Consider the following 72,089-nt stretch of genomic DNA (forward strand, 5'->3'; position numbering starts at 1 on the left):
AAGGTCATAGTATAGTAAGGCGTTTTTTTCGGCCAAAAAAAGTCAAAATTTTTTTGGACCTCAAAATGTCATAAAAAACGTCATAGTATAGTAAGGCGTCAATATCGGCCAAAAAAAGTCAAAATTTTTTTGGACCTCAAAATGTCATAAAAAACGTCATAGTATAGCAAGGCGTTTCTTCCGGCCAAAAAAAGTCAAAATTTTTTTGGACCTCAAAATGTCATAAAAAACGTCATAGTATAACAAGGCCTTTTTTTCGGACAAAAAAAGTCAAAATTTTTTTGGACCTCAAAATGTCATAAAAAACGTCATAGTATATCAAGGCGTTTTTTTCGGACAAAAAAAGTCAAAATTTTTTTGGACCTCAAAATGTCATAAAAAACGTCATAGTATAGTAAGGACTTTTTTTCGAGAAAAAAGTCAAAATTTTTTGGGACCTCAAAATGTCATAAAAAACGTCATAGTATAGTAAGGTGTCAAAATCGGCCAAAAAAAGTCAAAATTTTTTTGGACCTCAAAATGTCATAAAAAACGTCATAGTATAGTAAGGCGTCAAAATCGGCCAAAAAAAGTCAAAATTTTTTTGGACCTCAAAATGTCAGAAAAAACGTCATAGTATAGTAAGGCGTCAAAATCGGCCAAAAAAAGTCAAAATTTTTTTGGACCTCAAAATGTCAGAAAAAACGTCATAGTATAGTAAGGCGTCAAAATCGGCCAAAAAAAGTCAAAATTTTTTTGGACCTCAAAATGTCAGAAAAAACGTCATAGTATAGTAAGGCGTCAAAATCGGCCAAAAAAAGTCAACATTTTTTTGGACCTCAAAATGTCAGAAAAAACGTCATAGTATAGTAAGGCGTCAAAATCGGCCAAAAAAAGTCAAAATTTTTTTGGACCTCAAAATGTCTGAAAAAACGTCATAGTATAGTAAGGCGTCAAAATCGGCCAAAAAAAGTCAACATTTTTTTGGACCTCAAAATGTCATAAAAAAGGTCATAGTATAGTAAGGCGTTTTTTTCGGCCAAAAAAAGTCAAAATTTTTTTGGACCTCAAAATGTCTGAAAAAACGTCATAGTATAGTAAGGCGTCAAAATCGGCCAAAAAAAGTCAAAATTTTTTTGGACCTCAAAATGTCATAAAAAACGTCATAGTATAGTAAGGCATCAAAATCGGCCAAAAAAAGTCAAAATTTTTTTGGACCTCAATATGTCATAAAAAACGTCATAGTATAGTAAGGCGTCAAAATCGGCCAAAAAAAGGAATATTTTTGTATGACCTCAAAATGTCATAAAAAACATCATAGTATAGTAAGGCGTCAAAATCGGCCAAAAAAAGTCAAAATTTTTTTGGACCTCAAAATGTCAGAAAAAACGTCATAGTATAGTAAGGCGTCAAAATCGGCCAAAAAAAGTCAAAAATTATTTGGACCTCAAAATGTCATAAAAAAACGTCATAGTATAGTAAGGCGTTTTTTTCGGCCAAAAAAAGTCAAAATTTTTTTGGACCTCAAAATGTCATAAAAAACGTCATAGTATATTAAGGCGTCAAAATCGGCCAAAAAAAGTCAAAATTTTTTTGGACCTCAAAATGTCATAATAGAATAGAATAGAATAGAAATACTTTATTCATCCCAAGCTGGGAAATTTCGCTATCACAGCAGCAATACACAGGCACTCAGCCTCCAAACATAAACCTCTAATGGTAAAAATAAACAGTATAGACATTATTTACAGAAATAGGAATTTAAAATAAGAGTACAAAAGGAAGCGTGCCATTTAAATAGAAATATAAAATCTAAGTACAAAAACAAAATGTGCAGTTGAAGCTGAACCTTGTGTCAGATCTGTCATATACAGCAGTGTTATCTGTGACACAGTGATGAGGTGTTAAACAGTCTTACGGCATGAGGCAGGAAAGATTTCCTTTAACGGTCCTTTTGACAACGAAGCTGTCTGAGCCTTTTGGAAAAGGCGCTCCGTTGTCTGTCCAGTACAGGGTGGAGAGGGTGATCAGGGTTATCCATGATAGATAACAGTTTGTTCAGTGTCCTCCTCTCCACCACTGCTTCAAAAGTCTCCTGTCTGCAGCCAATGACAGAGCCAGCCTTCCTGATCAGTTTGTTCAATCTGTTGGCGTCACTGGCTGCAATGCTGCCCCCCCAGCAGACCACAGAGGAGAATAGAGTGCTGGCTACCACAGACTGGTAAAAGATCTCCAGCATCTTACTGCACACATTGAAGGACCTCAGCTTCCTCAGGAAGTAGAGTCTGCTGCAGGCCTTCTTGTACACAGCTGTGCTGTTGGTCTTCCAGCTCAGTCTGTTGTCGATGGTCACTCCCAGGTACTTGTACTCCTCAACCACCTCCACATCCTTACCCAGGATGCAAAGGGGCTGTGAGGCTGTCCCCTTCCTCCTGAAGTCACTCACCAACTCTCTGGTCTTGTCCACATTAAGGAGCAGGTGATTTCCTCCAGCCCACTCCACAAATCTGTCCACCAGCCCCCTGTACTCCTCCTCCCGTCCCCCGCTTATACACCCCACAACTGCAGAGTCATCAGAAAATTTCTGTAAGTGACATGACTCTGAGTTGTACTGAAAGTCAGAGGTGTATAAGGTGAACAGGAATGGAGAAAGCACAGTGCCCTGTGGGGCTCCTACACCACTCATCACCACATCAGACAGGACACTACCCAGCCGGACGAACTGTGGCCTGTCTGTCAGGTAATCAGTGATCCAGGAGACAGTGGACCCACCAGCACCCATCAGCCGCAGCTTATCACCCAGTAATGGAGGCTGGATGGTGTTGAAGGCACTGGAGAAATCAAAGAATGTGATTCTCACCATGCCTCCACCACCATCCAGGTGTGAGTGAGTGAGCTGCAGCAGATAGATGACGGCATCATCCACCCCCAGACATGGCTGGTAGGCAAACTGCAGAGGGTCCAGAGAAGACCTCACCTGCGGCCTCAGGTGAGCCAACACCAACCTCTCCAGCACCTTCATCACATGGGATGTGAGGGCAACTGGACGGTAATCACTGAGGCCAGATGGAGATGACTTCTTGGGTACAGGAACCAGGCAGGATGTCTTCCAGAGAAGCGGTACCCTCTCCAGTCTGAGGCTCAGGTTGAAGAGATGCTGGAGAACAGCAGACAGCTGGCTGGCACAGGTCCTAAGAGTCCTGGGGCTGATGCCATCAGGGCCTGCAGCCTTGTGTTGTTTGAGCTTCTCCAGCTCTCTCCTCACCTGGCAGGTCGTCACAGTCAGACAAAGGGGGAGGGGGGAGGGGAAGTCATAGTATAGTAAGGCGTCATAGTATAGTAAGGCGTCATAGTATAGTAAGGCGTCAAAATCGGCCCTACAAAAGTCAAAATTTTTTTGGACCTCAAAATGTCATAAAAAACGTCATAGTATAGTAAGGCGTCAAAATCGGCCAAAAAAAGTCATATTTTTGTACGACCTCAAAATGTCATAAAAAACGTCATACTATAGTAAGGCGTCAAAATCGGCCAAAAAAAGTCATATTTTGTACGACCTCAAAATGTCATAAAAAACGTCTTAGTATAGTAAGGTGTTTTTTTCGGCCAAAAAAAGTCAAAATTTTTTTGGACCTCAAAATGTCATAAAAAACGTCATAGTATAGTAAGGCGTCAAAGTCGGCCAAAAAAAGTCAAAATTTTTTTGGACCTCAAAATGTCATAAAAAACGTCATAGTATATTAAGGCGTCAAAATCGGCCAAAAAAAGTCAAAATTTTTTTGGACCTCAAAATGTCATAAAAAACGTCATAGTATAGTAAGGCGTCAAAGTCGGCCAAAAAAAGTCAAAATTTTTTTGGACCTCAAAATGTCATAAAAAACGTCATAGTATATTAAGGCGTCAAAATCGGCTAAAAAAAGTCAAAATGTTTTTGGACCTCAAAATGTCATAAAAAACGTCATAGTATAGTAAGGCGTCAAAATCGGCCAAAAAAAGTCAAATTTTTTTAAGATTAAGTTTGTGGAGAAACACCTGCTAATACTTCTATTTATTGTGTTTTGGCCAAGGGTCAACTTCATGGTGCTGCCCCGCACACACCTTGTAATTTTGATGAAAGCTTTTGATAACTTTTACTCATCAATGTCTTCTGAACCATGACAAAACATTTTAAATTTATCAGATTATGTCCTTTCCTCTCTCCTGTTCTTCTCCCCAGAGAAGCACAGCAGTATACAGCAACAGAAAAGACATGGGCTCTTCCCAGCAGGGGGCGCTATGAGTGTATCATCAAATGAGCATATAAATCAGTTGAGAGTTTGAAGGTCATACTGACTGTAAAGTTTGTTCAACATTGGATGATGTATGTGGGAGATACAGGTACAAATACATCCATTTCCTGTGTGTTGGCGAAGGGTCAATTTTGTGGCAGTGCCACGGCCACACTGTGGCCACACTAACTTTGATGAAAGCTTTTGATAACTTTTACTCATCAATGTCTTCTGAACCATGAGACAACATTTCAGATTATGTCCCTAAGAGGACTTCATTAAAATACAATGTGTGGAATGTGGAAAATCGGGCTAAAAATAATGCATACAGCCAGTAGGTGGTGCTATGACTCATATTATCATATAGATCATCATATTAGCATATCAATCTGTTCAGAATCACATGGTCATCATGCCTGATTTTTTTCATCCACACTGGATGAAGTATGTCGGAGATACAGCCACAATTATATCCATTTCCTCTGTGTAGGCGAAGGGTCAAGTGGCGGCGCCACGGGTAGACCGTGTAACCCACACCTTTTGATAACTTTTTGTCCCTAATGCCTTCTGAGCAATCTGACCAAAATTCAGCGCAATTGGACAATTCCCCTAGGAGGAGTTTGTCAAAGTACGGCGAGTGCGAAACACCAAATGGCACAGTTTTTCCAAAATGGCCGACTTCCTGTACATCGTAGAATTTTCCTCCAAGAGACTTTTGTTCTCGTCTCAATGTGATGCATTTGTGTACCGATTTTCAAGTCCGTAGGTGTTATTTGGAATATTTTTACAATTCCCTTAGGAGTTAGTCAAAGTACGGCGAGTGAGAAACGCAAAATTGCGCAGTTTTTCCAAAATGGCCGACTTCCTGTACATCGTGGAATTTTGCTCCAAGAGGCTTTTTGTCTTGTCTAGATGTGATGCATATGTGTACTGATTTTCAAGTCTGTAGGTCTTACGGTGAATATTTTCACACTCTAGGGGGTGCTGCAGAGCCGTTTGGCCATGCCCGGTCGGACAGACAGTCTCAAACAAGAATTTTTCGTCGGGGGATAATTTTGGGCAAAGTTTGGCGAGTTTTTGAGCACGTTCCAGGGGTCAAATTAGCCGACAAAGTGGCGGGAGAAAAATAAAAGAGGAAAATAATAATAATAATAATAATAATAATAATAATAATAATAATAATAATAATAATACCTTCAGTGGCTCTCACACGCTTTTCGTGCTCGGGCTCTAAATATGAAGAGTCATTTCATACAAAGGCTCTGGCCCAGGGGAATGACCTGACTAGGCCTTTGGGCATCTGCCTGATGGTCCACGTGAGATGTACTTGAAAGTTCTGGAAAAACTCAGCTCATAAGTGAACCTTGAGTTAAAGCTATTTTGGACACATTTTAAACTGAAATCTATAAACCAGTCAGAATTATTGTGAGAATATCATAATTTTAGATAAAAAATACGGAGTGGACCTTTAACTTTGACGGAGCACTTTTGACCCTTAGCGGTTGCCGTAGTACGAGCTAGTGTCATGGCGATCGTCATCTGACTCCAAACTTTGACGTGACAAACTTTATGAACGGATATGTCTTTCACGTTCCTGACAGCCGGTTATAGGGTGCTCCATTGTTTAGTTTTTAAACCCGTGTCGGACACCATATGAGAAGACCTTAGAACAACGATCTTCAAGATGTAAATGTCCATGCTGCTAAGTTAACTTTGACCGGTGCGAAGATGCATCGCTGATAGCTAACCGTAGCTAAGATAGCCACTCAGCGAAGTTAGCTGAACTTGTTGATTTCAAATGTCATACCGGGTAGCAAAGCGACTTTAACTCATCAAAGTGCCTGTTACTGGCTTTGGACAGTTGGTCTTTCATATCAAAATGGTTCGTTTCCTACGCTACTGTATCAGCCACTGCCTTCATGCAGCGATGACCCGGTTGGAGGAGGTCAATGGAGAGGTGAGCATGTGGTCGTCGGTCCGGTGGCTGGGCTACCTGTCCGGTCTCAACCTGCTGGTCGCCCTGTGCCTTGGGCTCTATGTGAGGTGGGAGAGGACCGCCGAGTCCACTCTTCTTGTCATTTTTGTGTTGGCTCTGTTTGTTCTGGGGATAGCAAGTATACTGTACTACTACTTCAACATGGAGAGGGTCAGCCTCAGTCTCCTCCACCTGTGGTTCGGCTTTCTGCTGGGTCTGCTCTGCCTCCTCAACAGTCCCGTCCTGGAGGGCGACGTGAAGGAGCAGGCGGCCAACTACATGCTGCTGGCCAGTGTGGCCCTGAGGACGCTGTGGGCGCTGCTGGAGAGACTGCTGGGGTGTGCCAGGTACCGTCCTGCCTTCCTCACCTCGGCAGAACGGTTGGAGCTGGCGGGTTTCGCCATCGCTAGCACTGCGCTGCTGCTCCAGAAGTCCCTGAGCGTGATGGTGCTGGTGGTGGCGCTGGCCACGGTCATGGTAGCCCTCCGGATGAAAGCGGTCCTGGCTCTTCCTAACTTAGTCTGCTTCGCCGTCATCACCGCGGTGCTCTTCTTCAGGTCTCTGAACATCGCCACCAACCCCTTCGCCCTCGCCTGCTTCTTCAGCCAGCTCATCTGCGACCCTCTGCTGGATGTCTACTTCAGTGGTCTCTCTGTGACCGAGCGCTGGCAGCCTTTCCTGGTGTGGAGGGGCCTGTGGCGCCGGCTGTCCCTCCTGCCTCTGCTGGTGGTGGAAGTGACCTTCATCATCCTGGCCTTTAGGAAGCTAGCAGACCTGGACCAGTGGTACCTGCTGATTCCAGGCTTTGTGGTGTGTGTGCTCTTCTGGTCCATCTGCCACTTGGTGTTTGTCATTACTGTGTGGGGCTTTCACACCAAGCTCAGTGATTGCCAGAGGCTCTGCTTGTCCCAGGGGTCAGGTATCAGCGGACTGGACAAGGTGATGGCCTCAAAGGGCATGAGACACTTCTGCCTCATCTCTGAACGCCTGGTGCTCTTCACGCTGGTGACAACTGTTGCTGTTGCAGCTCTTTGTTGGCAGGTATGGGCACCTAGACAACATATGAATTTTGCAAGGACACATCACATATGAATAGCTTGATATTACACAGTTTTATGATGGCAGCAAAAAGAGAAAACATGCTGCCTATAGGGAAATACTACAAGCACCAAAATAGCATATGCACAAGTGTACAACAAAATTTATGAGAGGCCCAGACTAATGGGACAGTGTGAGAAAGTGCCTTACATTTACATTTCACCTTATTAGAATGTGACATACACTGCTTTAGGGTTAGTTTTTTTTTTTTTTTTACATTATAGTTTAAACTGTCAGTTATTTTTAAATGAACTGTTTAGTCTATAGAATGTGGAAAATGTTGAAAATCAGACAAAAGCAGGAAATCATCAATTCCTCACCAGCATTTAATCAAGAATTTATATAGTAAGAACTCACATTTTAGAAGCATACTCTAATTTTAATCTAAACTTGAGAATTGTGCTAATTTGCCACATTGTGTATTGATGTTACATATATTTGTTGTATATAATCTTTCACATAAGTTTTCTTCTCGTTAATTCAAGTCTAAACCAGTGTTTCACTGACTCTTAAATGTGCTCCGCAGTCCTCCAGCAGCATCTTTGTGAGCATGGTTCTGCTCGTCCTGCCTCTGGAGTCTCTGTTCCATGGCCTTTTTCATGAGCTTGGGAACAGCCTGGGAGGAACCTGCGTGGGCTATGCAGTGGTGATCCCCACCAACTACTGCAGGTAGTGTGTGATACAATAATTACCAGCCATATTTAGTTAGACTGTGTGGTCCATCCAGGTAGATGTGATGGCAGTTGAAACAGCTAAATGTCATCTTCTCCAGCTTAAAATCTGTATTTTTTGTGTTATGTGTTGTTGTTCCTGATATTTTTGTGCATCTTACCACATAACAATAAGACGTAGCTGGACTGTTTTATTTCCTGTACAAAATTTAAAAATGCCCATAAAAGATCTTTACTAAAATATTTATTATATAAAGAGTTGTGAGTCAAAGCCAGGTGAATTGCACTGAACTACTGATCATCTGAAAAGACACGATTCATTCACTTTAAGTCCTTAAATTTATTTGTGTTTGTACTGTAGCCCTGACGGTCAGCCCACGCTGCTGCCTCCAGGCCAGGTGCAGGAGCTCAACAAACGCTCTACAGGCATGTTGAACAATGTGCAGCGTTTCTTCGCCCACCACCTGATTGAGACTTTCGGCTGTGACTATTCCACCAGCGGGGTGACTCTAGAGGCTCTGCAGGCCAAGATCAAATCCTTCTTGGAGCTGCGCACGGCAGACGGGCCACGCCATGACACCTACGTGATCTTCTACAGCGGTCACACCCACAGAACTGGAGAGTGGGCGCTGGCAGGTGAGAGGAGTTTCAATTTTGTGTTAGTAACAGATTTTTATGCTAAAAAAACAAGTTAGGGGTGCACACTTAAATGTTTTGTAATTGTGGTCATAAGATTGTGTGCAACAACTAGCTGAGCTTTATCTGGTACTTGAGATAAGACACTTAGAGAGTTTCTACATGGCCACCCTGCAAATTTAATGTAACTGCATTTTCTGATAGGGCTTTAGTGTTGCAAATGTATTACTGAGTTTAAAGATGTTTGAAATGGCATTTAGACCAGACCAGACTAGACACTGAAACTACCCAAAGTCTAATGATGTTTTAGGTGAGATTAGCAGCCACAGTAGTCAGAAGGAACTAACCTTTGTACTGTATTTAATGGTAGGAGAGAGTCTGGGATACATTATTTCCTTTAAATAGCACATTAATATACAAAAAACAATTTCTGCTGATATTTTCAGAGCTTAAAAGCCCTAAATGAGTAAGTTGAAAACAGAAATTTGTCTTTTACTGTTCAATACATCTGCGTTCAAAGAGGAACAATTTTTTATACGGGAAGTGGAAAACAGAGATTTCCTAATGTCTGCCGTTTAAAACTAGGCCACTGAAACAGTCGAACAGGGAGTATTTACAATCTTAAAGCACAAGAACAGTACAATTTATTGTACCAGATATAGCTAAAAGCTAATTTTCATCAGTTGTCCCTGTGCAGAAGTAGTTTATTCTACTCATGTACTGTTTATCAGTGTGATCTGTAAAGTGCTGGTCTCTGTGTTCATCATCAGGAGGAGACACTCTTCGCCTGGATCACATCTTGGAATGGTGGAGGGAGAAGAACAGCAGCTTCTGTTCGCGCCTCATTCTGGTGCTCGACTGCGACAACTCGTTGCCGTGGGTGAAGGAGATCAGGAAGGTGGAGGGTCTGTACGTCGCTGTGCAGGGAGCGACGCTGGCCAGAGTGACAGACGTCGAGCTGCAGGACCCACCGCAGCTCGGAGACTTTACCTCTGAGTGGGTGGAGTATAACTGCAACCCAAACAGCAGCATCCAGTGGTCGGAGAGGGGCAGGGCAGTTTCTGCCACCTACGGCATCTCCAAACACTGGAGCGACTACAAGCTTCATCTGCCAACAGGAAATGATGTCACCAACCACTGGAGCATGTACTTTCCCCGGATGACCTACCCGGTGGTCCAGTTGGCACTGTGGTGCGGCAGCCTGAACCTGCTGTGGATCTGCAGCGTCTGCCTGCGATGTCTCAAAAGAGTCAAACTCAACTGGTTTCCACCAGCGATACTGGACACTGGCCAGGGCTTCAAACTGGTCAGATCTTAGAAACATCAACATGAACATATCTGTTATTTGTAGAAAATATTTTACACACATTTTCTAAAAGTAATGTAAAATAGGCAGCTACTGGATTGTTAACTCATCGCTAACCAGCATCCTTTCTAGTTACTGCAAAACTAATCACTTAGTTACTGATTGGTGGATTTGAAAAGTTTCTCTTTTTAGTACCAGTTTTTATACTCTTTTCAAATTGTTTTATTAATGTGTGTTAGCCTTGACTTAGAGATCTTAACATCCCTGTGAAACATGCGTTAATTTGTGGGATGCGAGCACATTTACAATACTTTGCACATTTTTGCATTGTATTTACTACATTCGCATGGTGCCTTGTACTATAAAATCACCAAAGATCATCAAGCTCACTAGGTGGACCTTTTAAACCCCAATCCAGAGAGGATGTGGTACATTTTTGGAGGAAGATCTCAGGCATAAATTATATTCTTAGCGCACAGATATATATGTTTGGGCTTTTTTTTTTTTTTATAGAAAAGATTCCTCTTATTTTCCTTTGTACTTCACTATGCATTTTACACTCTGAGCTTTGAGTATATCCTATGCACTGCTTTGTGTCTCTTGCAAGCAACATTGTCTTAATGATTTTGGAGGTTATTTTTAAATCCAATCCAGCTGCTGCAGGGAGTCCAGAAAGAGTTTAACTGTACTGATGAATGAAGAACAAGCAGAGATGTATGAATATTTATCTCACAATACACCTCAGAAGTTAAATGTGTCACACATTGAGATCTGTTTTCTTCCTGGGGTTTATTGTAGTTTACTGGGCTGTGCAAGATTGTTCTGATCAGTTTTGTGTGTATGCAAAAAAAAAAGCAGTTCCAGCTAACGCAATTTGGCTGTAAGAAATTCTGTTGAACAATGAATGGAACTATGCAATAAAAGGCAAGTGGGACTTCACTCTACGTATTCATTTTATAGGTTTCTAATACTCCTCATTAGAGGAGTATTACACAGCTTCAAATATCTACTCCTAACAAATATCTAAATCCTAAAACATTCTTGAAAGTTTCCTGGAAAGAGTGATGTAATTTGATATTAATTATAGGGAAAACAGAGAGAATGTTTTGAGACTGTTAATTTAGTAAGTCATGCTGATCTTAAAAACAGTTGTTGATTACCAGAAGGATTTCCTTGAAAGATAGGGTTATGGGGTCCTTTTAAAGCCAAGTAAATATTTTTTCTTCAGTCCTTTATTATTAGAAATTTTAATCAATTCATATATACTGAATTGTGTGTTTGTCTGTAGACTAATTTTACGCCCCACTAAGTGGCAAATTAAATAATTACAGGAAACTATGATGAATTTAGAGACCTGGCAGTTATCAACTTGAGAACAGAACAAAGCATTTTATAATGTCTCTCCTTCACCCGTACACCGCTAAAAGCAAGCTACTCACTGGGAGAAGAGTGGGGCTTAGTGTCTTGGTTAAGGCCGATAACACACAGACAAGTAGAGCCAGGGATTGAAACACCAGTCCGACATTCAAAGGGTAACCTGCTCCACCACCTGGACCATTAGTCATCCCCTGAGGAGGAAGGTAGTTGGGGAAAACATGAGGAAACTGTTTTACGACTGCAAAAAAAAGCAGTTCCAGCTAATGCAATTTGGCCAAAACAAAACTTCATTAGCAACTTTTCTATGGTTGTTACTGTTGATACAGTGTGTGCTAAGTAAAAAGGGATGAATAACCTGCTACTCACCTTTGCCTGGAGAGGAAGGTTCTGTGTTTCAGGACAGTTTCATCTGCTTGCTGTACCTGTCCAACCTGCACGGTGAGAGAAAACATACACAAACCACATCATCCTGCACGACAACAGCCACTAATTTCTATTAGTGGAAAAGCTGCAAACAATTATGGATTACACTGGAGTATCATACAGTACACACAACATCATAGCACTATCACATAAAAGTTGAAATGTTGTTTAAAAGTTCCTTCAGAATTTAAATGTACACTTACCTCTTTGCAAGGGGATTTGTTGAAAATGAAGCAGAGACTGCTCAGTTCAGGTTTTCATTTGATTTTATTGAAAACATTATAAAATTCTGTGGTGCAGCAGCATATTCAGTTTTACGATCTTTAACATGTTCACATTTACACAAACCAAGTTGAAAATGGCTTTTACAGCAAGTTGCCAATGATCATTGTCGAGGAGACAAGAACATCTACCACCCCCGTGTGGCTGCAAGTGAAACTACACCCAATCTTCAAACACATATAAGTTTTTTTTTTTTTTGTTTTTTTTTGTTTGGTTTTTTTTTGGGCCAATTCCCATTTCGTTCACCAGCTCATTTATGAGTTCAGTCTCTGAATTCACCATTTTGTAATTCCAGAGCTAATGTGCAAATTCATGACTTGGGTTGGTTATAAGTATACAGTGATTTCAAATGAAAGCACTTCAAACAATCCAAGGCATGAACACAGGTACACAGTGACTCCCCAGCCCACGTCTAAAACGCTTTCACTTAAGAAAGGAAGAAAAAAAGCTAACTTTCTGAACTTCTAACAAGTTCTCAAGCGACTGAATCAGCACAGCACAGGATAAGTACAAAGTTTGACATATCAGCTAAAGGTTTTTAAGGGGTTTAAATTTGCCCAGCAATCTCTGTATTCAAAAAAGAGGGAGGAATATGCAAACAGCCTGGATGAGCATGAAAATGAGCTTTGCATAAATGACAAACTAAAGAACTGTAGTGTTTGCGGCAAAATAAACTGATAAATGATGACCAGGCCCTCTTCTTTGAACAGCAGATTCTGCTGGATTACATTCACAAGAAAATAACTGTAGTATCTTTGAACACCAGCCTAGTTTACAACAAGAAAGTTTGGAGCTAGATTCACGGATGTCTCCTACGTTGTCATCAGCTATGTAGTATGCAGACACTGGGACACAATGAGTAACACACAGAAGTTTACAACTGATTCTCTAATAGCCACAAGACCTGAAGAAGACAAAGACCAAAGCTTTTTTCTGGAAACAGTGTGAATATCCAGCAAGGGCATTATTTTCAGTTTGTCCAGCCCCCCCCCCCCCCCCCCAATGTAAAGCTTTTTTTTGTATCACTATGGAATTTTTGGATAATTTATCTAAGACTGCAACTAACAACAACTTTAATTATTGATTAACCTGCAGGTTATTTTCTTGACTAATACATTTGTCTGTAAAATGTCAGAAAATAGTGAAAAATGGTTATTAGAAGATTAACAATTTAGAATTTGTTATCTTCGTGTTTCTTGTTTTGTCTGACCAGTGGCCGAAACCTAAAGGTATTCAGTTCACTATCACATAAGACAGAAGCAGCTACCAGAGAATGTTGGGCGTATCTGATTGAAAAACTACTTCAACAATTATTTTCAAAACGACTGCTGATTAATTTTCTGTTGATCAACAAATTGATTAATCAGCTAAAGGTTAAAGTTCATCTACATTTAATAACTTTGAAACTGACAAGTAAATCAAAAGCAACTAAGACGATTTCACATCAGAAACACCCAGTGTTACAGAAATGAGAGCTGGGGGTCTTCAATTGTTGACATACCTTCATTGTTCAGGTAAATTTGGTTTCAACAGTCTGACCTCCGGGTGTCTATTTATGTTTGTAACATAAAAACCGTACGCTGACGTGACTGACCCCAGTGGCTTTGAAACTCTGCTTTAGTTGAAACTAAAAGGAATCTAAATGAGGTTTAACAGCGGTTTGAGTGGCTTAAGTGGGTTTGGGTGGCATTTATGGCTTTAGCAAGAATGAGATCTAAGCTTTGGCTGATTGCATGTGCAATATGACAACCCCCCCACCGAGCTGGAAAGGTTTGTTCTCTTCCCAAACCTCAACATAAATGTACAGTCCTTTCTCCCTCTCAAAATAAGGTTGGTTCTCATTTTGTTTCAGCTAATTGAGGCACAGCAGAAGATGAAATTTTAATAAAATTCAAGAGTTAACTGAGAAACATTTGGCATAAAAATAATCATTTATTAAATTTGCATTCTGATGTGACTGAATGAGCCAACAGCTGAGCCAAGCCTTAATTACAGTCCTGTGACAGTGGAGAAACACCCAGATCTCTGCCATTCATTACTGAGCTGTATGTGAGCCAACGTGTCTCTATCAGAGGGAAACTGAGTGCAGCTTTCTGTTAGTGTGATTGTCGTGGATCTGTTCATTAGAGTGCTGCAGATTTCTCATTTCACAAAAAAAGAACTTGAGTACAATCTAGTGTTCATAATTAATTTTCCCTAAAGAAATAACAACAGTGATAACAAAGCAACTACAAAAAAAAAAAACACCCAAACTATATCATTTATCATGTATAGTATCAGCAGTTAAATACCAAGAATATGGTCCATCTTGATTTTTTTTTTCTTTTTTACAAACTCGTTCTTTTCAAGAACAAAGCCTGAGAAGAGAAAACGGCTTTGGCCGGTTTTCCTCTCCTCTCTGTGACTAATGGAGGATCTTCAGCAGTTACAAGGACCTCCAGACTCAGTGCTGCCAGGAATCAGAAACCTGAACTGTAAAAGAAAAGCTGATACTGTCTCCAAGAAGTAAACGATGCATAAAACAAAACCTGGGACCAAACCTAAGAAAAGAGCACTACTAACTGTGAAAAATGCATGGGAATCAACAGACCAAAAAAAGTGTAATTTTAACTGAACGTAACAGAAATGTGTCATTAGTAACCATGCTTAATTTTAACCGCCGCTTGCCAATATTGTCGCCAAACTCCCGTTGATACTGAAGACTGCATAGCAGTGGACAATGAACGGAATCCACATCAGTCATTACATCTAGAGAAACTGCTCCAGATAGTCCAATAGTAGATAGTCTCCTTTTTCTCATCTGCACTTATGCAACTGAACCAAGCATATTTACAGTGGCAGACATGTTCCTGACTTTCCTCTCCTCTTTTCTAAGTGCAGCTGAGAAAATGGAAACTGCCATCAGTTAATGGTCAAGAGTCTCATCTACTTCCATGTTCACCTATATCCCTCCTTCCACTACTCTGCCTGTCTTGGATTCTGCTTTTTTTCCCCTCATCACCCACATGTATAAATAACACAAACGCGCATCTTGTCATGTGTATAATTCCCCAAATGTTCCTAAAAAATAGAATGAGGTAAATCCCTGTAGTATGACAATAACTAAACAATGCACCAAATGAAAATTGCCCCTTCCACCCCTCGCCTCTGTTGAATGAGTACTTGGTTCATGTAGGCACAAAATCAGTCTACACATCACATACGTGTCCATCTGCTTGTCTCTATATGTGTCTTTGTGTGACGATTCTCCTTCATTCTTTTCATTATATTCCCATCAAACCTTGTCCTTTCCCCTTCAGCAGCTGCTGACCGACTGGCTCCGACCCACGATCCCCCCCTCAGGACTTCCTCTGCCGCACTGTCTCTGAGCTGCCGTTCAGCTTGCTTCGCCCAGAAGGGGTGGCTGTGCTGCCGTTTCCCAGAGGGCGGTCCCGGTCAGCAGGGACTTCCTGTTTGCGTCGACGGGTCTCTTTGTAGCGGAGTGTGATGTCACTGCAAGAGGATAGAAGCAAAAATAGACATGCTATTAACAGAAAATCAGCCACAGGAACACTTCTTCCCAGCTAGTTTCTGTTCCTTATAGAGATCTTTCTGAAAAGTTAAAGCATGTTTCAAAGATTTCGCTGTCCATTTCTACACTGAACAGCTGTCTTATTGTCTTATTATTACACTGGACGATATTTTTAGAAATACAACAACGGTTATTTTGTTAGTAAGAAACATCTCCCATGAGCGGTAGATAAAGATTTGCTGTAGAAGCCTAAAAATAATCATATGTTTGTCCTTTTTAAAGTAATCTTCGCTATCTAGAAAAGATGGAAACTCATTTATCTTACAAAATATACAGAACCCCCTTCATACCATATTTTTGGTTTTTCGGAAGACATAAAAAGGAATGCTCCAAATTCCAAATTGAGAAAACCAGTTGAGTTACAGAAGTTATTGTACTTTGGAAAGGGGGCGCTGGACTTTGGCTCAGACTCTATATAATTCACCAAACTCAGTTAAATGCAAAGTGTCTGGCACTCTCCCATGCAGTGATGGAGATGTTAATTTATCACAATTAACTTTAACAAATTTCTTTCACGAGAAATTGTTGATTTACTTAAATGCATATCACTCTACCCAATACATTTGGTCACAGAATACGTATCATATCCTGTTTTGCCATTTATGTGCCCAAGATCAAAAAGAAGGGGAAAAGGGCCGTGTCTATGACACTGAGAGAAAGTTGCATCCCAAGCATGCTTCATGTTGGAGCACCAAAACTTAAAAGCAGTCTTAGTCAGCTTCTTATAATGAGCAATCGGCTCCTCCTAAGTTGGAAACGATTTGGTTATTTCACTTGAGAGATTTCCATTTTTCTTTTTCTCTGTGCTCTTCTCAGTGGTTTGAAGTAGGTGGAAGAAGGTTGGAAGAAGGTGATATCATAAACCAGCTGGGTTTTAGCAACATCTGAATCAGCAGCTGGTGACAGCTGGTGGGTTGTTTAGTCCCTGTCAATCAAATCTGAATAAATACCACACAGTCCTGATGAAGAAGATTGGCTGAGTTCGAGTGTTCAACTCTTAATAAAGATGTTTTTTTTTTTAACCTTTAGAGTTGCTTATTTAGTGAAGATATAATTTAAAAGAGTCAAGTTTTCAGAGGCTTTAAGTGAAACACCACCTTAATACTCACCTTAGTCTGCTTCTAAAGTGGTGTACGAAACAAAGGAGAGGGATATAACATGACCGAACTTGTCCTACTGGGTCAAACAGTATTTGAAGACAAGCCCATTTCTACATATTTCATTCTCCGTGGAGTTGCAGATAAGTTGGGTACTCCATGGATGAACAAACTGGATTGGGGTGACTGACGGTTTATTAGTTTAGTTTATTATTTACCCCATTTACCCCTACCCAGTGACCCACCCCCCAATTTCTTACCGGATGAAAAACCGCCATAAAGTCCAGGTAAAGATGAGGAGGATTCCTAGTAACCAGCACTGCATAATGAAGAAGGGGATGGGCAGCATGATGGTGTTGGGGTCATACTTGACCACTATGAGGAACTCGGTCACTGTGATCGCTGCCACCAGCCACGCCTGCTGACCAAGCTTCTTGTGGAACTTCCTGAGGGGAAAATTGCACAAGGTGTTGTTATGGGTAGTATTATAACCGGGAAGATGTTTTTACTGTTTATGGGTAAGCTTATGATGTGGGCAATACCAAAATACAAATTAAATTGTAGTAGGATTCAAGGTCAGTGTGACGCATTCAGCTGCATAAATCTTTCTACACATTTCGACAAAATAAACTAGCACGCTGTAAGCCTCCTGAAAGCAACAGCATGGTAATACTCATCAATTAAGACAAAGTTGCTGGGAACCAACACGTAACAGAGAGCTAACTGGTCTATTTATACACCTGTTTCCCTCCATTGCCAACTGGAACCCAGTCATTATGCTACAGTAAGTTTCACTGAACTGTTTTGGTTGGATTCTGTTACTAGTAACACCATCGATGGATAGTGTGTGACGATGGAAAACCTTCCTCAAAGATGACCTTAAGATGACCAACATCCTTTAGCCTGTCCCTCTCTACTGCAAAAAAAAGTCCTGCCAATTGTTAAAGCCAATGCCATAATGTTTGCATATTTGCCAGACAAGCAGAAATGCTTGCTTTCCGTAAGCGGATGTGATAAGAAGCTTTCCCTATCAGTCAGGTAAATACACTCACTCCTTAAGCTGATCTGAGGGTTTGCCAGCAACAACCTCACATGAATCGAATACTAGTTTTTTTCCTCTTAACACTGAACAGGAAATATGAGTTTTAATGACCTACAGTGACCACCGCTGATCCCATGCAGTAACTATCAGAGAAAACATTCCTTCACAGTTTGGCTTTATGAGAATTATCAGTGCTGTTAGAACAACAACACACAGCTACCACTATAACAGGTGCATTTACTCCCTCCCTTTCCCTGTGGTGTTGCTTATCGTCTCTTTTTCTGCTTGAAAATGTAGCAAAGCCACCATCTAATCTGACAGAGGAGTCAGCAGCAAACACTTTAGTCAAACCTGGTTCATATTAGAGTAACATTACAGTTAAATGGTGCATTATGAAAAGTGAAAGCCAGCAAGTTCTTTACACAATACTGGGAATACATCTGTTATGAATCACTGTCCCAGATACTGTGTGCCTAATGCTAAGGGTTATTCACTGTACTTGCACATGAGATCAGCCAATATGTCTAACCAAGCACTGCAGTTAACTTCCTGCTGCTGCTACTTACGGGTCATCCATGAAGTCGTAGATCTCTCTCATGGCTACACCTCCCACGTTGACAAAAAAGACCAGACGGAGCAGCACCAGGTAGTGTTCAGGAGGCATCCACAAAACAAACTTCAGGTAGAAGGTGTTCAGCTCTGCCAGGAGGAACTGGGGAGGAAAAAGACAAAACAACACACACCTCAATTTTGGAGCAATGAAATCACAACTGAATCGAATGCAAGAGAAGATGTCACCTTTTACACCCTGCACCAAATACTTCATCATATTTACATTTGCAGGTGGTGGCTCATTATGTATTGATTTAAGTGTAAAAAAAAAATATGTCAATAAACTAGGAAAACAACTATAACTGAAAATAAAAGTCCATGGTTTGATTATTCTTCCGAACAGTGGTTGATGATTTACTCAATAAAATGTTAGAAAAAAAAAATTAAGAATCCATCCTGCTGAACTGCTTCGAGAAAAATCTGAATAAGCCTTAAAATCTTATTATATAACCAAAATCAAAAATGCAATCTTATTACATTAAGAAATACAGAGCGGAAAAAAAACACATCTTGATTGTCAAAGAGGAATTTCCTGCCAATCAGCTTACTGCTTGAGAGCTATACTTAAGACTTAGTGACATTAACTAATCTGGAAAAAAATTATGGCAGAAAATCTGAATTTAAAAGAAAAGGGAAAGGCATGGGAGACAGGAATGGCGTGGCGGCAATCTTTTCTCTTTCTCTCTCAGTGTGTATGCTGGGTTGTGGCTCATGGCAGAAAACATTTAGGTAAACATTTGGGTTCGGAAGGATAAGCAATGCTAACTCACTCTCGATAACATGGAGTATGTTAAGGATATGTATGATGCGGACACATGTTTCGGGCACATTTTCCATGTTTTTCATTCAGTAGTATTGTAATCTCATTATGGAGAGCCCCAAAGCCCCCCTTTTAATGTTTAGAAAATGCAGGATATTTCTTACCGTAAAGATTATGCCTAACACAGCAAGCCAGCGACGAAGGTTTGAAGCAGGCTTCCACTCAAACTTCACCCAACTGTACGGTGTAAACTGGAATGCTATACGCTTTATCTTCCCCCTGGGAGGCACACAGCAGAGATAAAGTTAGAAATGATCGTACACAGCAGTGCTGATACTTCTGTAATCAAAGGGGCAACACCGGCCCACTCATTAAAGTTATTTCAAAGGTCAAAGAAGAAGTTCTGTCAAAAACTAGACAATATGTTTAAATGTGAACGTTCTACTTTATATCTGCCACACAACAGAGACTGTAATTAAAGAAATATATTTTAAAAACTGCATCATTTGTTTAAATCATGTGGTTTCAGTTCCATTAGAGTTCTGAAACCAAATCCAGGTTAAGAAAGGCTGTTGTTCTCATTGTTTAGTGCAGTGTGTGTAGCTGCAGTCGTACTTGTATGTAGGAATGTTCCACAGGCCCTGCCACTGGTAAGGCTTCATTGACAACCAGGCCAGGGTCTTCATACCACAGTAGATCCCCAGACCGTTACACACCAAGACATCCATGATCCACTAGAGAGAACAGGTAACAATGTCATCAAAGGGTGAAAACGAGCATAGTAATGCTCCTACACAACCATGATCCACCTACACAAGTCTGCTAGATCAGACCTTTTCTTAGGACTGTGTGGGAGGAAACAGATTGAGCTCAATTTAAATCTCCCGGACTCTCCTGCTACACACACACACACACACACACACACACACACGTACACACACACACACACTTTATCATTCCTTTAAGACCATGGAGTTTGGTGATCTGCATCCCCCACAAAGTGGTTTGTCAGATAGAATGATGTCATTGTGCACCACAACCTTTTATTCTGAGAACTGTTCCTCTATTCCAAATAGTATAATAGTATATATAGTAGATATTTACATTCTACATGTAGACTATAAACTTGTATTGTAATCCATATTTACTGCACACAAGTAGTTGTTTGTGAAACAACCAAAGTAAATGGCCTTACTTCCTACTGACACAGTCTACTTGATATGTTTTTAGTCAACAGTTTATCCTTATAATACCCCAACTTTTTTTCTGTTTACACTCTATTTTGCTGCCTTCTTGCAGTTTTCATTTGGTTTCCACTACTATTATTTGCCTTGCTTAGACTGCAGAGTTTCCCACGAGTATAAGGCTCGTACCATACAAACAAATGAGAATCTAATTGCTATCATAAATCTCAATATCAATAATGAAGCAGCTTTAATACTGCACCAGCAGGCATCAGGTACAAGGATATTAAAAAAAAATCACAATGCTTCCTCAGCTCTTAAAGTAGGACACTGCTACACACCCTCTCCTCATGAAAAAAAAACTCTAGCTAGCTGTGTGTGAACAGTACGTGCACAACAGTTAGCTTACTTGTACAAAATCTGTTACTCACTGAAAACTCAACCTATTTTCACCTCACCCCAGTCCTCAGATGTCTGCAACTGGTCAACAATATCATATAACCACATTTCTTTGTCTGTTTGCTTCTGAAAATATATTACATTTTGTCTAAGTCTGTTCGATCCATGTCTGTTCCCACTGTGGTTCACATGAATCTCCACCTAAGACCAGTCTGAGAACATGCCAAACTGGATTTAATTAGGAGTATGCTGCCAGCATTAAGTCTGCAGCAACCACTGTTAGGGCTTGAAGAGCTGGTGTCTTGATGCCATGCACAATCTGCTGCCTCTAATATGTCAGTGTCAGACTAGATTTACATCTACTGACTTTCTGTTTTTACACATCATTATCTCTGTATTAGATTTGTCTTGAGGAAACACGTTGATCTTACTGTCCCACTGCAAACCACTCCAACATAAAAAAAAAAACTCTGGCATAATAACCAAAATAGTGTGAAAGTGTATAGCACATTAGCGTGTAAGTAAAGGAGAAGGGCAGTAAAATATGCACATACGTGGTCCCACCAGCATTCGGAGAAGTTAGGTAACTGGTGCTCCAGGCTGTATTCCAGGAACTCAAACATGACACTGATTATCATACACATCCACCAATCCCGGATCATCAGAGTCTAAGGAAGGAAACAGAGCAAAAGAGGAGTGTGAGTAGGAGGAGGAGAATGGCGTGGAGTGGGAGGAGGTCAGGAAGAGAGAGAGAAACTTAATTTCGTACACTGCTGAAAATGTAACAGAGCACAATGGTGCTTTCGATGTGTTTCACACAACTGCAGACTGAAGACCCAGATTGTCAGTCTATTACAGAAAAGACTGAGTTTTAAATTTTACATTCCTCTCAGCCACTCATTATCAGATTGTGAGTTAAATTTGAGATACTTTCAATATTAAGTCTGATACTTCATTTGTAAATAAATTATAGGTTTTATCCCCGTATTATAATAACATGAGTAGGCACTTAATGATTTAGGTACTTTGAGATAATACTACTAATACCACTACTTTCAGATTTAAGAAAATCTCTTCCTCCTAACACATTAAACGTGTGTTATCTGTCATCATCATCAGAAATTGCTGTCATTCTCAGCACGTCAACAGGACTTCATCATGTTTACGTCACCTGTTGTGTTCAGTTCAGCCGTGTTCAGTGTGTTAGGCAGCCTACTCCGTACTTGCCTTGATATACCATCCTAGGAAGTGAGCTGGAACAAAGCCATCCATCTTGTCCTGCAGAAACAAACCAGCCTGTTGATTTAACATTTTCTCATCGTAAAAAAAAATATATTGTTACGCTTCTATTCATCATGGCAAATTCAGTACTATCACAGTGTAATGTAGCTCTTTTTCACACCTGTTGCATCATCAAGCTAAACTTTAGCTTTGAAAAGGTTAAACTCCATGTCACTCTGTCAGCTGCTGAATGTCATGACATTACAATAAGTAACAAATTATAATGGAAACATTTTGCCAAAGCTTTTCTATAGATTGGCTGTAATTTAGTGGCGGCTGTGGTGGTTTGACCCACTCAGAGGCTGAAATCAGGCCAACAGTAAACATGGGGCCCAGTCATGGGGGCGGGCAGACAGTCTCCCGCCCCCATGACTGGGGGCTGGTTTTAACTGATGGGCTATAATCTGCATCAAACACAAACCTCTGGAGCAAGTCAACACAGAGACACACTAACTGTGTTTGTCTGTGTGTATGCATGAGAATGAAAGAAAAGAAAGCAAAGGAGAAATAGACAGGGAAGGAAAACTGAGGGAGAGTAAGTGTGTGAATGGATGAGTGAAGGAAACAGAAAGAGGGGAAGAGAGGATTCTCTCGATTTCACTGTAGTGCAGAGGGATGTGTACAGACTGGTTTAGGCTGCCACCCTATTTGAGATCTGGGTCATTTCCTTTTTAGCTATTACTGGACCCAACGCATACCACAATATAAACAGTAGGACCAGGTCAGAAATGTCCTTTCTTGGAAGGCGGCCTCTTACCAGGCAGTTTTCAACAAAATATTACAATACCCCGAGTATGAGTGGTACTGCTAAATATGTTTCAAACAGAAATATGTAGCTGTTGCCACTCTAAGACTTCAAAACCTACAGAACTGAAAGAAAGATTAAAAAATAAGATACAAAAAACTGAATCAGATCAAAAGTCTCACCCAGATGTTGTGGAAGGGGTCAGTGGTGTTGCCTGGGTCATAGATGAGGCAGTTTCCTCCATAGTCTCGCTCTGGGAGGGGTACCCCCAATTTGGGGTCAATGTACTTCATGAACTGTCGTCCATCATGCACCGTCTGGATAACAGGGTTAACAGGAGCAGTATAGAAACTGTCAGCACTTATAAAAAGTAGCTTCATGTAGACATAGAGGCATACTGAAATGTTTTCAAATAAAAACATGCATGCTGCAGTTAATCATACTGTCAAAGTTCAAAACAACTCAGCTCCAGAAATCGTAATGTCTAGTAAGGATTTACGAAAAAAAAGGCAAAAAAAAAAAAGCAAATAGCAGCACTACAAAGAAAACTACAAAAAAAAATCAGTTTAAAACAAAACAAATATAATTTTCCTTGCATAAGTCAAAAAGGCTTACGTATTTAAACTTTTTTAACTGTGTCCTAGCCTGATGAGATTTAGTTTGCCAGCTGCAAAGTGTTGCTACTTTACAGGGGTCTGGCTCAGTGACAGACATTTTAATTAAACCTAGAGAGAGAAAAGAAGCTTCCAGGGTTCAAGAGCAGATCACATCAGAAAAAGCACCAGTGATTGGAGCGGAACTCTCAACAAAATCCTATATTTTGGCCAGTGTTTGGGCATGGTTTTAAGATGCCTTTACGGACTGCAGCACATGGTTTTTCAGAATGCAACTGCATTGCTTTGGCTCCTGGACACCAAACAATCCAAGTTTAATCCAAACGTCAGTGTGAATTTTCAGAAAACTGCAGACTTTGGTGCCTTGCTCTGAGAGCAGAGACAATGTCGCCAAAATGACAAAGTAAAACACTTGATAAAAGACATGCACACTCTGTAAATGACATCATTTCAGTGTGCATGTAATTGCTATATGACTTTTCCTGAGGCAAAGTATGTGCATACTTTGATGTATTCATGTCCCTCTGAATGTTTAAAATTGGAGTGTTTCCGCTGCTCAAGACAACAACACCATCACTGCACCCACCTGGAATAGGATGAAGATGAGGAAGAGCTCATAGACGACAGTGACACAAAGCCAGAACCGCCAGTAAGCTACGGAAAGAGAGAGTAAAAATTGTATAATACACATCAGTTGTGTCACTTCCAAAAATAAAAAATAAAAACATGTTGATTTACATCTGGGAATTAATATGATTTCAGTTATAGTTTCTCTGTAGTTTAAAGGGGACAGAATAAAAAATCATGTACGTGTTGTACAGTCCAAAATCCTGCCAAAGCATTTTAATTTTGCAGAAAGTAAGATACAATTATTTAAATCCATTAGTTCGGCATATATAAATTATAGTGTGTTTTGATTGTTATTGTGATTTCATATTCATAAGCTTGGTTTGCTGTGCCACTCCCAGCTGGTGATCCAGAGGGAGTTGCAGGTAGTAAATCTGAAAGTCCCTGCTGGTCTTTTCCCAGGATACAAACGTCTGTGGAGTTTCAACTTAACTGGAACGACGTGCACAACAACTGAACCTAATTTGCTGGATCAACAGGTCAGGGCATATGACGCAGTAAAACATAAAAACAAATCCCCCTTGTCTGTTAATCCACAAAAGGCTGGGCCAAGAAGGCACAAGTAATGCAACAACAGTGGCCCAAATTCTTGCCCAGCCACTTTACGCCTCAAACAACAGACAATGTTCAGTTTGTCTCCATCTGTCCTCTACACCCTGTTACCTTCCTTCCTTCCTTATTTTCCCTTTGGAGTTAGTTGTGCTTGTGTGAGAGACGAGATATGAACAACCTGGTTACAACCTTGGTAGCAAGCTACTTTTAAATAGAAGCATCCTATTATTGTGTGTGGCAGCTTTTACATAGTGTCATGGTTCCCTGGACACTACAGTCTTTATTTCTGCTATAAGCCAGCAAATACTTAAAGAAACCGAAGATGTTCATCTAGAGTGGACGCTCCGGGTGTCTATCTTGTTCTCGAACTGTTCTGAGATGACCTAACCCCTGCCAGGAAAAGACTTCACCTGCTTTCAACAGAATCCTTCATTAACTCAGACGTCTCCTTTACTTTGTCAATTACATTTATCTAGCCGTAGTGAGTATTGATTCCCAGCAATCACAGGATCTAAATATCATATTAGAAGCAAACATGAGATACTCAAATGTAGCTATTGATCAAAGTAGTGCTAACTGCTCTCAGGTTCTATTACCCACCTACATAAAAAGGCAAAGGAGAAACAATCAATGAGTAATTGAAAAGCCAGACTCAGAACCTGGGCTTTTACTGATACTAGCATGCTATCTGAACAGCGTAAAGATCCTGCCAATAATTGTGATGACAGGTGGATTTTCAGTATCTCAGTTTGTAAACAAGTGCTATTTAATGATTAAGAGGCTGTTCATAGATGCATTTCAACCTCCTCACTTATCTGTAAAGTACACACACGGCAAACAAATGTCACTTTGACAGGTTTTGGATGTGAGTCAGTGTGTGAAACAGCCTGAATGACTCAAATCTCAAAATTCTTAACATGAAATTTAACCTGCATTGGCATACTCTGAAATTTTCTTTAATTTTTGTACAGCATTTTATCCTTTATTAGACAGCTGATAGTATACAGACAGACTGAATGCAAGGTAAGAGACAGAGGAGTATGAAATGCAACGAGGGTCTCCAGATATGTGTGTGGAGAAAATTTACTATTCAGCTCCTGTACTATCCCCCAACTCTGTACCTTTAAAAGACTAAGAAGAGAAAGTCTGTTTACTGGGATTCATGGCACTGGGACAATGAAAAATTCTAAGGAAAGTCAGGTTTAGAAAACCTTGGTTTATTTATGAAATAAATGTACACATCTTACCTGGATGCGGTCTGGTGAATGGTCCATCTTTGGCTTGTGTCACTCCAAAACAGAGGAACACCAGGATGCTGGCTACAATGCCCCTAAAGGAGCACAATTAGAAACACAGAAAAGTGTAACTCAGGTTAATGCTAAACTATATATATATATATATATATATATGAGGAAGGGGAAAGTAATGGGGTATCATTTGATATAACATGATTCTAGAGGCCTGTCTTATAGCTGGCCATGTCCATTTAGTCCTTTATTACAATGCCTTCTGTGTTTACTAAGACATGAGACTAATCTTAACCTGTTGCCATGAGCTTGTGTTGCCGTTAACTGCTTATGTGTTGAGATCTGAAAACCAGGGAACCAGCTAAGGATGCTGTTCTGAACTCATAAATGAAGAGGGGAAGCTTAGACACCGGACACAGAATGAGATTACAGCTTGTGTTTGCCAAGTGTGGGAGCATGAGTGCTTGTGACTGATGTGAATGTTGTGAATGATTGATTGTGCAAGCGTGTGTGGGTAGAAAGCAGGCGTATGTGATTCAGAGAGTACAACTATGTGTCAAAGTGAGTTTACGTGTGGGTGAACTGGTGAGACTGAGCAATTAGTACAGTTTTCCAAAATGAGTGTGAGAGGATGAATGTACCCAGCAGTGTGTGAATGAGTATGTCAGAGAGATTCGGACTGTGTGTGTTTGAGCGTATGCCGCTGCCAGGAAGGAGCTCCAGGGTCTTTATCCCAACGAGCCGTACTGTGCTGACTGCAGCAAATCCTGTTAAGAGCAATCCCACAATCCTTCACAAATACAGCCTACAATCACTCAGTCTCTGTCACAAACACAGACATCATTTAAGCAGCATGCGTGTGCTTGAACTGTTCTAATTTAACTCCCACACATGCAGCCCCATTGTTTAAAAGCAAATGAAACTTAAGATATGAAAGCAGCTCATTATCATAACGCTTACATTAGGGAACTTTTTTTCCACACCCTTAGTTCACATGATCCATTAAACTAAGGTGGCCTTTGCCTGTATCAAGTACGCCTCAAAACACTCATCTCAGCCAGGCCATTCGTTGATATAACAGAAAGCAGTGCACCAATTCACCTGTTGATCTCACACTCCATGTTACTCTCACTCATGAGCAAGACCCCAAGATACTAAAACTTCTTCACTTAAGGCAGCAACTCCCTCTAAAGAGGGGAACTGGGGGAACTTCTCATCTGAAAACAGAGGCCTAGAGTAATTAGAGTTCTGATTTGGTGTACAATAACACACACAGTTGAGTCTTAATCCAATCATACACCACCTCAGGAGTTAGAGAACAGAGAAAACCAAAGAGTTCACCATCCAATTTGATAAAACTCTGCTCTGCAGAATTAGAAGAAACACCGATCAAGCCAAATGGCAGCCACTGCACAAACCGCAAGAAGCCAAAAGGTTTGTCAGCCCACTTTTAATCTAATCAAATGGTGATCAAACGGTATTCATGCTTTTCGTCTTCACGGTCATCAGAGTTTTATTTTTCTGTGAAAAGCTACACCTAACTACACCTACACGTGGCCTTGAAAGAGGGCCAGCTGGACTCAAGGTGAACTCTACTGAATATGCAAGTGATTCAATTTGGAACGATGAATTCTGCACCTCACCCATGTTGCTGTGGCTTTGCTGTTGGTTTCATGCCACACTGTGTTCGGTATGATTAAAACTGCTGTGCTTATTGGCCGGTTTTGTTATGTGACCCATTCACAGGACTTGGAATGACAATGTGACATGACCCACAAAAGATCGACAAACAAACACACTTTCCCAGAATTTTACACACAAAGGGGCAAACAGTCTATAGTGAGCTGCTGCTCCTCTTGTTATAAGGGACACAAATCAACATCTGAACCTGATTTGAGTCGACACTCAAAAGTTAAAAACAGAATAAACCTTGAAATTACCAGAGAAGCTGATTACTAATAACCTCATTCTAAACTGCTGCAAAAATTATTATATCAAATATCAGTTCAAAGAAAAGGCCCCAGTGGAATAAGTGGATTTTTTTAGGCTGCCTGCTGGGTCCTTAAGGGAGACAGAGGAAGTGACGAGCATAGCCTGCTGACCTTTTAGTGTTGTAGGCCGTGTCCTGGGGTGTCTCTTCCAACAGCGTGACGTAGACCAGAGCACAGGTCAGAATGAACAGCACTGTCACAGTATGGGCTCGCCTGGAGAGAGAGAAAAGGAGGGGAGGGACAGAGAGAGGGACATTAACGCCAAAAAAAAGTGGAAAATTCATTAAAAGTCACTGGAAGAAAGAAAAAAAACCTGTGATGCTATCTGACGTCACCATGGGAGAATGTTCAGCAATATTAATGCAGTGTAATTTGAGCTGAGAACATACTGGTGATTACTACACAAAGTGTTTTAACAAAGCTTTTAGACATCCTGTGCTTGTGATGTTGGTCCTAGGCTCATATCTCCCATATCACCGTATAGCAGGGAACAAACCTTGGCCTTTGTCATACGATAGTTGCACACTATAGTGGTTCAGATATAAATCCAAGCTATCGGTGGGGTTTATCTCAACTGTGGGGGCAAAGTTTTTTTCTACCTACTTGCTGATAATGTATGAGAACATACAATATGTTATGGATAGCCCCAGGAATTCTCAATGAAAAAGGAAGCAAAGGAATAAGCATTTGAATGGTGGGAGCACTGTGCAAAAGCCAGTGCAAGTTTTAAGGCTATATTTCAGATCCTTAGATTTATCAGACAGACCCTGGAATCAGCCAGTAAATGTGTATTATTTGGGATATACAAAAGAAATCAGCAGAACTGGAGTCAGGGCAGATCTAGTCACTGTTAAACTTTTGACCTATTGCAGATCCTTTATTTGTTCAGGGTACGCCAGCTGTTAAAATTGCCCCATTGAGCACACTAAAAACACTGACCGATACCAAACAGCATTGTGAGCAAGTGAACCGTGAAGTAAATAAACAGCAGCCAGCAGTGACAATTTGCCCAATAATAGGTCAATGTGCAGCGATGAGTGATGTGAACAGTGCCGTTTCAGGTGAAGAAAATTATAAAAAGCAGTTTCACCTGCAATTTATACACATAACAGCTTTTGAACTGTTGCTGAACTTTTGTTTTGTTCAACTACACAAACCTCGTCACACACCAAACCAGAAACAAGGTTACCAAGTTTCCGCAGCCGATTAAGCACTGATATTCGATAAGGCGATCAGCCAATTCTCGATTCTTTTAACGCATAACATATACAAACATTTTAGATAAGCATTCTTTAAATGTGATTATTTAAAGAATTGTGACAAATCCATGTCGTGCTGGACATTTTAAAATAAAGTTGCTTTCAGACAAACTGTGCAATGCTTACACAGTTTCTAAATGACCTTAAACATATCTTTCTGTCCTGCAGTTTCTTCTCACATTATCAGGGAAGCTGATATCTTGGTCAGACTCTAGTTAAGACTCACACAGTTTCTCACGTATATATATTTATATAGAGCTAAAAAGAATATGAACATTGGACTTAGATTCGACAGATGGCTGGAAACCTGGCAAAATTTGGAGGCATTTGTTTGCTCTAGCAAGTAAGCCTTAACAACTTCCCGACCCAGTGATATGTGTGGCTGAGTATCTGTTAGCTTGCTGTGATGCAGTTTTGGTCCCCAGAGGCCAAAAAGACAATTGATGTAGCTTTTCACAATAAACACAGCAACCGTAGCATCTTCCTGTCAGCAAAGAAATGCATAAACATGAACCCATGTCCTTGGGCGTGCTCAGTGATGTGTGCCTGACACAGCTACCCTCCAGAGACAGATGATGCGGTCAATGAGTTGTTTCAGAATAAATACACTGTGGAAAATTAAAGAAAAATGTCACCTGGTGCAACAGTCCGGCTCCTTAGTGTGTTTTAATAGTTTTGAGACAGCAGTGGAGGTCGATGAGACCGAGGCATAAGCTATATGAGACTGCAGCTACACAGCTCTTCAGATAAAACACCAGTTTTATCATTTAAGGGATACTGCACACATAGCAATGGTTTAAAAAGCTTCTTTTGTATTATAATTACTGCTGTCATCTGTCAAACTGAAGAATGTCACCCTCTCTGCCAGTCCCTAGGCTTGGAGTCTGAGTCACAGAGACAGACAGAGACGGCACACCAGGTGTCATTCGCATTTTCTCCCTGTTCCACCTCCTTATCCAACCTGTTTGGCAGGAGACACAGGGGAGGACCTGGCTTCTCTCTTGCCTGACAACCACACAACACCATTGGGAGTGAAAAGGCGCAGCGGAAATACCAGCCTGGTGCAACTGAGAGCCTGGCTAAGCTTAGAAAAAAATTTACCTCTACGATTGAGGCTGAGCATCCGGATAAAACAAGCTATTGGTTAAAAACAGTCTGTGACCAACTGAAACGTGCAGAAATATACTAATGTTGTCCTGAGGCTGCAAGTAGGGCTGGGATACGCTTGATAAATACAGTTTGTGACTTCAGTGGGATAAAAAAAATGTGACTTCATTTAATACAGCATGCTTGATTGTCCGTTTCATGTATTGGACAAGAACAGCCTGTGGTTTCCATGATCTAATTTTGCTATAAACCACAAATTTGCTGGCCTTGTGACACTTAGATAACATTAAAACCTACTATGAGCACAATTTTCTTTTGAGTGGCATTACTATCCTAAGAGTTCTTCTCTTGAAAAAAGTTACACTGTCAGTAATCTAAATGCACAGAACAATCCCTTAAGTCTCTCAGAAATGTCTGTGTAGCAAATCTATTTGAGGAAAACACTAAAGCAGTGTGTCGGCATTATCAGTCTATAGTTCTAGAAAAGGCATAGCCACACTAACCCCAGCTCCAATCTGTGTTAATAAGGCAGGTTGCATGGCACATAGTTACCCTCCTTAACAACCAGGGGAAGTTGGTTGTTAAGGAGGGTAACAACCATCATCAACAAACAGCTCTGAGTTGTAATTCTAACACTTGGGAGACGACCATGCACCGTGTTTCTGTACTGACTCACTGATCAGAGATCCACAACAAGCAACCAACTTTAAACTTTCACGGCTAATGTGTGGTTTGGTTAACACCCAATTTCTTCACTGTAATCATGAGTCGGCTCTTAAAAAGTGTCCACCATGGTTTAATTTGTGGTTGGAATAAGCACATTTTTGATAAGTATTTGAAAAAGTAAAGAAAGTATTTTGCTTCTTGTTTTCGATGTGTTTACCCGGGCATTACCAGCACATGTACATTAATATATAGGTTTTCACACTAACCACAAAGCCATTCTTCAGTATCAGTTCTCAATTCTAACTACACTGGGTGTGCCAGCCAACCATTGTGAGACCAAATTCCTTGACAGCAATCACATAAATCTCAAGCAGTATGACACAGAGCTGGTTATTCTATCACTGAACTGAGCTAGTACTTAACCTAGTACTCAAAAATCGTAATGCTTTGATACACTATCTTCATACAACATCTTGTTATTTCTCTATACACCCAGTTGCCTGTTTATTTAGTACACTTAACTAATGCTGTCAAATACAACCAAGTCACACTAAATCCTTCCTTTGTGAGCGTTGTAGAGTTCAGAATTTGTTGAAAATGTTTTAGAGAAGTGCTGATTCAACTCTATGGCTAATTTGTAGAATAAAGTTTGCGATGCTGCATAAACTAAGGGGTGTTTATAGTATTTCGTCTACCTTGATTGATATAAATGGGTTTGTGTTGTGTTTCATTGTGTTAGAAACCCCTCTCCATACGGCAGCACGCTGCTGCTTTATAACTTCAATAGAAAAAAAAAAGCTTGGCATCTTTGCTCCTCTTTATCCCTCCAGTATTAGAATAACAGGAAACCTGGAATCCAAGGCTGTAACACAGTAATGAGAAATTCTCATTAAGCTTTCTCTCTGGGAGAACCAGTTCCCTCTGCTGCCAAAGACATTGGATATCAGATTTTTTACTGCCCCTTGCTTTTAAGCACAAAGCAGAGCTGAGACACACACATTTACACTAACTCGGGCTTCAATATTACTGGAGCGACAGGTTGAAGGGCCATGGTAGCCATAAAAGCAAAGAAAGCTGCAGAGGAGAATGTCACTTTTCCAGACGGGCCTCATGCCCTCACCTGAATACACATGCATCTGGCACATGACAACATGCGTTAGCAATTCTCATGTTAACAATAAGCTCTGAGCTTGGATGTGCAATGTAAGCATCCATGACTGCATGGCAAACAATCAGCAGAGCGCCTTTGAAACTGACACCTTGTGGAGCAGCCCCTCCGTGATTCCTTGGTATCATATTGCATTTAGAAACCAGTGCATAAAGAAAACACATTTCAGCTTGACTTCAGGTCTGCTGGCATTAAAAAAAAGATTTAAAGATTTGGAACAAGGCCACAATATTTGTTGTAATCAAAGGAGGTCACTTTGGGCCTGCCTTTCAGTTCACCTTGAAACCACTAACACACCCTGCTGTCACCAAACACATGCATCTTTCTGCAGGAACTGTGATTTGGAAATATTTTATTGTATGCAATGACAAAAAAAAACTCCGCTACATCAGACTATGCAGCATTCAGGATTTGACATTTACATTGCTGACATTGCTAGAAAGCACTCACCAGAAAAAGGTGTTGGTCCCGTCGTCATATACTTCGCACTCCGTGTTTCTCCGGTGCAGGCTCTCCCTTGAGGTCTGCTTCATCACCTTGACTTTGATCGGCGTGATCTGATCCGGACAGCCCTGATCAACTGAGCCGTTGTTGACCCGCTCGGCGGTGGATGCGGCTGTGGCGCACTTGCCGGTGGCGTTGATCGTGGCCACGCCGCTTTTCTTCGACTCGGGCTTGGTCATGGCTTCACGGACCAACCGCCCAAGGTGCTTTAAAATAATCCTGTGCGGTTTGGTTTATCCCTGAGCTCTGCTCCCGCGTACTGTCATCCGCGTCAGCCCCACCCAAGTGACTGTCAGCATCCTGGGGTGGTCGGAGGAAATTAACGTTACGAAGACGAGGGCGGGGGGAATAACCTGAAAATCACGTCCTGCAGTTGTTTAAGAGGTCAACTCCTAAACACCGCCCAGCGCTGCTCGGCACAGCACCGCACAATACAGACATGCAGATGAAATATGTAGTCAAGACTTCTTCTCTGACGCCGCCTACTCATACCGACGCATTTACACAAAAACCAAAGGGGGCAAGGCTGTCCTGTACAGCAATGGCGACCACTTTATTGCATCAACCACTGTACGGGTATTAAACAGAAGGTGTATCCGCTGCTAAACAAATCACAGAATCTGCACTGCGAGGAGTTCTGAACCTTGATGTAGGAGGACAACTTGGCTAACTGCGTTACCTATTTGAAGCAGAGCTTTTTTTTTTGACTACCTGACCATGCTAGCGACGCCAAGTTAACTAACAAGCTTGTTAACAGTCACCCGACGTAAAACCATCATTACTCGAAACCGCGTTTTACCTAAAACGTGTTTGGCACCGTCGTTAACGACGTTAACATTAAGCTAACGTTACTTACCAGCTGATTTTCAGGGATTACTGACTCCGGATGAGTTCAAGAGCTGCTAACGCTACATCAGTGCAAACGCTCGAAATCCGTTTTGGAAATAGAAAGAAAAGTAGTTTAGCGGTTGACTACCTCGTATTTAGGTTGGGGACTGCCTCTGGTATACCCACAAACAGAGCCAAACCGCAGTCTACACACGCTAGACGCACATCACATGGGCATGGAGTCGCTCCGTGTGAAGATAACAGGAGCAACAACACCGTATCCGGTCTATTTCCTTCAAATTTAAATATGCTCTTTAAGTCACGCATTGAAATTATTTTATTTTGAAGTCCCAATCTTTAACGTGGAAGTCTTGCTTTTGTTGCTTTGCTAAACATACAGCTTGACCTGTCTGGCGGGTTTAGCCGAGGATCATCTGTTTAGACGCTTTTATAGAAGCTAATAACTTAAAGTTTACGTTTTAAAATTCCATAATAATAATAGGCGGAATACATGTAACACCACGACAGCACGTTGTTAACAGTATGTTTAAAGAGCTAGAGCGTAAAAACGTGGTATCAAACACAGTGCCCTAACAACATGTTTTGAGTCATTATGTCGTCACTTCCGCGTAGCTACGCTCCAGACGTAAACAGGAGCGATTATATATAGTACGTAAGTATTGCACAAGTTTGTACAAAAATAAACAAATAAGTAATAAAATAAATGTAATCCTTATTCTTGTGGCAGATGCTTATGATGAGCTAACAGTTTTTGATTTTCACTTCACAATTTTGCTGAAGAAAAATATAGAAATACAGAACGAGCATAATGAAAAAATTAAATGATGTGCTGATATGAGGAGCCTTTAAAAAGGGTTTATAAGTCATAACTAATGGCTTTATTAATGATTTCTACATTTTTTTTTCTGATGCTTTATAGAGTTATAAGCACTGATAAAAAGCAAAGTTTGGGTTGTCAAGTTTCTTAAGCATTTTTTTTTTTTTTTTTAACTTTATAAGTGTTGGTAATCCATTGCATCATCCATCAAAACTGTCGTTATAAACGTTTTAAACAAAAACATCAAGCTTGCAGTTGTAAATGTTTTTAAGGTGTTTATACGTGGTTTCTGGTCCACATTCCTTGCAGCACTTTTCTAGGAGGTAGTTGTTAAGTTGTCCATTGGAGGGGACTTCCTGATGAATTATAGAGCTTTAAAGATAGACCAAGTGTCATTCTCAAAGAGCATCAAAACCAGCCAATTTTTTTGCAACCTAGCAACCCAAATGTTTCTCTTATTAAGGTGTGCTGATCTGTAAACCATAAAATTATTTAATGACCATTAATAAAGCTATTAGTTAAAGATTATGAAACCCTGTATAATGGCTTTTTTTCTTTCTCAAGGCTTCATGTTTACAGCCCCATAGTACGGTAGTTACATCATTTATTCACTTAAGAAATATAGAAATTCCAAGATTGATTATTTTAATGCAGAGGAGTTCAATTGCCACCCAACAGCCTTGATTTGCCCAGATTTGCCCTCAAAAGGAGAAATCTGAAAACCTTAAGGTATAGAGCCACTTTTTGTCCTTCAACAACAATTACAGAGGCATTTTAGAGTTTTCCAGGCAGTCACATTTATAACCTTTAATACGTCATCAAGTTTGGTTTCTCAAAGATCCATTCAGAAGATCGTCCCCGAGACTTATTTTCCCAGTAGTGAAAAACCCTCAGCTGACAACACATGGCAAAACCACTTTTATCTGTCTCTTGTGTTGCCAGTGTCAGGGACTCCAGGTCAGAGGTACAAAGAAAAGAACTTCTGTACTTAAGTATTTCCATTTTGGTAGACATTATACTTTTATTCAAATATATCAGAGGAAACTGCCACACTTTTTACTCCATTACATTTATATGGTTTCACATTCAAAGATCATAACCCATGATCAGTAATTACATTCATTTACTCATATTCATGCTTCCATAAATTAAAATCCAAGGGACCATTCTAGGTGTAGGTTAGTTGGTTGGGTTGCTAATACCTCTGTACATTTAAGTACAGTTTTGAAAGCATCAGTCAAAGTTGCTGGTGCTGTTTTTATAAGATTCAAGTGTATTTTTAGCCAGTACCCAAAGTACAACATACATATTAATAAACTGACTAAACCTCTAAAATATTTTTCTAATTTTGGGTTGCCTTTGCACTTTGCTTTGTGATTAACTGTCCCTATGAGTTTATGTTGAAAAAAAGAAAAATGAAGAAAAGTACTATTGTCACCTGTGTTCATGAGCGCATGTGTGTGTGTGTGTGTGTGTTTGTGTGTGTGTGTGTGTGTGTGTGTGTGTGTGTGTGTGTGTGTGTGTGTGTGTGTGTGTGTGTGATTGTAAAATGATCGGTATAGTTGTACTTGCAGCCAGAGGCAACATTCTCCACAGGCTGGATGGGGCACTGTGAAGGCTGAGAACCATAATAGCCACTGTTGATCATAAACCTTGAGGACAAGGTTTTGCAATTGTAAGGGTAAATTAATGGCAGAAGTAGCCCAGGGCTTTTAGTATTTGTCTAAACTCTTTTTATAATGTTTAACTGCATAGCACATAAAACAATTTGCATTCAAAAACAAAAATCCTTGAATGGTGCTGCTCCTTTGAAGACATGAATTGTTTCCAACCGATGAATATTCTTTTAATATATGAATAGTCTTTCTGATTCAAAGCATAACATGTACCTCCTTAAATCCCATAATTACAAAGAAATTTTAAAACAACAAAGCTTCTTACAACATTCAAAATCTGGCCTTGACTATAAAATGCAGCTAAAGTAATGGAGGGGCAGAGTTCAAATCTAGTTCAAGGGACAGCAAGACAAAAGCACACAGCTGTAGATTCTTATCTTGAAAGGAACACCACAAGTGAGGTGCAAGCAATGCATGACTTCCTTTTCATCACCTATTTTAATTTAGGTCTATGCATCTGCAGCAGTATTATGAAAACATTCGAAGAGCTATTTTTTGACTCTGCACAAAATGTTCTCAAAGCACTGGGCACGGGTTTATTTCATTGCTGTGTATGTTTTGGCTGAGACATCAAACAACTGGAAGTTGGATGATGGATGTTTCATACAGTTATAGATTAGCTGTTGTTAAATGAGCTTCTCAATGAATAAGACGTTGTCAGAAAGAGAAGTCGACTTTGTAACATTGCTGACTGAGCATTTCATATTGACTTTATTTTGCAATGTACAATCTGCCAATAGCTTTTGGAAGAGGCATTTAAACTCTATTTTTATTGAGACAGTACTGAATAAAAAGCACTGGCAATGTCAGCTGCAACTGATAAGCAGTTCTTCAAGGTTTAAAGAATAAAACCACAGAAGTCAACAAGGGAGCCAGGATGTGTTACTATCAGCACAACCAGACTTCAGTAGAACTTGGTAACAATTTATTATAAGGTACACAAATTCCTGAGTAGTCACCAAGGAACAGAATTTAATGAAAAAAAGGCAAACAGAAATGTAAATGCAGGGCTTTAGTTAGACAAGTTCAAGCAGTATTTGCATCAAAGGCAGGCGGCAGTGCACAGCTCATTAAACATATGCATTGGATAAACTGGTTTGGTTAGCTCAACAGACTTGCATGAAAGTAATCACAAAACAAGAGATCGGACAGGCTGTTATGTATTTTATAATAAGACATGATGAAACAATCATGTCATTGTGTCTGCACTGCTCATTGCTGTTCAAGAGATGTGTGTCTTTGAAGTTTCTGATGAGCTTCTGGACACACATACATAATTTGGTGGAGTGGATCATTAGGAAGGAAATAGCAGCTAATTCACCCAGGAAATCATTCCAGTCGGGTGTGTCAAACGATGGCCAACTTCAAGCTTAAAGGCAGCATGCAGAGAAAACAGTTTTATAGGTGGCGTGTGGGTTTGTGGAATCAAATGACCGTTTATCCTCCTTCTAAAGGGCCCGTGGTGTTGCCTGCAGCCCCTCTGTAACATCAAAAGGATGAGTTTGTTCAGGGGAGTGGCCCAGGTGGGGGTGGATGGCAACACTCTGGAAATGGACCTTTTAGTTAATGCCTTTATGAGTCAAAAACAACAGCACCCACCCACAGCAGCCATGAACACTTACATTTGCAGGCAAGAAAAATTAAATGGTGTCATACCTACAAGTTGCACTGGATTTGTTTTCTCTTTAGGTGTTTTCTTGAGTCCCATTGAAAACAATGCACATATTTATGAGCCTCTTATGAGTCTTTTTCTTCCATCATTTACACTGTATATACAACACCCTTCTTTATATTTACCGATTTAATGTGACATCTGGAAACAAACCATAAAATAGCATGGTACAAACCAATCAGGGAAGATCAAAAATCCGACTGACATTTGTTTGAATTGTATTTTAATTACCTTTCTATCTCACAGAAGTCTGTAAATACTAACTTTTTTTAGGTCAAGGTGTTGTAGTGATTTATTGAATCTCTGAGTAGCTGGAGTCACATTCAGGGGATATCACTTTCAAATGAAAACTGTGCAAACCTGTTTTTGGCCTTTGCTCCATCAATCGACATAAGAGTCTGCAGAGTCTGGGTCTTTTTGCATTTATCCCTCAGGCTATTTCCACTTCTGTCAAAGAGCAAGTTAAGCCAGTGGAGGTATGAGTGTGTGTGCACGCTTAAAGATGAAGAGATCATACTGCTGCATTTGCCAGAGAAACAAGTTGACATCACAGCAGTTGACTGATCGTACCTGCTCTGATGAAATCTGTGGAATGATCTTTCCTCTTTTTAAAATAATGAATACAGACTTTCCCTTTGCATTTGAATGACCCTTCAAACATCTGCTGATAATATCTGTTTGAAAGAGAAAATATGCCTCAGGAACAGAAATCCTCCTCCTACTTCTCAAAGTAAATCTGTAAGCAGTCTGAAACTGAGTCATAAGATGTGACAAGTTAGATCATTTGGGTTGAGTGTTATGTGAACTATCAAAACAAAAGGACTCTAAAGTTCAAACTGATGAACTGAGTTTCATTATCTGTAATCCATTCAAGCGAGTCATGTTTATCCACTTCACTGATTAGGAAGGAACATTAATAAGATCAAACTGGATATTTCCTTTAATACTTTACATTAATATAATAATAAAGTAAGGGCTTTTTTCCTGTATAAATACACTGCTTTAAAGTCGGATAGAAAAGGCCACATCTTAGTAAGTACATTTCCCCACTAGATGGAGCCAACACGCCGCACAGAGATGCTGCTTTGCTCACATAATTTTGTTTCATGTTTCATGATCAGAGCTTAAATAATGACCACAATCATCAGACAAGTGTGTCATTAATCATAGCTCAACTTAACCAACTCAAAATTTGATCTAGTCATTTTTACTGTTTTGAAGAAAATCGACAATCAAGAAAACAGTTTAAATTTATTTGAGAGATATTTATTTTGAAAAAAAAAGTTGAGCTGTGTTAAGGCAAATTAGGTTTTATGTTTGTCACTTACTGAAATTAAACTGAAATTAAACAAATAGCCTTTTTATCTATTCTTTATAAGACTACACATTTAGTGCATATTTGGGTGAACTGCTTACCACCTAATGATGTGACATGTACTGTATGTTTAGGTAGATTTATTTTATAACATCACTATAGATGAATCACATGTCCAGCCTGAGGAACAGGACATCACCTGGTGAATGGGCATCACTTCCAGGGAGCACATGACCTTTGGAACAGGCGAATCAATGACATGCCTTCCCCAGGTAGCCTCACGCTGTAATCCATGTGACACTGTGACCTTATGGTGATCCTCATGTGACATTATCATCTTGTCACAGGCAGGTCAAGGTCTCTCAATCTGTGAAGCTAACAAGAGAATTACAGACTGTCCTGTAGACAAAGAGTCGCAGGTTCCAGCATCACAATGGGGATCAAACATAAGATCACATTGAACAAGGTCAGGTGCTAGTGTCCGCTTATATAAATATGTGTTTTATACTGGGGGCTTTATAGCATATCATTTTGCTGCCTTAGGACTTTCAACAAGCTCTTGCTGCAGTAATCGCTTTGAGCCACAGAGAGTCGCTGTGCACCTATTATCCACTGCTAGGCGTTGTCTGCCTCTCCTCCCTGAGAGGATGTGGAGACCCTGCAGGCATTGTGCAGCCAGCGTTCTCAATAGTATTGTTTAGATATTAGGGAAAGTTATTGTACTTTACCCATCAAAAATGAAGAGAAGTATGTACTAAATAAGGAGACATTAGCAGTACTGAAGAAAACCTGATCGTGGGATGGCTCCGGTGATTTATACCTCCGTGCATAACCTCACTCTTCCATACCGTGTTTAGACACCTTTGTTAATCGAGGGTGATATTTTGATTTTGATTTTTTTTCTTTCACTGCTGTCAATTTATTTATCGGTGTTGAAAATTAGAAGGTTGTAATCCACTATGTAACTGGATTACAGTAATCTTTTTAAAACATAAAACAGGATTATCTGTTAGGAAAAAAAAATCATCTTCAGAGCATTCTGTAGAAAAAGCCATGTCTTGCTTTGTTTATGGGGTTAAAACTACTCGGCCTGGTTTGTGACCGCATTAAAATGGTTTCATTTACGACCCTGCCTGTTTACTTTGTTTCTGTGCGTAAAACTAAAGCAGTTCACTGCAAAATCCCTGCAGACCGCTGTGTGAAGATACTATATGACCCGCGGTGTTTTTCGGTATTGTTATTGTGGTGAGACAGAAAAGCAGGGAGTGTGTGTTGAGACTGTGGAGGGTGTGTTTGTGTGAACGTCGAGGGGTCAAATATCGGACACTTTTTCTGGCTTTGCAAAGTTTTTCTTTCATTCAATTCTAACGCCAAAATAAACCACAAATATTGTAAAATGGTTTAGTGCTTTTTAAAAAATGTAACACAATAAAATAGATCCACGGCAAGTCCACTATCGGACGCACAGCGCATCAGTAATTGTGCGGAGGGAGGCGGAAAACAAAACCAAAAAAAAACGTTAATGGAAGCAGGGGTTTGTGTAAGTAACCCAAAGTCGAACTAAAAGTGCAGCTCCAACAGTTTCACGCTGACATCGGGAAAGTCCGGTCAGTGTTGTCCCAGGGTTGACACTTCGAGAGAAAAATCAAAACGCTGCGTTCTGCTCTGTTCTCAGCCAAATTGGCACCGAGGGCCGACGGGAAATCAGGGTGGGGGTTGTGTGTACGTGTGTTTGTGTGTGAGTGTGTGCGTTCATGGAGAGGGTTGGACTTAAGGCAACCAATGAGAAAGTCGTCCGAGGTGGCTGCTCTGACTGAGGACTTGTTAGGAGGTTATATACTCCACATCACATAACGAAGGTACATTTAAACAGATCTGTGTGGTGTAGAGAGACACGCAAGCGGAGAGAGAAAGACACCCACACTCTTAAGGCACAACGTCAACAACAACACCTGATATTCTCTCATCAGGGATCAATCAGCCAGATCGGTCATCTTCTGTATTTTTTGTGCGTCTTATTTGGAAAGATTTTGGAGATGTCCAACGTCCAGTTATCGAGCAGCGCGCTGGAGAGGCTGGTGGCCAGGAGGACCTTTCCTCTTTACAGACGCACTAGCGTCTGCCGCAACCTCTTCGGACCTTTGGATCACGATGAACTGAGCCAGGATATGAAAGCCAAGATGCGGGAGATTTCCGAGCGCGACCAGCAGAGATGGAACTTTAATTTCGAGACCAACACCCCACTGGAGGGGGATTACGAGTGGGAAGAGGTAGCCGTGGATAAGACCCCGGTGTTTTATCAGGACTCTGTACAAAACGGCAGGACCCGGGTGCCTGAGACGCCCGTCAAGAAGCCTGTCTCGGACGCTGCTCTCCCGGAGACGCCTCGTATGGATGTACTGGAGCGTTTGGCCGTTCCCGAGAGCAGCAGCACTCCCTGTCAGGTGGAGGTCAACCAGGAGAACCGCACAGACAAGCTCAACTCAGGGAAGTCAAGTCACAGACAGGTCCCGTGTGTTAGACGCAAGAGGACAGCCGCTACTGACAACAACACACACATCACAGGTAAATATAAGACCTTTTAAATCTCATATCCAGGCTGAGTGCCTGGCTTCAGAGCTGCGCCTTGTATCTACAGTATTCCCTTGTCTGTCACTCTTCCGTGCGTGATTTAAGCTTAAACGGGTTTATGTGAATTAATTTTTTTCTTTTTTTTTCCCCTATAGACTTTTTCGTGAAACGAAAGAAGGCTGCTGATAAAAAATCTAATGATATGAGCGCTTGCCACCTCTCCAAGTCTCCCATCCCGGTGGAACAAACTCCACGAAAGAGGATCCGCTGAAGGTATGAGGATTTATCTTATTTAATAAACCGTTTTAAATGCTTAAATTTAGTTTAATGTGACAGCGCTGCTTTGGTACACCTTAAATATTAATAATGTTAAATAATATGTATATGGTATGTGTTGTCTTGTAACTGGTTATTTTCTGTTTTGTTTTTCCTGGGCTAATTGTAAAGGATTACGCGAGCCAAAAAAGCGCAGACAGGCTTATCTGGGAGAGGGGGTGGGGAGAGTTTGTGGTGGTGAAATCGCAGTAGTAGTGATAGTAGTAGCTGTAGTAACACTAGTGGTTGGGGGAGGGGGATGTGCGTCACGATGTGGCGGGAAAAGGCTTGGGTAAAGGGTGACGCCTGCGGCTGAGGTTACATTTCCTGTTTCCTCGGAAAGCTGGCTCGCGTCTTTGACTTCTTCAGAAAGCTTATCGTGTTTTATTCCTTCCCCAGGTGTTCTTTTGCACTATTTGCATGCGCAGTTTTTGAGGATCACGGGGAAGATGTGTGTCCCCGCCACTTAAACGCTGGAGAGGAGGGTAGAAAACGGTGGGACGGTGTGGGAGAAAGAAGCCCGACCGGCCGGCTGCCTTGGCTCGGTGCGCCCCGGCGGAGCGGAGCCTGAACACCGGACCAGACTCTCAGGACTGAACGGTTTGAGGGGAGAGAAAGTAAAAGGGGAAATTTCGCCGAATGACTTCTATCCAGTACAAATGTAGCATTCATTATTGCTTTTGCATACAGCCACTCGACAGTGTTAAATGTTTTAACATCTGTGCAATCCTAAATTACTTAAAAAAATGTCTACACTGGCCAAAAGTGTACAGCTTTATAGAGACAATAGCCTATAAATGTTTATTTCTGTTCTGGTTTTTCTGTAAATGTATATTTTTAAGACTATTCTAACTTATAATTTATTTATGTTTCTTTATATTTGTTAAATGCCTTGTTGATTTAGCCAAAGGGCATATTTTTATTTTATTTTATTATTTACATTTTTTTATTGTGATGTTTTGCAATCATGTAGCTTCCCCATAGTAGTTCACACTTGAAAAATAGGTTTCTTTGTGTTTCTGAGCCGTTTTTGTGTGTGTGTGTTTTCATACAAGTGCCCTAATTATGTCTTGCAAAGGATGAAAATAAAATATTTTTCACTTCAACGAGCAGCTTTGTTGGTGTGTTTTTATCCGATTTACTTCTTCAGTACAGGGTGTTTTGAAACTTGAGAGTAAATTTAGCCTTGAAACTGAAAATGAGAAAAGAGACTTTGCGATGTCTGGTTTCTTCAGCTCCACAGAACAGCCTCATATTGAAGAATAGCCTTCAATATAAGCCTTTTGTTCATATGATATGAACAAAAGCTTTGTTGTGAATTTAATGTAACATAGCAGCATTCAGCTAACAGGCTGTAAATCTTACCAATATTGAATATACATTTTAAAGAGGATTTATTATATTTCACACAAGTATTGTTGTAAAGACAGCACAACAAACACTCTTAAGGAACCAGGCGGTGTTTATCGCAGACGTTTATGGCTCCACCTCCCTCGGGGACGCAGGTACATTACTTTTCTTTGAGCTCCGCCTGTATCTGTCTGCTCATATGGGCTCATACACCTTGCGGGGGGAAAACGCATTCAGACATGCAGCCTTGGGCAGCATGGCAGCTGCGGGATATAGGCTGGGATTTAAAGGCCCTTTCGCCCCTCTAAAGAAGCAGCAGCTGCCTTTGGATCCCCGCTTTGTCCGCCACGAAGACACCCCCACATCCACCCGCACTCAACAAGCCCTTTAAAGACCCACTCTCACACACTGTTTACCCCGCCGTGGATACACCGGGCGTGGAGGCCACCTGCCAGAGCTGGAAAAAGAAAACTACTAGTCTTTGTAATTGTCCTCGTCTATTGAAACAAACCATTCAACAGGTCATACTTGCAAGTTTACCCTTAATTGAAAGAAGCCAAATGCAGCAGCGTCTGAATACGCGCCGGGCCCGGACTCACTGTCAGTGCGCAGAAAACAAAGCAACATTTCATAATTTTCCACGAGTTTCTCTATTTCTTTGAATGGCTTTGACTATCTGACATTAACGTTTTGATGAAAATGGAGACTTTTGATGGCCAGAGTGACTTTGTCAGATCCGTGCAGCCATAAGCTCTGACGGGCTTGTTCTGATTTCCAACACAAAGCGCTCTCCGGCTCCATTCTTTCCTTTTTGTTGCCATATGGCAAATCCATGTAGACATAGCCAAGACCCATTCAGTCAGCCACAGAATGTCCTGCATCAGAGAACAAAAGACACTTTGTCTGGCTGCTCTATTGATACGAATGGGCGAAAAAAATATTAGAATTAATCTATGGCTATATCCAGCTAATTAACGCCCATATGCCCACGGGGAGCTGCGAGGCCATTCAGTGTAGTTTTAAATTCTCAATAGTTTACATGTTAAAGACAACAGCTGTTCATGTGTTACTTTAATGAAGTCCCCTCTATGTTGGAAACTGGACACATTCAGGGGGCTCAAGTCCCCCCCCTCAGAGTTAAAGGGGTCATCTTCCTTTATTTGTCTCTACAGCTGTGTAACTATATAGAATTTGTCCCAATAAATAGAACTTAAAATCGTATTCGTTCTCTCAAAAAGGTACTGAATTTGAGCTATTGTAGGAAAGGTCATAGGTTAAGGCACGAAATTAAAATAGTAAGCTTCTCTTTAAACACACACACACACACACACACACACACACACACACACACACACACACACACACACACACACACACACACACACACAAATAAACAAACAGTAAATAAACAAACATGTAAATAAAATTCTAGTGGTATTTTAAACAATAAATCAATTTAATCAGACTGTCCATGCATAATAAGTGAAGTTCATCTCAAATAATACCAGCTTCAGTGCCAAGGCCTCAGTGTTTTGTCACTGGATGGGGTTTTACACTGTAAACAGGCTCCACAGAACAGGACATTTATAACTTAATTCAGCTCTGTTGTATGTGTGATGGACATAAAGGAAAGAGATGACAGCTAACATACAGACCTCAAGCCTGCTACAATTGAATATAATTAAACAACCAGCTGCTGATGGAGAGAATGAGCCTCATGGACCCTTCATCCTCCCACCTCTCACATCCACTGTTTTATTTGTCTCAGTCATAAGTAAAATTGTATTTATTTGCAGTAACTAGTTAGTTGAATTAAGCTTCAAGATTTATATATCAGCTACTGTATGTAACGTATACTGAACTATCCTATTTTCAGAGCCAAAATAAAGGTTTGGTTGACCTTTTACATGTTATAATACTTTCACATAAGCATTTTCTTTCTTTGAAAGTACAGGACTTTATGCAAACCTCTTGGATTTAATTAAGTCACAATTTTTCAAAGTTTTAGAAAACATACACTCCATTCTCAAGAAAATGTGTGTATAAATGAAGCAGGAGTGAAAAGTGCTTCTATTTTGTATCATTCAGTTTGAAACAGCGATAAAAAAAAAAACTTCATTACCAAAAAAGAACGAATACATTTATATATGGAGTCATACATCTGAGTCTATTTGAACTTTTTCTTTTAAATCAGTGTACTGAAAATTAAATAAGTGAAGTTCACCATAAATATTATACTCAAAAGTCGATCTTTAAAATTAAAGGGAACATGCAGGGACAACGTGTCCTCTGCAATAGTCTTTGCCGAGCCTGTTAATTTTATCATATTGACTGGTAATAACACCCAGCCAGCTTTCAGTAAAATGTCTCACTAGTTAATCCAGATTTCTGCTCCTTTATGGGTCTGAAGTGGAAAATAATTTAGATGCAGACACTTTCACATCCACAGTGCATGAAACCCACTGTGAGTTTCATGCAAATGTAGCGACTAAAAATATAATTTCAGAGGGGAAAAAACCTTAAACCACTCAAAACACACAATTAACGGGACAGTCTGCAAAGACTGCAATTAAATATAGAAAGCAGGAAAATCAGCCAAGGGGAATTAGCATTTTCCATGACCATCTGGCATCGGCGCAGGCGACAGGGAACAAAGGGGAGCTGGATGGAGAGGAGAGGCGAGTGTGCCATCGCATTGACCTGCAAATGAGGCTTTGTCACCGAGTTAAAGCTCCCTGACCCCCTTTACCCCCCCTCCCCAAAAAGACTTATTTTTTTTTAACATATAGCATGACGAATGGAGGCCTGAAAACAACTGTGTATGTTTAGGAGCTGCAGACCAAAACTGTCCAGGAATTATTGACAATGATCAAAAAACACAAATGTCTGCAGATCTGCTTTTCTAATTAATAAGAGTCACGATATCTGTTTTTTTTATTTCAAAAATAAAGATGAGCTTTAAAAAAACTGCTCCTTGCAATGACGTTCAGTTGTACTTTAACTGAATAAAATAACAGTAATGACTCAAACGCAAAAGGAATTACGTTAATTTGGATATATTTTATTGCAACCTGGGCCATGACCAGTTAAGCACCAGAATTCCCCTCTTCTCGTACAAACCTTGAGTTTCTTTCACCATTAGTAGACACACACAAGCAAAAATTAGATGAGCTGGGACACCTAATCAAATTTCTTAAACTGTTCCTGTTTGTCTCCTCTTGAAGCTTGCGCCCTGCGATCTTTGTTGTGGTCAATGACATGAAACTTTGAATGGGTGTGTGTGTGTGTGTGTACAGTGGCTGTTTTGGGGGTGGGGTGGATGGTTGTTAGGTTCTGGACACCTGTGCCGCCCTCATCAACCCCATCCCCCCCTCCACTTCAGGAGTGGAGTGGGTAGACAGAGACTCACGTGTTTGCATAAAGGTGATTATATCCGGAGGAGAGATCTGTTGTCTCTCTCTCTCTCTCTCTCTCTCTGTGTGTGTGTGTGTGTGTGTGTGTGTTTAACATAAACAAGGCCATGTAGAGTGTTGCAGGAACGAGAAATAATTGTGACACTGCGGGAAATATAATTCAATAAATCCCTGTAAAAAGTTAATATTAAGCAAGTTGAATTAAGTAGGATGTAAAAACGTCTAGACACCACACATTTTACACACTTCTTAATGTAATTTACTCTTAAAATATATGCCAAATATTTTCTCAATATCAAGGTGACACGAGGGCAGTTGGGACAGAAAATATCACAAAGTACATTACTCACAAAATTGTAAGGACGTTTAAGCAATGTTACAGAAAAAATTGTAGGTCAAGTTATTTTTGGTTTGGATTCTTCCAGCTGCAGACGTGCACTCAATGTTTTCCTTTTTTTTTCTCCCCTTCTCATGGGCCTTTTTTTCTCTTTACATCCACTCAGTATTCATGCCTGTGGACAACAAAGAGCACAGCTCAATCCACGCAGGAGGCGGTGTGACAGGGAACTCGTGGCAGCTTTTCAAATATCTCCTTTCTGTCTCCTCCTTTTCTTTGCATCTCGACTTTGGGCTCGGTTTGGGGTGTGTGGAGGGGGATGGGTTAATCAGCCTCCCACCTCAATCTCTAATTCACTTTGCTCTCCCCACGCATCAAGGGGATCGGTTTTTAACGCTGCCCAGAAGAAAAGAAGACCCCTTACAATGTCTCACAACGTGTTGGAGCGAGCCGCTAAATGTCTGGGCTGCGTCTGCACGGCGAAAATGCAGCCAGCTGTATTAGATAATAGATTGTTGGTGTGGATTAAAACTTTGTTTTTCCTCGAAGAATTAGGGAATATAAACACTACAGTAAATTATTGTAGCCTACTTGGAGGTTTTTAATCTCACTTTAAAGGACAATAAAACAGTTAAAAATAGATTAATACTAGAGTTTATTAAAAGATTAATTTTTGTAGTTAGGCCTATTACTTGACCAGTATTTAGGACCAAAAAGTCTGCAGTGATCATTGAGTTTATAGGTTTATAGGTATTTGAAAGGATTCAGCCCTAAGCACTTTGGTAAGGTTTCCAAGAATTTTCGTTTGTAAGAAGCGGTTTGAGAAAATTATTTTAGAAAAACATTTAGAATTACACCTTCAGTTAATTGATTAAATACAAAACAATGGAAGCATTTCTCTTCACACCATGGGCTGATATTTGCCCATATTTGGAAAAAAAAAATGAAAGAAGAGAAAAATATATGTATACATAACTGGACATTTTTTTCAACTGTAAGGTGCATCAGTTCATCAGGATGTATTCTCTATAGGGCCTCCTGTTTTGCTGTCTGAGAAGGTGAGAAGGTCACACTATTGATTTGGTGCCAAACAGCTTAAAATTCCATTATTTTCATTCCAACACAGAAAGACTCAAAATGTCCTGAATATATTCTAATGTAAATATGACTATATTTAAACTGATAACAAATGTTAAATTACTTATTTCAATGTTCTCTCTCTCTCTCTCTCTCACACACACACACAGACACACAGACACACACACACACACACACACATTCAGATCTCTTTAACATGTTACATAAAGAGTGCATAGAAAGCAACATAAAAACTTGCTATGGCAGGGTGTAACGTGTGGATGCTTTTCTTTTATTGTGTCCAGGCAGTGCTCCAGAATGCACAATACAACAGCTCTGGTACTGACACAGCACCATATGAGGCATTAAAACAAATCATCTTAAATAAAGTGATTCAGAGATTGAATAAATAAATAAATGTCACATGCGGGTGATACTGTCATCATCTCAAGAAGCACACTTTTGTTGAAGTCAACATACATTTCTAACCTGACTCAGCTAAACAAACAACATCACTTGAAGGACCATTCATGTCATATTAGCAAGAATCCAAGCTGCCAAATTGTGCTTGAGAAAGACACTGATTCCCCTCTTGATTGATCCTGTAGCTGACCCCGACCTGCAGTCATACAAAACACTGCTCTCTGTGGCACCATCAATAGATGACCATTGACATCTGGTGTGTGTGTGTGTGCGTGCTTTTATGAGTGTTGCATTCCCACAGAAGACACATATCAATGCGACCAAGGATGCTATGCAATTCTTGGATGCCTGCACAACACAGATGTCAGGGGAATTCCAAACTAACCGAAACATTAAAGTGCCTTGCAGCCACTGAAACTAGTCCTTCCTTCAAATATCAATTGCACAGAGAAACCTCAGAAAGTGTAGGCAAAATTCAAACAGACATCTATAATTTCCAGAGTGATGTACTTTCTCGTAAGTGGCTCAAAAATAGTGATGCCCTCACAGCAGCAGTTAGTATTTTAAACTTCCTCCAAAGCGCTTCCCTTTATTACTGAACTATAGTTTTATCAAAATTCAAATCAACTGGCCTGAGTCTATTTTAAAAAAAGCATATGTTTTAAAATAGAAAATCGAATAAAAAAATATTTTTGAGGATGACAGCAGATGATTTAATCCCGCACCGTAGCGTGTAGTCTGTGATGGACTGGTGGCACGTCAGCATTCAGAGGAAATAATGTTGAGACAAGCGATCGCAGCAGCAGCTCACACTCAGTCAAACCACAACCTACTGTGGCCCTTTGAGTTTCACACATACTGTACCTATCAAAAACTGCATAGCTTTACTTGGGAGTGATGGCTTTACAACCAGAGAACCATATGTAGCTCTACAGGAAGGGGTCTGCTTCATTGTGGGAGTAATTGGACAGAGAGGAGAGAGGAGGAGACACAGATAGTGCGATGACACTTGAGAAATGAGATCTAACTCTATCCCAGCGCCAGTCCTGACAGCCAGAGTCCTCCACCTCCATTCTTCTGCTCTCTCCCTTTGTCTGGATCCTTTTCAGTCTCTCTGAGCCAAACCTGTTCCCCTTCACATCCCTTCTTGCGCGGGATGCGAGTCCTCTGTTGAGCGGCTGCTGTCTCTGTTTTATCTGTCCATCCATCCATCTCTGACACCTCTCCTCCTTGCTCCTCTCCTCCCCGTCCCTCTCCACTGGCAGAGCAGTTTTCTTCTCCTTCAATCATCTTGGCTCATAAAACTTGGGGAGGAGGGCTAGCAGGCTGTGTTTTCAGGGCTGGCTTCACTGCTATGGGTGCACTGACTCGGACTAATGCTATTCACGCCTCACATTTGCTCGCCAGGTCCTATGAAAAGGGATGGCCACGGCACCCTTTATGGAACACACAACAAAGGACCATCATTCATCGGACAGCAAAGCACCAAGGAGTGTGCAGAGTTTGGGTTCATTTCGCTAGCTCTCAGCTGCCTGTGTCTGCTAGCATCATGTTTGGGCATGGTTGTCTTTTCAGTGGGACCTGTAATCATGGTTGCTTTATGCTGTAAAAATAGCTGCTTGCAAGCTGAATGATCAAAAATTCTTCTTCTTGTTTTGCTTTTAAAAAGTTTGATATGTCCTGGATGTCCTGGTTTAGTTGCCCTTCCACAGACTTCACGTTGTGCTGATGTGTGCGTGTGTGTGTGCGTGCAACGCTCAGAAAGACAGACGTGCACCATGCCTGAGTGTCTGGTGGCGATATAGATTTATAGCCGTACTCCCAGGTCACCAAGCCACTATTAATCTTCACCTTTCCATGGTTGTTCCTTCACACTGAGCCAGAAGCTTTAGAGTCCTGTTGGCAGCTCACAACAATACCCAGAATGCCGTGGGGCCTTGTCAGCCTGTCCTAATTTGTGACTGTGGTCCTGGGGTTGAATTCAGCCGCCGCTGGCTGCTTGACCTGCTGTATTCTGTTGGCGGATTAGCAACATCTTTTAGTCTCTGTGCAGGGCAACACCAATGGGCTGATACGCAGCCTGTAATTACACAGCAGGAAAACCCTGCTTAGACACACACACATGCATGCATGCACACACACACACACACATAAATGTTTATGGATGGATAGATGAATAGATGAAGTGTTGGCTGCGGAGGGAAAGAGAAGCAGGTGATGTGGCGGTAGGCTGCTTTGAAGAGGACTTAAGAAAGAGAGAGGGAGACTGAAGGGAAAGGGAAACTGTCTCAGTGTGTGTTTTGGGGTTTTGTGCTTACACAGTGGGTATTCAGCCTATATTGTGTACATGGAAATCAATGTATTGAGGGACTGAGAAGAAGCTTATCTTCATGGACATGGCACTGTACCACAGCAGAGCATCAGAGTGTCCACAGAGGTCTGACAAAGATAAAAATGGCCCAGATTTCCCTATTCAAATCCCTGACAGAGCGTCATTCAGACGGTGTAACCATACACATGTCCGATAGTGTTTTGGATTTTAACAAAGAAACTCCTTTAGCAGCATTGGCAAGTCCCCTGATATAGTTGTAATGCAGTGAAAGCAAATGTACAATGTCTTTAGACTATGCGTGATACTTTTAAATAAATCAACTTTATTAAGAGTTGGGTGTCATTAACAACTTCATTAGTAGTTAAAGAAAGTAGAATTAATGCCATTGAAAAAAACTGTATAATGTATTCTGTGACTGGAGAGAAGTTTGGAAAAAAAAACTGCCTTATTGATATCATCATGATAGTGAGTATTGAGTTGCATTGTGGGAAGTGTAGGATCCAGCACTTATGGAATTTGACCCAAACTTGTGGCTGATAGTTGAGATACATCAAACTCTGCTGTGTAGACTTTGCTGTGTTCTTTGTTGTAATCAATTTCTTGTACATCTCCCTACTTTATGGAAATGCAGTATTTAAATTGTTCAAAAACTCCTTTAAATAAAAATAAAAAGAGGAACTTTCAGCAGCTCAGGCTGTGAGCACACATTTAGGTAAAAGATTCCTTTGGGTAGCATATATCATTTACAGAGTTTGCTTTGACCGGCTTAACTGATTGACACAAAGCACTCAAACCATTTATCACCTTAATATTCTAGGAAGAGGGTGCAGAAAACAGATGCACTAATGACACAAGTGCATTTCTAACCATAGAGTGGACACCTTATTTTGAAGCGAAAAAAACCCCATAATTTGCCCATGAATTTTCTTTGCCATTAATAACTGGGTAGGTTATCAGTCCTTGCAGATCTTTCACCGTCAGTACTAGATAGTGTACTATAGTGGAAGTTGTGGTGATTGTAGCACCAGCAGCAGCAGTGGTTCCAGCTGTTATTTCACTGGAACTGCAACAGCAATGTTGACTGATAAAAGTTTTCAGTCACATGATAAAAGGCAGTGTTTAGAATTTCTGCGTAAGTGAACACACATATTTGTACAGTGTTCTTCCTGAGTAAAACAAAAGACCTCAACATAGAACAACAACAGGCAGATATGCAGCAGGTCAAGCGCAGATCAGAGTTGGCAGTGCAGTGTGGCATCTTCCAGCACATACAAAGCTTTCAACGATGGGAATAGGGAAATTGGCAAACCTAACACGGTCCCCTGCCATCATCCCTCGCTCCCTCCCTCTGTTTCACAACAGATGCTGTGTTCCATGAAGACACTGTCAGCTGCACAAGAATGGCTCGAAATTTGTCGACAATGATGGTGGACAAAAAAAGGGACCAAAGAGAAAAGAAAAACAAAAAACGCTCTCAAAGTCAGCGTTTGAGTTAACAATGACGACACAGCGCCAGGGAGGAGGCCAGTGTGCAAGTGTATGCACAGACCTCTCTCCAGGAATAGGACCTATCGCTATGGAAACACGCCCCTATACCCCCCCACCCCCACCACCACTACAATTACTATAGTATACACATACACGCACACACTTGTCAGCTGCAGCCCAGGCACTGTCTGAGCCCAGATGGTGGTGAACTGCATAACTCACTTATCTGTCTCTGGCCTCTAAAGGAATGCTTAAAGGCCTCTCCAATTCCCAGCGGACGTCACCAAAAAGAGAGAGAGGGAGAGGCACGCCATCTGCTCGCAGACACCGTGGGCACCCCCCTTTCCTGTCTGTCCCCCAAATTCATCCCCCCTTTTTACCTTCAACCCCCCAAAACCCTCCTCATGATCCTTGAGCCGTTCCTAGAGAGCCACTGGGGATGGGAGAGGGGGGCACTGGAGAGAATCAGCATCATTTGATTTGTGTGCTGCATAAATCCACCAGAATGCTGTCTAATCATTTTTAGGACATTGACAGGACTTTTGCTTGCTGTTAACTAGTTTTAACTCACTTATTTTACTGAGAAACATATTTGACTAACAACCATAATGTAGATCTGCATTTCCCAAACTTTTTGACACATGACCCCTTTAAAATGAACCAAAGAGCCATTATTTATTCTAGGATTGTTTCAATTAAAAGATCATCAGAGGCACAAAAAGGAAAGTATCTATTTGTGATTCATTTTGCCATCTAACCAGGGACTTTCACATTTTCAGTTTCTTTGTGCTGCAGGGACAGAGAAAACCAATATCACAATTACATAATAAAATTTGATTAATGATTTTAGTGAGGCTAATTGTAAAATTCTGTTACAAAACTCGGTCTGATTAAGCCGTCATTGTCCACAGTTTTTCATGCATTCTGCACTGTCTTGTATGAAAAAAAAAATCAGAATAACAGGCCTCCTTTTTTATACAAATATGTACTTCCCTCAAACTACCCTGTTTTTATGCTCTACAAGATCAAGACAGTGCTGAAACACATAACCCTGAGACAAAGGGAGCTTACAAACTTATTGCAGGGACAGTACAAACCAAGGGTCACTAGGTTCAGTCTATACAACCTTGTATGCAGGAATCTTCTCACTGCCTGGGATGGTTTGCAGACCGGGGCTTTCCAGAAACACTGTATTTACAAATCCTTTTCCATATAAATATACTCATTGTGGCAGTTGCATTATCAGTTTCCTACAAGTATAAAGGTTTACTGCTGGAAAGACATGTAAGGAAAAGAGACGTAAGAACACAAAATACAGGAGAAAAGAGGCATTTGAAAACACTTTAAAGAGGAGCATGTTTTTCCTTCATCAGTGTGCCAACTCTTTACTCTCACTCTTAAAGCCCCTGATTAAGGAGCACACCCGTCTCCATCTTATTGAATATTGCTGCACTGTTTAAAGAGGTGAAACCTGGCAAGTTGTCCACCACCCACTGAGTCAAGTGTGGCTCAGGTGTGTGTGTGTTCACCACATGTGACTGTGTGCATCCTGGTGTGTGGTCCGTCCAGTTCGTGTGAGCATAATCAGACCGTTTTCCTGTACGTGCCTGCATGTGTACACACTGCAAACAATAAATGTAGCTTTTCACAAGCAGTGAGAGAGAAAGATAACGAAGGACACAGTGATGGAAATGGGGTGTGTGTTTGTGTGTGTGATGAGAGAGAGGGAGGGAGATAGTGAGAGAGAGGGGCAGATGAGGCAGCAGAGATGCGCTTACAGCAGTACTAGAAATCAAAAACAAGAAAAAGAAAAGATAGACATCTTGGTGTGCTTAGAAGGATCAGAAACAAGGATAAAAGTGCTGACCTGTGTCTTGTGTGTTTATGAAAACTTTAAAACATCCTTCACAATAAGTTTGGACCATGTGATGTCCACTGTATCAAAAAAATCTAATCTTTTTGAGTGTCACATACTCATTTAGTTGTACAGACTAGTCTTGCTTGTCCATCCTCAAAGATTAGACAAGAAGATGGTATTCTTCTTGAGTGAGAAATGATAAAGTGGAAGACAAAAATAATTAGTCTACAAAAAATCCTCATGTCTTGACTACCAGTTGTGTTACTGTCATGGAGAATGGGGAGAGTCCATCTCTAAGGGAAGATGTACCACTCCTCTAGTTCTTGGTTGCACTCCTCTTGTCAGTTCTCTTAAATCATACTGCTTCTCCACTGCTCTCTGCACAGTGGTGGTTCAGCAGGACATGAGCAGTGACAGGCATGATGAAAAAGGCTGGGACTTTCCAACTTTGTCAGAACAAGGTGTCCAAATCACACCTCTGGGTGCTGAATGTGTGCAGAATATTGGCCTTAAGGAGTTACTCAGACTGATTCAGTGAAGGCGAGCCTGCTAAAGGTGTTCAAAACATGTACAAACAAATCTTACACAACTGACTATATTGAATCACTACAGACGCTGACTGAATCAGCAGTGGCCTTTAGCAGTGGAGCTCCTCAAACTGGTGACTGAGAGCACCATTGTCACCTCAGCTGTGATTCAGAGCTTGTTACTTCCCCATTAAAAGCCAATTAACAGGCCACGAAAGCCAAAGATGATCCGATAACTCTGTCAAAAATCATAGGTTGCTGAGCTATTAACCCTGAGTACAGTAACTGCATAGGTGAGTATTGTACTGAACTGAACATGACGGCTTGGACTAACACGAGACTGAGCAGACTGAACTGAAAACAGAACCAACACTGAATGTCATGGCCAAATGAACTGTGCTAAGTACTAAAGTGCATTTGAACAGTGATGCTTAGCTTAAGACAAATGTGAACAAACCACAGGTTGTGACTATATGAATTTATTTTTAAACTTACATGATGTACAAGCATCTTCACTCCGACTTGATCGAGTGAACAGCAGCACTAAACCCTACTCTCCTTCCTTTTTTCCTCCTTGGTGTACCCATGTTCTTTCAGTTCATCTTATCTATCCCCAATTTGCATCTCTGCATTTCCCTTCATTTCTCGAAACGGCCTTCACCAGTCTCAGAGAAGGGCCCTGAACTGGTTGCATTCAGCAGGTGGAGAGAACAAAAGTTAAGCGTGGCAGGAACAAGACAAGTACGTTTTTTGACCCACAGTCTTTTGTTTTGAGATCAGTTGCAGTAAATCAATTTGATATTTTTTTTAGTGAAGAGTCACAGATCAGGCAGAAAAAGGTATGAACTGATGCTCTCAGTAACAGTAGGATAAGTTCTAAATCCTTGTGTTGTCAAAGGCTTACTGTTCTATCAGAAGATTCATCAATCTTTCCTTTGTTAGAAAAGGATTACCTTTGATGGATAAATGCTCACTTAAGTCTCAGGTCATGACATAAGTCTTCCACAAGTCAGGACAAGCACCTCTATCATGTGGCCTCACAGCACCACCAGTTCCGAGCAGCTTTTCCTCAGCCACCGACAAAACGTGTGGAACAAATGTCACCAGCCAAATGGAGAGGCAATAAGGCGAGGGGCCCTCTGTGAAGTGTGTGTGTTTGTGTTTGTGTGTCTGAGAGTGCGTGTGTGGGAGCGTGTGTGTGTGTTGATAAAGTGTACCCAAGCAGACAGGACGTGGTGTGTGTGGATTTTGCAGAGTGAATGGTGATTGTGTATTTTCAAAAGAGAGGGGGTGTCTCCCTGTGTGAGAGTGAATGTCAGAGCCCTCTGAGAGTGAGGGCGTGTGTGTGTTTGTGTGTGCACGTGTGTGTGTGTGTGTATGTGTGTGTCACAACTGGCCAGAGTTTGTGAGCAGTCTGTCGGTTCAAGTATGCCCCCATGTGACCATTGTGAGAAGTTGAAAGTTGAGACGGGAGGATGGCAAAGTTCTGGTTTCTTCCAGACCATCATGCTAGTTGTAATTTTTTTTTACTTTGATCATGTTGGTGATGTTCAACTTTTGTTGAAACTGCTTTTACAAATCAAATACAAATGGTTGACAAATTAATAGATGTACCAACATAAAGTGTCTCAGTAAAGTGTTAGGCCACCACAAGCTGCCAGAACAGGTTTAGTATAGACTATATATAACTGCATAGATTCACCAAGTCTCTGAAACCCTAATGGAGGGATAAACAGTATTCTTCCAAAAGATATTCCCTCATTTGGTGTTTGGAAGATGGCGGTGGAGAGCTCTGCTCAACACAAATCTCCCATAGCTGTTCATCTATGGACACCAGCAATTCAGGGTCAGTGTCTTCTCCAGGGATAGTTCAACATGTGGACAGGAGAAGCTGGGGATCAAACCTCCAACCCTTTGATCAGTGGATGACCTGCTCTACTTACCACAGTGAGCCCTCATGTCCTGTATGAAAGAGCCACACTTGACTCAGTTTTATGCTATGGTTACTGATGGGTTAGGTATAGATACCAAAAATGACTTACGTTAAATGACTTATGATGTTTATAGGCAAACATCATCGTTTTGGGTTAAATGATTACGTAGCTAAGGTTGGGAAGATTTGTTATCCTCATTACAAAATAAGACCAGGGTTTTAAAAAATGGAGCATAAAAACCCCAAACAATCAAACAGAAAAACACCATAAGCTTCACTGAAGTGGTGTTTAGAGCAGGGTTGCTATTCTGCATCACGTTGTATTCTTGATATTCTGTCACTAAAGTACAGTGCACAGCCTGATTATCTTCACTGACACTGACGACTGGAAAGGAACCAGGCATCCTGCCCACTGATAGTCAGTTCAACTGAATACAGTGAGTGCAAGTGGCTGACAACACATATGTGGTTTCTTCTCAGTTACACTCTCATTTGCTCCTACACATCATTCATGATGTGTGTGATAAAAGTGTGTTAAAAGTTAAGGACTGAAGATGAACAGTGGAAATTCCCATCTGCATCCACTTACAGTGTATAATTTTTTTCTCTAGTAGCAAAAGTCTCACCACGCAAATTCCTTTCAGTGAACTAGTCATGGAAAATGTGTTTTCCTGTGGAGGGCTGCTTGACTCCTTGGTAGCTGAGTGCCTTGTTGACCATCTCATCCAATCCCTGCTTCTAGTGCATCCAAGAGGATTTTCACCCCTTTGATCAAAGCACCTCGACAAACAAGGACAGCGTTAAGATTTTAAAGCCCCAAATAAGACGCTGTCAGCTTGAAGAGACACTTGCAACACAGACAGGAGGGGGGGCAAGCAAAGTAAGCAAACAAAGCCACTGGGACAGAGATATTGTGTGTTTATCTTTTGTTATGAAAACACAAATCAGCCTTTTTGTTTTGCTTTTTTTTTATCAGATGACCGTAATGAGCTGCCTTCTGAGTAGTTCAATAAGAGGGCCTTATGATCAGAGGGCGCTCTTATCGTCCACAGAGAACTTCAAAACGAACAACAACAAACACTTCGAAAGGCCAGCTGAACCCCAGGAGCTGGCCTTTTATCTGCCTCCCTTGTTACATTGGGACTGTGATTCTGTTTCTTGACAGAGAGTCCGGTGTTATCAAGCCATTATGCTTAAAACTATCCCCAAATCTTTTATCTCTTTTTCAACCAAACCTTCCGTCATGGAATCAACCCTCTGCTCGCTCCTCGCTTCCCTGGACGGAAAAAAAAAAGTCTAGGTCTATTAAACTCTTTCATCTGCCCACAACGTCACATCTGGGCTGGGATCTGACATCAGCACAGAGGCCTGTGTCAGATGTGGTTCCCAATTAGCTAGTGCCCCCCCTCCCTTCCTTTTTTGCCTTTTGAGCACAGACAGACAGAGAAGGCTACAAGGGCCAGGGGGCTGCTGGGTAGCTGGGCCTGAGTGTAAAAGCAGTACTAATTGCTCTTGGCTGCTCTTTATGAAGTTGGATGTTGTGTCACTCTGTGCCACACCCATCTGCTCCAATCTAAGGTCGCACACAGGCGACAACTACACCCTATAAACACCACCCCGGCAGGATTTGTGGTTGCTGCGATCAAAGTCACAAATGGGTTGATAGGTCTGATGCTGCATATGTGTGTGACTGTGTGTGTGTATGTGTGTGTGTCTGAGAGTGTCTGTGTGTGAGAGAGGAGGTAATGTATGGGTTCTGTCGTTGGAATTCTTTATGACTGTAACCGCTGTACAGCTTGATGCGTGAACATTACGTTAACATACTAATCTCTGACGCACTCTGTGTGTGTATATAAAGGTGTGTGTCAACCATGTAAGTGCAACAGTTGCTGCTAATGTATGCTCAGCTTCAGCAACATAGCGCTTAAAATATATGTTTCTAGAAGGAAACATTCATTCCACCCCTATAAGAGACGCCTGTTAACCAAAGCCAGACAGTGTCTGATCCAGATTGAACCAAAGCTGGAAGGAGCTTTGTGTAGAAAGGTGGACTGATGTGTCCATGCAGATTAACTGCCAACTCCAGTGTATTGAGTGTCACTTAAATTTGTTCACTTCATAAACAAATGTCTCAAACCAAAATCCTCAAAATAAACTGAGTGTATTGAATCAGCCGTGACCGAGTCTCTCTCCATGCTACTCATTGTGAAAGCACTGTTGTCAGTTCAGCTGTGATATAACGTGTGTTTCTGTTATTGACTTTGAATAGTGCTTTTATGCACTGGACAAGACAATCTAAAATTGAACTTGAATCCAACAACGGGACCATCAGAAGCAGCGCCTGTAGGCTGCTGTGGTTGAAATGGGTTGTACATCGTGCTTTCTGGCCACATCTGAACAGCCACATTAAAGGGGATGCAGTCTCTCACTGATTTATGTTTGAACCAAGGTCATTTGTCCCTACCCCTTGACAGGACCCATGGTTGTTTTTTAATGGGAGAATAGTCTCATCTCAACTGCAACTTAGAGTCAGGGATTATGAACACTTTCTGTACACACTATTACAGCAGTCCTGCTATTTGTTTTGAGGTAATTCCGAGTCGTTTCCATGGCTATGTCTTGCTCACTGTGCTATCTTCAACATCAGTTTGAGGACACTGACTTTAAGTGCACAGCTGGCCATTTTCCTCCCATTTCCTCATTGCTCTCTCGTTCCTTCCCCTTATTGTTCCCTTTGTCCTTTCTTTTCCTCTTCCTGTTTCTTATTCTGCATTTTCCTTCACATCTTCTTTCTCCTTTTCCTTGCTCCTCATTCTCCTGCTGCTCCAACCCCCCCATGTACGTACAAAAGGACTGGCAGGCCACTTCCACTGAGTGTTGTCTTGTTTGACTTAGTTTTCTCGCTCTTCTCTGCTTTTCTTCCTTTCTTCTTTTCCCTCTCTTTCTCTGTGTCTTGTATGTATCTCGATCCATCTTCATTTTATGTTAAACCCTTTTTATCATCTCACTCCATCTTTCTTTCCTCTTCTTTTCTATCAGTTTTTTTTCTATCACTCACTTTTTTCTTCTCTCTATTTATTATCACCAGCTGAGAAAAACAGAGGAGTCTTTTGGCGTCGAGCCAGAGCAAACACTGATATCCAACCAGCCCCCCCCCCCCCCCCCCCCCCCCACACACTGCTCTCTCCTTCCACTGGCAGCTGTCCATAACTAAACACACAATGTAACAGTACACACACATACACACACTCCCTGGAGTGTCCACTGTAGCTGCTTGCTTGGCTGACATGCCCTGCTCTAATTGCAGTGGTCTGTACAGTACACTACAGCCTGCAGCTGTGGACCTTTCCAAAGCTTAGGCTGCAGCCAGCCAGAAACAGCAACAAACTCTGGACTGGCAGAAAATAAACAGACACTTTTAGTCTTTTACACGGCCTCTCTACTCATTTTCCCCTGCATTTTTCAGAGGATTGTCTGCTTTTTTCAGACCATATGCAGAGAAAGACAGGAATTGGTAGGAGCAAGGGCATGTCACTGAACAGAAGTCATAAAAAAGATGAATAAAAGTATTTATAGTAGAAGGGAAGATGATGGCAATGTCAAGTTTGTCCCACTGAAACATCAAAAACATGAGGAAGCTGCTGTGTAGTTGACAGCAGTAGTAGCAGTGTCATTAAGTTCCTTCTTTATAAACTCACAGTCACGCTCTTACGTCTCTCATCAGGGCTATGTTCATTTTCTTGTATATCATTGCTTTACACCCTATTTTGCATTTTTGTTTGCTTCATCCTGACTTTTGCCATTATTCACTTCAACTTTCTTTAGTGTGTTTTTGCTGTGCAAATGTTTTCCAAACGTGGCTCCTTTTGTCATTACCTACACATTTTTCTTTCAACAGAATAGTTGACGCTTTGAGCAATGTGCTTATTCACTTCGATGAGAGTTAGATGAGAAGATCTATTCCACTCACATCTGTCCAGTAAATATAGGGCTACAGCCAGCAGCCATTTAGCTTAGCATTGTCTGCCTTCCAACATCTCTGCAGCTCACTACATATATCTGTGCAAAAAACAAAGTTTAAAAGCAACAAGTTGCAGTTGTATGGGGGTTAGTTGTAGACTATTTCAGCACATAAGCAGTAATGTCTGAAATCTCCACTCATGGTGACCACAAGCCTTAACCCCAACAGAGAAATATCCGGTGCATAACTCCCCGTAAAACCACAACTTGTGTGTTTTACGTTTCAGATTTTCACACAGATTCAACAAACACGTTAGCATCATATTTAATGGGCAAATATGAGAGTTAACTTTTCATTTAAGTCTTGGCAAGAAAGTGACTAAGCATTTTTCCCATAATTTTGAACCAAGTGTAGGAAAACTTGGGATCAGTCTCTTGTGTCTGCAATCATTCACCCAGCTGGAGTATCATCAAGCAAGGTTACTGTTCTGTAGCTCTGATCTCCCCACAGTAAGGCTGTGGAGGAGGTCAAGCAAACTCATAATTCCTTCTGAGAATACATAAAGAACAGATTAAGTGGTACTTCTGTTATTACTATAATTTCTGTGTATTCGAAAAAGGAAAGAAAAGGAGATGTAACAGAATTTTATGTAAAATTTCACTATGCAACTTTTATGTTTATATCACAAATATTTCCTTGTGGCCTTTGTACAGCACCTGTGCCCAACTGGAGTTGGGTGTGTACACCATCCACCATCTTTGCATGTGAAAAAATAAACCATGCTCACGTCAAAAACATGTTTATCCGTAGTCGAAGCCTGTTGCGACATGTTGAATTTGTAGAAAAAGGAACAAAACTGTGTTTTGCAAGATTATTGCAACAAATATGTTTATTGCAAGAATGGCACTCGCATGCACCCTACAAAACAAAACACAGATCAAAATTACTGTTTCCCTGAAATTTAACACTAGGAATTTGTTTTAAGTTTTCTGTCTCTGTTTATGCAGTCAAACAAGGAGATACCCCTCACAACTCCTGTCAGAATTCAGTAAACACATTACTTTACTCATACACGAGATCTGTAATTAGTTAGATTACTTGTCACTCAATTTTTCTCAACCTTCAATGCCCCACACATAATTTCCTGACTTCAAACACTCTCCTGACTACTTCCAGTCTGTGTACCAAGATAATGCTAGACTAAACATGTCCTCGACCTTTATACTGCCTGGACAGACATGGATGTAAAACAAACCTTTTTATAAAGCTACTTCAAGATAAGGTTAGAGAGCAGACAGGGTTATCTCATGAAATGCTGTACTTTTTCCCTTGAAGCTATCATAAGTATTTTTCTCATTTTTTTTCTTTTTGATCAAATCCATGTATTCGAATCACCTCTTAGTCACAACCCCTGCACATATGTCTCTGAGGTAAACCTTCAATTGTTTCCACACACACATGCTGACAGCTCATTAATGACAGGTAATAAAGGTTGTGTAAACACATCTGTTGGCGCTGAGTTACCATACAGTAAAAGGCCTTCTTCTCTGGCTGTAAAACTGTGAGCCGTCAGGCCCAGTAACAGAGCACCCATTATCATTTCAGTGCCCTCACTCTGAGCCCCGACCCTCAATGACAATTCAGTTGCTTGTCGCCGCACTTTGTTTTTGTTTGTTTGCTTTGTGTCTTTTGTGGAAAGTTGTTTGAGTAATACCCTTGAGTTTGGATGTCCCTCCCTTTTGTGTTTTGTCATTGTCTTTTTACTGCTTCACGCTGGTGCTTTGCCTTAAAAAAAGGCAATGACAAATGATTTTCAAAATCCAACTTGAAGACATTTATAGAAAGCTGTTAAAAGGCATTTGCAATGAGCAGGATGGGGATTTTTTTCCCAACACGAGCAGAGCAATAGTTTAATTCATTCACACACACACACACACACACACACACACACACACACACACACACACACACACACACACACACACACACAGACTAATAAGTATCCTGTAGAAAACACAGTAATGAGCTGGTGGGCAGGAGCAGCTCCATACAGGACGAGCAGGTCGTCTGTGCGTCGTATGGGCACATCTACTGGGAATAGGTGCCACATGGCTGATAACCAGATCTGCCTCACTCTCTGGACAGATGGCTCTGGGTGTATCATTAGTATTGCAGAAGTGGTCACCAAATGAGATGAAACCAATAGCAGTGATTAAGAACAATCAATAACAGTGATTAAATGAGATTTGACACAAAGGACAGGACGCTGGGACGCTGAGACAGAAGGGCTAAACATGTCCCAAAGCACCTTTTACGATCTGCGCAAAGCTTTGTTCTTTGTTCACCTCTGATGTCAAAATGAGGCTGTTGGATAAAATCAGTGGCTCTGATTCAAAGGAAAGATGCCAACAACGCGCAGATTAGAGATGCAAAGGAATACATTGATTTTATTATTTGCAAGTCAATAATTTGGTGTCTTCCTTTTGGAATTCAAATCAAACACTGATTACTAAAAAGAACCCTTTTGACCTTTTGATGGAAAAGTATCTCTGTAAAACCTGTCTGCATATTCTTTTAGAGGGATTATTTGCAATGGCTAACCCTTAAAAGTCCCTAAACTGTCTTTTATCTGTTTGCTGTGCACACCTGTTATTTGCAGCAGTGCCTCATAGCTGCACAGAGCAACCTCAACCTCAATCAATGTGCAGAGCACCACAAACGCAACTGAGGTTTGAGTGAGGCGCAATATCCCTTAGTTACATAATTCTTTCACTTTTGCTTATGTTTTCTTGTCTAAACAAGCTTGAATAACCTGTCTTTTTTTTTTTTTTACGGCCCATATGATCCTCTGACTGCATATTCCTTGCCCTGTCAGACCTCCTTTTGCAGATGTTGCCTCATTCCCAGATCTCAGCAATTAATATGGTAAGTAAAATGCTAATGCCACTGTTAGGAATGATGGAACTAACTATAAAAATCATTTTTTAAAATGTAGGCAGTGTGAAACTAGAAATTCTCTCAGTATATGTTCAGCATATATACAAGACAGTTCAGATGGAAAAGGAGGGGCATACACACACACACACACACACACACACACACACACACACACACACACACACACACACACACACACACACACACACACACACACACACACAGACACACACACTTGTTGGCACTGAAAGCACAACTTGTCTATCTTATAATTCTCAGAGTGATTCCAGGTGTTTTTGGCGTGCTGTTCTTTCCTACTCTGCAGGGACTATGAATTAAAAATTATATAAAATAAAATGCTGGCTACGTCTCAAGGCCAATGCAGAACATATGGTTTTAATCAAATTCACACCTTAGGGAAGGATGGTGGAGGGTGATACAGAGGGAGGGAGAAAGCGAGAGATGCAGAGACAGAGAAAAAGTGAGCAAAAGAAAGGCCAAAAGAAAAAAAAGAAAAGGCACTTACATAAAAATTGAACTGTTTTTGATTTTATGTGTTCAAGATTTACTCTTAATCACTGATGGAAACTGTGAAAGATGTCTCTCAAAATGATCATTGATATTTTCATTTCCCTAAATCCCTCCACATCCTCCCTCTGTTTGGATGATTGAGAGATCTGGGACATGAAGCGGAGCCAAAAAAGAAAAGTAAGCGCAGCGATGTGTCCTGGCTTGTGTTCATTCATTCAACCTCTCTGACTCCTTCCCTCAGCAAAGTGGTGGTTGGGGGCTGGGTTGCATGTTTGTATGTGTGCATGAGTCTGTGTGTGTGTGTTATCAACACATAGTTGTTTGGCAATATACATTGAAGTTTACGGGGAAACAAGCAACAGGGAGAGGAGAGTACCTGCCCCTGCGATGATAAAGAACTGAAATGAAAACTGAGCATACTCTGTATATATAACATATATTGCATTCATGTCAAGTTTTGCCTCATCAACACAATAAAGCTTGTAAAATATTAAAGAGATTGTCAAATCTGCAGAGAGACACACTTGTGATTATAGGCTGTAAGAATATTGACTGTTGAAGGCTGAGACTAGTAGACACGGCCAGACTTGCCCTGGAGCATCACTAATTTAATGTCTCAATTGATTTCCATCCAAAGTGGGAAACAGTATGTTTTCATCAACTACTGTTAATGGATGAAAAACATTAATATTTGTATACTGGAATAGAGAACGGGACTAGCTGTTCAGCTGGACTCTAACCAAAACATTGCAGTTACTTGGCAAACCATGAGTCCCAGACCCCCAGGTTACTTGACACACCTGCTTTTTTGGTTTTAATGTAGGCATGTAGCCGCGGAACGCAGGTGTTTTGTCGACAGTAAAACAGTGAGGACCAGGTAACACGGTGGGTGCATTTTCATCCAGCTGTTTTAATGCACATTTTCAGTTTGTGCATTCTGGTGTATCAACGAAATGATAAATTAGACGAAGTGCTCATGGAAACAGATTCAGCAAATAAATCACAGAAATCACGTGACTTTAACATCACTCAAACTTCAGCTTCAGGAGAGATGGAAAATGGTGGCAGATGAAAACATCAGGCATCAGACTAAAAAAATTCTGATACTGTGTGTTTATTTGGGGGAATTAGTTCTTCAACTTGCTGCTGCTGGCGTTCTTTGACGACTCCCATAAAGAGCAGAACTTTTGCTGCCTTTTCTTCTATTTGTTTAACCATTTTCTATTAACGAGTGATTTCTTGACGTGTCTCTGCCTGGAACACAGGCAACAGATGAACCACAATGGACGTAATTTCCCCCTTTACCTGTAAAACACTATTATTCAAGAAAGTATTACTTCCAGTAACTTAGAAATATAGGTGACACCGGTTACTGTTAGATGGTCTCTTCAAACTAAACTTTCTCTTACAACTTATTGGTTGGGGACACATAATTAAATATTGCTCTGAAAGAGTATATGCTTTGGCCTTGGCCTCTTGCTCTCATACCTTAAAGCTAGATTCATTGGTCACTGAAAGTCGGTGGTTCGGGTCAAATCAGCATCGCTGGCTCGTCTGCGTTCTCCCCTAGCCCTACATTCCACCCCTCTGGACGGTGAACATAATCCTTCACTTTCTCCCACTCTTCTCTGGGACCATTTTCCATTGCAGGAAGCCAGACGGGACTGTGGCATGCCAGGCATTTCACCTGGTTCTAGTTGTGTCTCTTGACGTCCCCTACATCGAGGGCCGGGACATGAACCACCTCCTGCTGAGGCACGCGACGCCCCTAGCATTGTTCCTGGCTTTGGCTACACCTCAGGACTTCACCGCAGGCTATTGTTCCTGCCAGTGGGGAAGAGAAAGAGGCATGTTCGCACAAACAGGGACAAACTCATTCAGACTGACACACACACACACACACACACACACACACACACACACACACACACACACACACACACACACACAATACTTGGAATCATTCAAAAATGAAAAAAAAAAAAAAAAAAACATTTCCAAGAGCCTACAAAGAGCACACACCTACTGTACATGGTTCTTTATTCTACTAAACACAGTAAATCAACACCTTCACTGTCTCTGCATGCAGATCTTTTAGTGTGTGTTGTTGTCTGTGCCTGTTTCAGCAGGCTTCAGACTCTTTCAGTCTCTTGTAGTCTGTTCTTCTTTGCATGCTCTACTTTCTCATAAAATAGTTTTTTTTGTGTGCCTTTCTTACTTCTCCCTGTTCACTCCAGTCTCTCCACAGTCCATCAGTAATTTTCTTTAACATATTGCATTACATTCCTCTGGCTGCAGGCAGCTGAGAACAGCAAAAGCTCTTTCTAGGTCAATGCCTTTATGGTAAGTCCTCAGCAATAAGCAAAGGTCGGACCTACATTGCCGGTGTCAAAGACTAAAACTGTAATATTCATGAAGACACGGGTCAGAAACATGCACTTTAACCCAAATCAGAGAGTTACGTTTGAGCAAGGGAATGTCACAATACTATGATACAAAGTACAAAAATACACAAATGTGTTAAGGAAAAAGGAAAGTATTTACAAAACATGTCCTTGAAGTCATGTGTGCACTCGTCCTCTCCTCTCTATTCTAACCATGCTAAGCCACTGTTCTTCACTCCCATTTTTTTCACATTAGTATACACAACAAATTAACTCAATGGCCTCATGTGCATGTTTTTATCAAATTAATATCTGTATCTCTGCTTTCTATTTTTTTTTTTTTTCAAATCAAATAAAGCTTTGGGAACTTGCTGAAACTTGCTGAACTTGCTGGCTTTATTCCACCATCAGCAGCATCTAGATTCCACAGGATGCTGTCCCATCTCCTGTGTCCATGGGCTTACACTGAAGATAGGAGATATGAAGGGCTACGGGACCATCAAAGCACAGACCACAAGACTCAATGACAGTTTCTTTCCCAAGGCCATAAGCACACTTAACGCTAACAAGCATTGAGTAACTCCTCAAAATAATGGCCGCTCTTGTCTTCTCTGGGTCCAAGTCATAGAGGAAACATTACAAACTGTGCTGGTTTTTCTATCTGTGTGCTTTTCTACACCAACTGAGGAAGCTGACAATTCTTTGCATAAAGAATGGTACTTACTAAATTATTCCCAAGCTTTTTTTTTTTTTTTGGTAAATTTGCCGCAAGACATGACAAGAAAATTGGTTGCAGTTTTTCTGTGTGATTAGTGTGCTACATTAGAATGGAGATAATGGTATGATGGCACAAACAGCTGGTGTATACTCAAAAAAAAAAAAAAAAAAACATGTGCAGCCTTACTGAGACTAACAGTTGGCTTTTTGGCTCAGGGCTTGGCTGTTTCCCAGTTCTGTGGAATTGGCCAAAACAATGGAAAAATCGTTTTGGAGGAGAAGAGTCAAATTTCTGAGCAGGCCTCTCTCCCTGTCTCACACAACCACAAATATTTAAGTTTTTGGTGGTGTTCTGAATTGAACTGTGGTGCATGCACATTGGACATGCATTCAGCAAAAATATTTCCCACACACAAGGTTTTGTTTGTTGGTCAAAAAACTAAAATAAAAGAAACTGTTAAAATAATGTAACATTATTTTAGTTTGCAGTGAATTATTTTTTGTACAACATATGAGCTAAGGAAATTTCTGTTTTGACCAATCCATGCATTTCTTTTTTCTTATTTGGAATCATATTTCTATGAGTTAGATGCTGGATAATGAGATAAAATGACAAATTGATTTTAAAGTGTATTTTAGTTACACTTAGGCACACTGACAATATTTTATACAGCTGAATTCTGCCTTTAAACACTACACAGTGAAAAGCAGTCTTATGTATGGTATGCTGTATTGCAAAAAAGTAGTGACCTCAACTTAGCTCAGTTAACAATGCCTCTGCAGCCAGGGCTCCATCAATAAAATGCAGAGACAACTGGCGAAGAACATTCATCTTGGATCAACTTTTGCCACAGCTCAGTTCGAACATCATCTGGCAACACACTTCAGGGAAGAAAAAAAAAATTGTGCAATTGCACATGATAGCGTGCAACTTGTGGCATTTTGCTGCTTATACTGTTTAGCCTGCAAGCAGCACAGAGAAGGAATTTAGCTTTATTTTGCTGGTCTACAATTCCTTAACAGTTATTCCTCATGACATTTCATGGAAAGAATCATTTAAGTTCAGGGAATATGAAAAAGTCCCTGGAAGAAAAGGTCTGCTGAAGCTCAAGCAAATATGCCTTCATTATTCACCCATTATTAGAAACTTTGAATGAACTACTGAATGTACATGCAGGAGATGAGGCTGTACTGTAAAGCGAGGCCATTTTTATTTGTATATTGTTCTCACAGTTGAATCCCAAAGTATGGGTCCTGTTTTAAGGATCACCCAACCGCCTGAAACTGTCACGTTTAGAAGGGAATAATTATCTTATGAAGCCTATGTGGAATGACCCAGTACTGTTTATACTGTGTGATTATGCTGTTCTTCATTGGTGTGCAAACAGAAAATAGTTTAATCTGATTTAAGTCAGAAAAGCAGCCATAATCAGGCCATTTCTTGTACTTTTTCCATCCACTACTGTTTGCTTATTTGGTTAATTCTCTATATTGGTATTTGTGTCTGTGTCAGAGACATCTAGCAGTGGACAACAGCTGTATTTAGCTGTGTCCTAACCACTTGGCTGCTGCCCACTTTAGATTATCACCCTCGTAAAATACATGGCTAATTACATGGGAAGGGAATCCGTGACTTGTGCAGTTTTTGGGTAAAAACGCACACTTGCAAAGCCACATGGACAAAATTTATTCAAAAAAATGTGCAAGCAACAAGACGCAAACTCACTAACACGTACACACTCTCAAACACACATATTTACACTTCTGGGGGCCAACACATGGAGAGGACCACCCAAGAAGGAGCAGCCTCTTTGAAAATAATGAAAATTCCACTGCAGCCTGGTGCTGCACAGCAGGCCGAGGCAGCGCTGCGTCTACACAGGAGAGTCTGTGGAGGCTTGCATCCCACCTGGCTGCAGTGGCTGGTGAGTACAGGCAGAGAGCCAAAATGATAAACAGTTACAGTTTTAAAAACCATCTGTAGGACCTCTGTGATCTCTCTGCCTGTGGATGCTGTCAGGAGGGAAACAACAACAGATATATGTGCTAAGACCTATTCCAGGCTAAATTACTGTACATTAAACATTATCACCAACGTAACATTATCACTCATTTTTGTACTAGTGACTCTAAATGTATAGGATTGTTCCACGTCAGTCTTCCTCTTGATTCTTCATCTGTGACAACTGCAAGTGAAGTAAAACTTTCAGTGGTGAGCAGAATGACTTTATAATCGATTTAACTTGATCTTCTGTTCTGATGATTTTGTGATCACCATAAAGCTATTTACATTTCAAGACCTTTTACAGACAAAACAATTTGCTAAATGGAGCCTTTTACCAGCTGTCAGCTGTTTCATTCGTGCTCAGTATAACTGGTTTATGGATGGAATTAGAAAGGTCAAATCAAATTCATACAAACGAACGAGCTAACTTTTACAACCTGGTACGTCTCACAATCGCTCTGCTGATAACTTCATGCCCATGCTGCTTGTTGCTGCAGCTGCCACCTCAACCTCCTCCTTAGGTTTTTGATGTTGTTGACTTTGCTCAAATATAGTGTTCATGTACGATTGCAGCTACATCTGAATCTGTACTTAAGTGTGATAGCTCTCTCAACAGAGTGGGAGAGTTGGGAGTCTGGATTTGTAGTCTGAAGAGTTATGGAGCATTTTATGCTTCAGTATTCAAAGAAGCCTTGATAATTTTTATACATGTGAGAGCACACAGTTGATCAGTAACCTTTTGACATCTTGCTGTGGGCATTTGCGTGCTTTGATGAATTGCATTTTAAGTGTTTGGATAGAATAAAATCCCAGACATTAACACTTAAAGCAGCCAACAATGCAGCAATGAGCCATGACTGAGTAACACACTCACACAGAGGCACACAGGCAAATACACACATCTGCACAAAAGCAGTCGCATACACAGAATCATCAAACCACCTACATGCACACACCACTGCTCACCCAGTGGCTACAAGAGGAAAGCTGCAGAAGAAGTGAAAACATGGTAGTGGTGAAAATCAGGGTTTTCCTGCTGGCTGAGACAATAAGTGGGAACCACATGGAGTCAGGAGGCTCTTTGGCTTCCTGTGTGCATAAGTTGTTCAGTCCAAAGAATGTGCCAAACCCATTTGTACTGTTTAAGTTGAAAGGTAACTGAGGAAGGCAGGAGGACCACAGGATCCTCCAGACCTCGACATCCATCACTGAAGTCAAACTCCCTGCCCTCTGTCTCTTTTGCCAGAAACAAGAGGAACATTGACAAATTCACAGCTCATGCTGGCAATCATAGAGTTATAAAATGATCACCCACAATTCCACCAGTGTAAAATGGGTGATTATTAGGCGTCCCTCAACTACTCAACAAGCACTCCCCTGTTCCTGTCGACCCTCCTTGGCGATGGCGTAGGGCAGGGAGTCACAAATCTTCATGAGATGCCAAATGAGCCTTAAAAAAATCTTAATTTAGTTTTATAGCACACCCAAGTCTTGTGAAATAACCAAAACCTAATCTGTAAATCAGGAGGTCCCAGAAAACCGAAAGAGTGCTGATTCACTGGTCAAGACCTTGAAAAAGGGAGTGCATCATCAGGGAATTCAAAAAACAGAGCTATCTAAAGCAAGACCAATATTACCACTAGCTAAAGTCAAAGGCCATGCATTAACAGCCCTGTTCACTTTCATGTGTAGCTTGAACAGGAAAGGATCTTGACTCCATTGTTTGGCCTGAAAAATTAGGGGAGGACAGTGAGTGAGACAATACAAGCTTCATTTCCTACGTCAGCAGCGCTACAGGGCACCAATAATAAAGGGGTCAAAGGTGAGAGCCATAATGTCTTGAGAGCATTCCTGAGACCAAACAAATGTGCATCGAAGAGAAAATATTCCAGAAGGAAATAATCACAACAGCCAAGAGAAAGATGGGTGATTGTTAGGTGGTGAAGAAGTTAAAAGTGTGTGCTGGACCCTGTTACCAGACCAGCCTTAGTAAAGCTAAGTTACTTAACTGTGTAACAGCTGGTGGGTGCGCGTAATGATAAAGAACATGACAGAAAAAAAGAAGGTTGAATCAGCATAACAATGCATGTATGTTTGTGTAACTTGATGGGGGTTAAGCTTGGACTGGTGAGTTAATGCAGGCCAGCCTGAAGAGTTATGGAGCAGTGAGACTGAGGTTACTCCAGTCCAGAGACTTGGTCTAGTGCCAGCCCTCCTGATCCAGAACATTTTGTACCGTAGCAAAGGCACACAGGCAACAGCCATTGTCCTCATACATTCTTACTCACACACACACACACACATTCATTTATTATTTTTGAGCCAAAGCATATTTCCTTAACCCAAGACCCTTAAAGGTGTTATATGCAATTACTTTAGTTTAACAGATTCAAAAATGTATTAAAATTATAAACAATGTGGAAAAATAACATTAATAATGCTAGCTCTAAGATGTGTGTATACTGTGTTGCAGATATTTACTGAAATTAGCATGCTGACCAGCTAGCCCCACCTGTGCCACAGCACCTTTCAGTGAACCCAAATCTTAACTCTAAACCCGAGTGTATATGCCAGTGCCAAATCCATAAAGCTAGACCTGAACGTGAACCCAACTGTAACCATAATGGTCTAAACTGCTGCCAAGAAATAACCCAGAATTAACTTTGCGTAAGTGAGTAATAAAATATTCTCCTCATCTAATCTTTCTATGCTTTTGTCCCTTCATCTATTGTCAGTCGTATACTTCACCCTCCTCCCTCTTTCTTCTCTCTGCACTCCTGTACCCCCTGCATCCTACCTCTCTTCATTTTCATATAACCTCTCAAGTGCACCTAAAGATTTCTTTTTCAGTATTTAAGGTGCAAGTCTTAGCAAACATCAGGTGACTTGTTGTTGTAGTCCAAGCTTCAGAAGCCTTTGCAGCTTCAACAGCCTTATTCAACTACAGATAAACAAGTCAGAAACTAACTGTAGTAAAAAGTTTATTTCCTGAGTGATACGATACAAACATACTGTGATATATTAGCACGCATTGTTTTTTTTTTGCTTTAGTTCCTGTAGATTGTGGAAGTTATGTTGTACAGATTTGGGAAGTTGTTGACTGCAGTGATCAGCTTCTTGTCTATTTTAGTTGAACGTCTTTTACATAGTTGAGCAGAGCAGA

General features: G+C 40.9%; 3 protein-coding genes across 4 annotated transcripts; 2 read left to right on the top strand and 1 right to left on the bottom strand.

Annotated features, from left to right (window-relative positions):
- The first annotated feature begins 5,764 nt into the window (after positions 1-5,764).
- On the top strand, positions 5,765-10,861 carry tmem168b (transmembrane protein 168b). Its single transcript, XM_041039194.1, has 4 exons — positions 5,765-7,260; positions 7,844-7,986; positions 8,350-8,624; positions 9,395-10,861. Exons 1-4 carry the CDS (start codon positions 6,124-6,126, stop codon positions 9,940-9,942), a joined length of 2,103 nt encoding a protein of 700 aa, XP_040895128.1. The 5' UTR covers positions 5,765-6,123; the 3' UTR covers positions 9,943-10,861.
- A 1,117-nt stretch (positions 10,862-11,978) lies between these two features.
- On the bottom strand, positions 11,979-33,518 carry ptdss2 (phosphatidylserine synthase 2). 2 transcript variants are annotated; one of them, XM_041038288.1, is made up of 13 exons: positions 33,295-33,518; positions 32,385-32,738; positions 27,846-27,947; positions 25,744-25,826; positions 23,904-23,971; positions 22,886-23,020; positions 21,905-21,955; positions 21,232-21,345; positions 19,710-19,828; positions 19,259-19,373; positions 18,289-18,434; positions 16,941-17,126; positions 11,979-15,504 (listed from the first exon to the last, which is right to left on the bottom strand). In XM_041038288.1, exons 2-13 carry the CDS (start codon positions 32,615-32,617, stop codon positions 15,351-15,353), a joined length of 1,506 nt encoding a protein of 501 aa, XP_040894222.1. In that variant the 5' UTR covers positions 32,618-32,738; positions 33,295-33,518; the 3' UTR covers positions 11,979-15,350. The 2 variants fall into 2 exon arrangements, with proteins under 2 accessions (XP_040894222.1, XP_040894223.1); XM_041038289.1 differs by having other exon boundaries at positions 33,415-33,510.
- A 7,103-nt stretch (positions 33,519-40,621) lies between these two features.
- Positions 40,622-42,762, top strand: cdkn1cb (cyclin-dependent kinase inhibitor 1Cb). The gene is made up of 3 exons (XM_041039400.1): positions 40,622-41,332; positions 41,494-41,611; positions 42,053-42,762. Exons 1-2 carry the CDS (start codon positions 40,804-40,806, stop codon positions 41,607-41,609), a joined length of 645 nt encoding a protein of 214 aa, XP_040895334.1. The 5' UTR covers positions 40,622-40,803; the 3' UTR covers positions 41,610-41,611; positions 42,053-42,762.
- Positions 42,763-72,089: the final 29,327 nt, after the last annotated feature.

The sequence above is a fragment of the Toxotes jaculatrix genome, chromosome 5, assembly GCF_017976425.1.
Source record: "Toxotes jaculatrix isolate fToxJac2 chromosome 5, fToxJac2.pri, whole genome shotgun sequence".
In the NCBI taxonomy this organism is placed as follows: domain Eukaryota; kingdom Metazoa; phylum Chordata; class Actinopteri; family Toxotidae; genus Toxotes; species Toxotes jaculatrix.

What these genes read in the sequence shown, in the direction of transcription:
- tmem168b (XM_041039194.1), top strand. Translation starts at nt 6,124, where the DNA reads ATGGTTCGTTTCCTACGCTACTGTATCAGCCACTGCCTTCATGCAGCG. An exon ending in TTGCAGCTCTTTGTTGGCAG is followed by an intron (nt 7,261 to 7,843) that starts GTATGGGCACCT and finishes TGTGCTCCGCAG; the next exon opens with TCCTCCAGCAGCATCTTTGT. An exon ending in TGGAGAGTGGGCGCTGGCAG is followed by an intron (nt 8,625 to 9,394) that starts GTGAGAGGAGTT and finishes GTTCATCATCAG; the next exon opens with GAGGAGACACTCTTCGCCTG.
- ptdss2 (XM_041038288.1), bottom strand. Translation starts at nt 32,617, where the DNA reads ATGACCAAGCCCGAGTCGAAGAAAAGCGGCGTGGCCACGATCAACGCC. An exon ending in ACCCCTTCCACAACATCTGG is followed by an intron (nt 21,956 to 22,885) that starts GTGAGACTTTTG and finishes TTGTTTCTGCAG; the next exon opens with GACAAGATGGATGGCTTTGT. An exon ending in TACGACTTCATGGATGACCC is followed by an intron (nt 17,127 to 18,288) that starts GTAAGTAGCAGC and finishes TTTTCCCCTCAG; the next exon opens with GAAGTTCCACAAGAAGCTTG.
- cdkn1cb (XM_041039400.1), top strand. Translation starts at nt 40,804, where the DNA reads ATGTCCAACGTCCAGTTATCGAGCAGCGCGCTGGAGAGGCTGGTGGCC. An exon ending in CAACAACACACACATCACAG is followed by an intron (nt 41,333 to 41,493) that starts GTAAATATAAGA and finishes TTTCCCCTATAG; the next exon opens with ACTTTTTCGTGAAACGAAAG.